The sequence below is a fragment of the Schistocerca piceifrons genome, chromosome X (assembly GCF_021461385.2).
Source record: "Schistocerca piceifrons isolate TAMUIC-IGC-003096 chromosome X, iqSchPice1.1, whole genome shotgun sequence".
Taxonomy (NCBI): Eukaryota; Metazoa; Arthropoda; class Insecta; order Orthoptera; family Acrididae; genus Schistocerca; species Schistocerca piceifrons.
In genome coordinates this window covers 833,986,215-834,058,303 of record NC_060149.1, presented here as the reverse complement: position 1 = coordinate 834,058,303, position 72,089 = coordinate 833,986,215, and the positions used below count along the sequence as shown (strand labels likewise).

The following is a 72,089-nucleotide window of genomic DNA, read 5'->3' as shown; positions in this document are numbered from 1 at the left end:
CAAAAAATAAAATAAGAATATAATATTACTTAACAAATTTCGTACGCCGTAAAACTCACAAGAAACAGATAACTTGTTTTCTCTCCGTAACACGAAGTTCTTTTGACTAAAAATCTCGTGGGCGGTCTTGCTCGTCCATAGTTGTTGCGGCAGTGGCTCTACAAGCGCTTCCACCATCACTAGAGTTTAGAAACCACCTTGTCCGATCCAGTCCTCTGTCCTGCTCTCCAGCTGTCCTCAAAACAAAATATCCCGTAGTAAAGTAGGGAATCACTTTTACAGGAATATAGAATATTGCATAACATAAGCGGATTGTGTCCAAATGATATTTCTCGATAGTTTGATGGCTACGAGGCGCGGAAGACCTAAGAGCAAACGACAGGAATTATTTAGTTTGGATTCACGGTGTGGATTTTTCTCATTCCCGTTTACTGCTGCTTCCTGCAATTTACTCTCTACACTCTGAATACTACTAAATGAGGTAATCCATAGATCTCGATTTAGGTGATTCCTGTGCCGTGGAGAACTTCTTGTACCCAGTGCTATTTTAAGGTAAACACCAATATGTAACACAGGAATTACACTGTCCAGTGGGTCCACAAAAACTAACAAACTTGTTACCGGTCTGGTATCCCTCCCACCACGCTTTGTTAATTGCGTTATTGTTGATAGCCCGAATTTTCAACTTTAAGCTTCGCGACTATATCATTGAAACCCCTCACATGTTTATGGCTTCCTACAGAGCGCAGGCAACGAGTCTTCCCGTTAGAAGCTCCAAAATTACGATTTTCACTTGATTTTTATTGGTAATCATTCTCTTTTTTTCAATATCCACTCGTCTTTTCTGTGATTAGCTGTGAGACGAGCTGAGTATGCCAAAGAAAATGAAACATTGGCATATTCGTTATTTTAACCACTGTTGCTACTGTAGGAACAAGTATCACTTTTCTAGATCGCAGTGGAAACAGAAATGGAACTGCTCTCCAGAGGGAGTTTTTCTAGTCCTCCAGTAGAGTGTATGTGATGGCATCAAAATCTTCTTCACACCTGGAAGAAAAATCGTTTATATCATAATAAAGTGAGATATTTTATTAAGTTCTACAGGTCATCATAGTGGGGAAGACACACATATTCACTTACAACAATGTTTTTCAAAGAAAAGTATTGTCTCAGCAAAAGTATAAACTAGCGTTAGATCTGGAAAGAGAAGCTTCATCAAAGAGGAAATCATTTCTGGTTGCTCGCAAGAATACGAAGTAGGATAACCTGAATTTACTGTGCATACAGACGGCCTATCACACGAAACGAGTGGCCGAGCTGTTCTAGGCGCTTCAGCCCGGAAGCGTGCTGCTGCTACGGCCGCAGGTTCGAATCCTGCCTCGGGCATGGATGCGTGTGATGTCCTTAGGTTCGTTAGGTTTAAGTAGTTCTAAGTTCTAGGGGACTGATGACCTCAGCTGTTAAGTCCCATAGTGCTCAGAGCCATTTGAACCATTTTTTAACACGAAACGAGCAGCTTCTTCTGTATGTTCGTAGACGATGTTATTGCTTGAAAAGAAGTGGAACCTTCTAAAATACTCATTAATGAGAAGGAAAAATCTTGGAATTGGTAGCCCACTCAAATTGATAAATACAAATAAACAAAGAAAGATATATTTGGCTGTTACCTATGAGTAGTTTGATCTTTCTAAGAAACTGCAAGCTACAAAAATTGCGTAAAAATTGGTACGTAATGATCATGACGCTAACAAGATACTAACTCTAATTCTTCCTGTTACTATCATTAATAGGAATACGTCATGATCATTACGTAACAAGAAGAAGAATAAATCAAGCGATGTCCATGTTGAGGAAACCATCACAGAATTCGAGTGAAGTGATTTAAATAACCGTTAGCAAATAAGGACACGTAGATCAGGATTCTGGTTATCTCTGTGTATAAAAGGCATTTTTGAAGCTAAGTCTTTGAAAATTGCTGTTTGGATGATTCTGGGTTAGAGATGAAAATACGAGTTTCACTGTTTCTGGAAATTCAACCCCTAAAGGGGTGAAATAAGGTCAAACTGGTTCACTGACTCATCATAGCCCAGCCCAAACCGCTAAGGACAGAAACTTGGAGTTTGGAGAGAGTGTGTTGTGTATCTTACACTTTAGGCATCGCCTAAGAATGGGTTGTCCGAAATTCCACTCCTAAAGGGGTGAAATAGGGGATGAAATGCTTTTGTCGCTATTAAGGCAAGCTAGAACTACGAAAACTGATATTTTATTTCTCAGTCAGAAAATAAAAAATACGTGTTTCAGCATTTTTAGAAATTCAACCACTAAGGGGTAAAATAGTGGGTGAAATTGTTTTTGAAAATAAGTAATTACTAAGGAACTAAAAAAATGGTTCAAATGGCTCTGAGCACTATGGAACTTAACTTCTGAGGTCATCAGTTCCCTAGAACTTAGAACTACTTAAACCTAACTAACCTAAGGACATCACACACATCCATGCCCGAGGCAAGATTCGAACCTGCGACCGTAGCGGTGGCGCGGTTCCAAACTGTAGCGCATAGAACCGCTCTGCCACCTCGGCCGGCTACTAAGGAACTACAAAAGGATTTTGAGGTTATGTCTATGACATTAGGTGTATGACTTCTCGTTTAGAAATAAAACACACGTGTTTCAGTGTTTCTGGATATTCAAGCCCTAAGGGAGTGCAATAGCGGATGAAAGTTTTTAAGAAAATATTTCGTTACATTAAAATATTTTAAAGCTAACTTTATGAAAATTGGTATTTCGCTTCTCGTTTAGATATAAAGAAATATTTGTTAGTGGATGAACGTTGCTATGGAAATATCTCTTAGAGAACGCAAAAGGCGTGATTTACAAAACCTTTGGACTTCAGCCACCAGAACCGCTTTTTGGTAAGAAGCGTATTAAGAAAAGATCATGCTTATATGACCTTAATTAACATGAAAAGCTTACAAGGTGGACAACATAAAAATTCGATCAAATTAAAATAAAAGAAATCTCTGCAGGCCATACGGTCTATGCGGGCGAAGCAACGTACGCTAAACAAGTGAGACATAATCTTATTAAAATGTAGATCAATGAATAATGCACTTAACACTATGACATTCTTGCGTCTGATAGTCATCTTCATTGAAAATATTTTTCTTAAATGCTTCTATAGAAAATCTTTTCCCATTAGAAATAAATGAAAACGAAAAAAAAACAGAATCCAAGCACTTAAAAGAGGTACACGTCTTTTACACTTGCAACAACTTGTCCGTTGTATGTAGTATAGTGCAATACTTTCTCAGCGTACATAGTGACATCAGATACTTTTATTATTACTTTTATTTAAAGTTATGAAATTAACTTACACTGTTTCTAGAATGAATCTTGTACACTTTTATCTGGCCTATATACACAATACACAACGGTTATCAGTTGTCATGTATCTTCTCCTACAGGGAACGTGGGCTGATTCTAGCAACGTTTAACGCACCATAATATCACAGGGAGTATAGAACAGACAAAACCATAAAATTCGCCGTAATTACACCTCACAGAGCCTGGTATCTGTTAACACTAAAATCATTTGTAAGAGGCAGAGAAAAGCAGATAGTGCTGCGACTGTTCTTGGCTCCGACCCCAGGCGGTTTTTGTCGTTTTGCAGTCATCACAAATCTTCCTGTACAGAAAATATCGATTATCTTCACTGTCATCTCAAGCAAGAGAACACTTAGGGAGGTGTATAGCAGACGAAACTCTGAGCTTGGCTTTAATTTCAATAAAAAGTTGTAAAAAGCGCTAGAAATGCGTCGGATGCTGTGACTGTACTTGGTCCCTGAAATTCTTGGCGGTAGGCATGTATTGAGAGGAGCGGACTATGACTTATGGTACCTCTTAGATGGCGCTATGACTGCCCTGAAAAGGTGTCATCCACAATGCCGACACGACAACATTTGAGCAAGTCAGAAATGACGTTCCCGTGCCCGTTACAGTCTGAAGACTATGTGTCTTCTGGACAATGCAAGTCTTTGTAATGCCATGCGTGCCTCCAGTTCGGTCCGGAGACCGCCGAGCCACTGACGAAGACATATTCTCACTATATTCTACAGTTGTGTGGCCGTAGTGTCAATAGCTGCTTCACAATTATAAAACGTATTTAAATTCCGTCTGACCAGTTACCAAAAAATGTGCATTTATGTGACTGTACATATTTTGTTTCATTGACAGAAAACACATGGTAGTCTGCAATGAAAAATATTTAAATTTTTCGTTTTTTTCATATGTGAAACAGTGGGCTATAGAAACGACTGAGATGTTATTTTTGTTTTACTTGTAACATTTTATATAGGTTTTAGCTTACATTCGGAAGTATCGTCTGCTTACACATTTTGAGGTATCATATTCCTTCGTTTGGCACTGACGTTTTTGTGTACTCAAAAGTTTGTTTGCAGCATTACATTTCTTGATGTTAAATACTACATAGTATGGAATCACTTGTGTCGTATTTCACGTCATGAAATGTGTAGCGCTGTAAAAAAACGTGAGAGAAGGGAAAAATCATCAGAGCTATACGCTCAAAAATGTGCAAGTAGACCACACTTACTGGCGTAGTTAAAAATCTACATAAAATGCTTTTAGTAAAATAATGACGCCTCACTACATTTTATAACGAACTGTTTTTAAATGTAGAAAGTAAATCAATTCGTTAAGTACGTTTCCTTGCAGACTACTATATTTCTACATCAATAAAACGTTATGCTTACGGTGAAAAAATGTGCAATTTCTGGCAGTTTCACAGGCTTTCTCACCAGTTGTTATGCACCAGCATGGAACGAACCCTTTGGATGTGCTGTACCCTATTCTCCGCGACCCCTTAGTTAGGTTTAATTCATGACATTCTATCCAGGTGCTGACATTTTCACAAATGTTTGTGTGTAGTCTATAGCCTAAAGTATCTGGACATCCCTCTAAACGCGCTCTATGTCACGGTGGAGTATGCACACGTGGTTGAATGCACAATATTTGAATATACAACGTGTACATTCTATCAAAAAGAGTCAACTGAGAGTAAAAATTCAAATTAGGAATGATTTTGGGTGCACTGGTGCTCTACGATTCAGTCACAGAGGTTTCACAATATTACGCTAATTTAGGTCCAACATTATCGATCTGGAAGGAAAAAGTTAAGGAAGCGCTAAGATCAATCACTCTGGTAATACTTAGAAATGAACCGATAGGAACCACAAACACTAATGCATACAGTACGACTACGCATCCGACATTCTCGCCAACTGTAGTTGAGGTCTTCTGTTACAATTTTTGTACTGTGGCCGTTGACAGAACAAGACACTGAGAAACGACAGAAATCACAGGGGAAATGATCAACGTCGCTTAAAAATTAGAAATAACGTTTTAATTATATTGCGTAGTTCTGGGAGAAGATTTTAGGAAATAATGAGGTAGAGTAAACACATTAACACTCAGATGGGCGTATTTGGATTTTGTGGGTACCAGGCAAATGCTTGCCTAATGCTATTCACCTGAACGTGTTCCGCCTACTGTGAAATTCGGCGGAGTTTGTGTGATCGTCTGAGGCTGCTTTTCGACATTTGAATTCGTACAAAATTAAGTTTGATCGCTGGCAAAATGAACAAATGTATTTATAAAAAAATTTTAGCAATAGCAGCCTTCCAACAATGTTGCCTTTTTGTTTGAACATAATCAAAGGCTTTGAACTGCCCATGCCAATGCATGAACTGAACCCCATCGAAAAATTTTAGAACAATCTAGAACATCGATTACAGGAGAGGTTAATTCTTCCAAACGCTAGTGAGAGAACATACTGATTTTCATGGTGATCCGTCTGTTGGATATGGTAATTGAGTGTGGAAGATCCATTGGCACTATGAGAGAGAATGTAATAGAACAATGGACATTGAAACCCACACTGCATTGCTGTCAGATCTCCTCCAAGGTCAAGGTCAAGATCAACATCCCTGCCTCCTGGGTTGATGGTCTGTTGGTTGGGGGTACTGGTCCAGACTGCACCAGACTGCACGGTTGCCAAATTTTTCCTAGGTTACGGATCCAATATGACTTATACTACGACATCATAACGAAATATGACAGACAGAAACGAAATGAAATGTCGTGTGACGAGGGCCTCCCGTCGGGTAGACCGTTCGCCTGGTGCAAGTCTTTCGATTTGACGCCACTTCGGCGACTTGCGCGTCGATGGGGATGAAATGATGATGATTAGGACAACACAACACCCAGTCCCTGAGCGGATAAAATCTCCGACCCAGCCGGAAATCGAACCCGGGCCCTTTGGATTGACAGTCTGTCGCGCTGACCACTCATCTACCTGGAGCGGACATGACAGACAGAAGATGGCGGAAGGTCACCAAGACTTATTGAGTTGTATGTGTCTGCCCAAGGTCATCCTTATAACATTAGGGTGAAAAAGGAAAATTTAAAAGAAATCATACTAGAAACATTTCTGACATGTATATGCCAGTATCATGGTAAAAAAAAAAAAAAAAAAAAAAAAAAAACAACCCGTGCTACATAGCACACCAGGTGTTATGTGAAGTATAAAACGTCACGAAATTTTAAAAAAATGCAGTACAGCCCCCTGGTTTAATGTTTTAAAATATTGGTCTATTATGTTTTACAATTTCCACTGTCAGACATGGAGTAGGAACTTTTCTAAACGCCTAAGCATAGTCAGCAGTTGCACACGCATCAAAAACCTGTGTTTAACATCAACTAAGAACAGGTGTGGTTTAGTTAGTGTACGTATAAAATGTTACACAAATGTTTTACATGCTTCAGAAAACACATACACACAATTTACACTTACATGATCATCTGTTGTTTGTTTCGGAAATACCATCTCAAACATCGCCTTGCACACAGAGTGAGTAGTTTGTCATTGGTGTTATATCAGAAAGAACCAGATTCCTGGTGATGATGATGATGTGCCCAGCCATTATGCAGATGATGAGGATTTAGTGGTGGTACATAATATGATACAGTATTTAGCCGTAAGTTATCAATGCTGGGATCAGATTGTGGAGCACCAAATATGTAAATGCTAATTCATAAAAAGTTTTACTACAATAATAATTTATGCTTGCATGTGTTACTTATCAGCTGTTTTGATTGTAAGTAGCTTAAATAAAAACATAGAAATGTCAAAATGGGTCAACACCTCAGCCACTGACATAGAACATGATGCACTGAGGAACATTTAAGCAACACAAAGCATGATGCCATTCTCGACCCAAAGTTCTCAGGGTTGGGCTCCAGTTAGGGGGACTGGATACATAAAAAGGTCCTCTACAATAAGAATTTCCACTTAAATACGAAGCTTATCAGACGTTTTGGTCATAGGAAGCTTGGCTAACGACATTGCAGTTTGTGACAGATATGCAGACACTAAGTATATAGTTAGCAATAGACCAAGAGGTTGCTCTTGGTGAGGAGATGATATCGAAATGTCGAAATACCAATTCAAATAAAATCCTAAGCAAGTGTGAAAAATTATTTCTTCTTATGCATATGTAGGAATCGCACAATACTTTCTTTTCATAAGAATGTTGGAATCATCTGGAGGTGGTCTTGTTGCAACAGAACCTCAGTTGGAGCTGTCATCATCACCACACCCTGGATCATGATCATTGTCAAGACCTTCGTGATAACCTCACCCCACATTTTTGACATCACCTCGTCCTGGACCATTTTACATTGTCAGTTACCTGTAGTAATATACCACCTAGAAGCAGTTTCTTGGTCTGTCCTTAATAATCTCGGGCAGCAGCAAGTATGTTGTATGCCAGCTTTAAATTAATCAGTAATTCAAAGCTGGATTTGGGACACGATCTCATACACCCATATCAACAATAGTATCATGAGCTACCAATATCTGACACGTTTCCTAAACACATGTCTACCTATTTTGGAAAGGGAGCTTTCTAAAATCATAAACAATCCATAGTGTCCTGTCATAAAGTGAACTGCAGTGCTATTCTGTGAGCTCATATGCCCCACAATATAGGATGGTGATCGTGAACAATGAGCCGTCATATGTAATTGGAGGGGAAACGGTGTGATATCACAGGGCTCCTCAATTGCAGAGTGGTTCAATGAATTCACCTTGAGTGTCATAAACACCCAATTCTCGGAATGCAGGAAAGATGGTCTCATAAGGCACCCAGCCGAGTACTTCACCTTGACATTCACTCACATGTATTACATCCATTACAAAGGTAGTCCTTCTATATTCCTCTTCCAGAGTTAGCTAAAAGAAAATCCATAATTTATGTCCAAAATAATGAGGATGAGCTAAAAGACATGCCATTGTTTATGTCCAAAATAATGAGGACGACTTTTGCTTTACATAGTCGTTTCTGGATTCCAAAAGAAATTATAAGGAACACGCACAGCATACGGCTCTATACCAAATGAATGATGTTTATGGATACTATACTTTGATGTTTTCAATATCCCCTGACCTCCAGGGCATAGCTAAACTTGGAGAGGCAGAATCCGATTATATGAATTCATCTTTACAGCGAAGCGAAATGCAAGCCCGTGGAGAATCAAAATGTTACACCCCTTCACTTCTTCAGTTTTGCTGCTCAGCATACCAACTTGTTACATTTGTTGTTATTCATCCAGAGACAAGAACAACATAACTGCTGGAACAAACATATGGCCCTATAATTTCCTCCCAATTAAGTCCACATGACAGTGCGTGGCATATTTGCACCAAGTGCCTGAACCCATCTACTCTAAGGCAGCAATTAGTAAACCATCCACTGGATTGCTCAACACAGGAACCAATATGTCCAGCAGGAGCTCATCCCTTTTGTTGTATATGCTTACTTTGTGTGCACTGTGAGGGTTATCTCACTGCCCCACGTGCCACCGTCGCAGAACAACGTACATCATATGTGGTGGCATTTGAGGTTGTATGCCTATATGACTCAAGTCAATCATTTAAAATTGGACGTTGGAGAAAATCCTACGAGATGGTTGCTCTCTGAGTTCAAACAACTTACAAGGGAAGGCGTTATGATTTATCACACCAGCATTTCCATAATCAAATCGCAGGAAAAGGAACCCTACACGAGAAAGCAGTTAACTGCCTCATTTGTGGGCTGCTGTTAGATAAAAAGGGGGAAATTCCGCACAAGGATCGTTGTCTTCTAACTCGCAAGTTCTTCAGTGCAGCACACATTGCATGCAACCTGAACTACTAAACTACAATGACATATACCCCTCTTTTATTTACAATTTGGCTGGGTATGATGATCATTCACTTGTTGAGCTCTTAGCTGATTTTGGTTTGTGCAATGATCATGTTGGTGTCTTAACTGGAAGCACATAGAAACATATTTCATTTTCTAAAGTGAATCGCACAGAATATTATGCTACACTTTCTGAACTCACTACACCTTATGAATGCACCACTTCAGACACTTGATGCAACAATGTGTCAGGAGGAATTGCACCTCATTCGAGCTGCACGTGATGAAGACGATAAGTTCTGGTTCATGCTGAAGAAAGGGGTCTTCCCATATGAATATCTGTATTAGATGCAGAAGCTCATCGAAACCAAATTGCACAGCGTAATCACATTTCCCAGTAACCTTCCAAGCAGTGCCGTAATGGTTGCAGAATATCTGTATGTAGTGAGTGTTTGACATGAATTCAATATCCCTGTTGTAGAGGAGAATCTAAAACTATATATCGAAACAGAAATGTTTACTTGCACAGATTTTCGAACAGTTCTGCACTGTCTGCATGGAAACATACACGCTGTATCTTGCTTTCTATTACAGTGTGCGAAGACTTTTGTGGGCTGCAATGCCCAAAAGTGCAGAAGTTGACATTGAACTCTTAACCGATGCTGGTGTGCTGCTGTTTTTGAAGTGTAGGACTCGTGGGGGGGGGGGGGAGGGGGGGAGGCTTTGCCACTTTCCCCATGGGCATGTCAGAGCAAATAACAAACAGAAGGGTGAAAAGTTCAACGCATCCGATGATCTGAACTATATTGGATGCAAACAGTTCATATACAGACTCTATGCATCGAGCTCTACCAATTTGGGGGTTTTTATGGCTGTCCAAAAAAGATATTGTCAGATTAGGTGATTCCACAAATGTGGTGGATTCTAGTGTAGGATGTGTCGTGGAGGCGGACACGGCACATCGCAGTAATTTGCCTGATGCGCACAGAGATTTGCCGCTATCTCTGGAGCACCGAGTTCCACGAAACAATGCTCTGCCTAGGCTGATTTTGACGCTGGGGGATAAAAAGGTTCAAATGGTTCAAATGGCTCTGAGCACTATGCGACTTAACTTCTGAGGTCATCAGTCGCCTAGAACTTAGAACTAATTAAACCTAACTAACCTAAGGACATCACACACATCCATGCCCGAGGCAGGATTCGAACCTGCGACCGTAGCGGTCGCTCGGTTCCAGACTGTAGCGCCTAGAACCGCACGGCCACTCCGGCCGGAGGATAAAAAGGGATTACATAAGGGACTGTCAAATGAAAAAGAGACAGATGGGAAAACAGTTAGTAAACTGTTCATTATTTCAAAAGTAATCACCATAAATGTGAGTACATTTATCCCACTGTGAGACGAGATGGTCAGTGCCTTCATGGGAAAAGTTTCTGGTTGCCAATTTACCCAGGCATGCACCTCTTCGTGCAAAGCAGATCGACAGGCACGGTTGTCTTTCCTCAAGACTCCAAAAATATGGAGGTCATATGCGGAGATATCGGGACTGTATGGAGCATGTGTAACTGCTTCCAGGCCATGTTAAATAGACCACAATCTTCAATAAAGTATTCGTCGCTCTGGAGATGGCCACGGTTTCAGCAGAGTTCACGAAACCTGTTTATGTTGGTATGTATATACTGGATCTATCTAAACTCCACTTCTACTAGTTTCATTATAAGTTTGCAAAACTCATTTTACAACGAAATGAACAACCTTAGCTGCTTACAGGCGTTGACATACGCCAACGGGGACAGATGAAAATGTGTGCCCCGACCGGGACTCGAACCCGGGATCTCCAGCTTACATGGCAGACGCTCTATCCATCTTTTTTTCTCCATTTTGTTCGTTGTTAATCGTTGGGTTTGCTCGTTGCGGGCGTCACATGACATCCATTATAGTTCGTTTTGTTGATCCTTCCACTCAGTTTTTTATTACAGAGGCCAACCAGCTCTCTGACAGAACACGCTGAGCTACCGTGCCGGCTTTTTTTCTTTTGTTCGTTGCATCTGCTCGGGGCGGATGTCGTAAGACATCCGTTAAAGTTCATTGTTGATCCATTAACTCAGTTTTTTTTTTTAATTACAGAGGGTAGCTAACCCTATGACCGAACACGCTTAGCTACCGTGCCGGCATCCATTTGAGCCACCGAGGACACAGAGAATAGCACGACTGCAAGGATTTATCTCTGGCACGCCTCCCGCGAAACCCACATTCTCAACGTATTGTCCCGCACTACATTCGTAGTGCTCCCGCCCATTATACTCATTACTCGCGGCGCGTTGCCGATTCCCATAAGAGTTCTGGCACTGTTTGTGCATTCGCAGAGAAGAAGAAGATGGTCAAGTGGCCGGTGAGCCTTAACTATATACACTCCTGGAAATGGAAAAAAGAACACATTGACACCGGTGTGTCAGACCCACCAAACTTGCTCCGGACACTGCGAGAGGGCTGTACAAGCAATGATCACACGCACGGCACAGCGGACACACCAGGAACCGCGGTGTTGGCCGTCGAATGGCGCTAGCTGCGCAGCATTTGTGCACCGCCGCCGTCAGTGTCAGCCAGTTTGCCGTGGCATACGGAGCTCCATCGCAGTCTTTAACACTGGTAGCATGCCGCGACAGCGTGGACGTGAACCGTATGTGCAGTTGACGGACTTTGAGCGAGGGCGTATAGTGGGCATGCGGGAGGCCGGGTGGACGTACCGCCGAATTGCTCCACACGTGGGGCGTGAGGTCTCCACAGTACATCGATGTTGTCGCCAGTGGTCGGCGGAAGGTGCACGTGCCCGTCGACCTGGGACCGGACCGCAGCGACGCACGGATGCACGCCAAGACCGTAGGATCCTACGCAGTGCCGTAGGGGACCGCACCGCCACTTCCCAGCAAATTAGGGACACTGTTGCTCCTGGGGTATCGGCGAGGACCATTCGCAACCGTCTCCATGAAGCTGGGCTACGGTCCCGCACACCGTTAGGCCGTCTTCCGCTCACGCCCCAACATCGTGCAGCCCGTCTCCAGTGGTGTCGCGACAGGCGTGAATGGAGGGACGAATCGAGACGTGTCGTCTTCAGCGATGAGAGTCGCTTCTGCCTTGGTGCCAATGATGGTCGTGTGCGTGTTTGGCGCCGTGCAGGTGAGCGCCACAATCAGGACTGCATACGACCGAGGCACACAGGGCCAACACCCGGCATCATGGTGTGGGGAGCAATCTCCTACACTGGCCGTACACCACTGGTGATCGTCGAGGGGACACTGAATAGTGCACGGTACATCCAAACTGTCATCGAACCCATCGTTCTACCATTCCTAGACCGGCAAGGAAACTTGCTGTTCCAACAGGACAATGCACGTCCGCATGTATCCCGTGCCACCCAACGTGCTCTAGAAGGTGTAAGTCAACTACCCTGGCCAGCAAGATCTCCGAATCTGTCCCCCATTGAGCATGTTTGGGACTGGATGAAGCGTTGTCTCACGCGGTCTGCACGTCCAGCACGAACGCTGGTCCAACTGAGGCGCCAGGTGGAAATGGCATGGCAAGCCGTTCCACAGGACTATATCCAGCATCTCTACGATCGTCTCCATGGGAGAATAGCAGCCTGCATTGCTGCGAAAGGTGGATATACACTGTACTAAAGTGCGCGTCATATATCTTGGCGGTCGAGTTTAGGTTCGTTCTGCGCATCTGACGTCACAAAACACAGTCAGCCAATGAACAGAGAACGACGTTGCCACATCTCGACTGCAGTGCAGAGCACATACGAGTGTCTTCAGTTTTAGAAACGTTCAGTCATAAATAAAGTAATAGAACAAAAGCAATGTCTTGATAGCAGACTTTCTTTTATAGAAAGTTTGGAAAAAGCATTCTTTATACCAATTGCTTCATATTCTATTAATTAAACCAAACAAGCAATAAGACTCCTAATTCAGGCGATAGCGAGGAAAGGTGTTTGTTTCAATCTCACGAACTGCTTTTTCGCAATAAACAACAGCGGTAATTGTTTATTTCCTATCGTACTTCGACGAAGCATGAGTAATTCATAGTCATACCAACAATGTTTATAAGTAGTTGCGTGAGGTGTTAGAGAACTTATGGAGTTACACTGTCTGACGAGGTGAGATAGTGTAACGGTTAAGGTGTTAGGCTGCCAAGTGGAAGGTTATGAGTTCAAACCTTGTGTGGTGCTTAAAATTTTCTTAATTTAAAAACAATATTGGAGTAGCTTACTTCACGAATTTTATTCGTTTGAATGAAATTTCTAGTGCTTTGCCTCTTCATTAACTTTTTCGCTGCTGCAGACACGTGCTCCCCGCATTCCGCGCTGTGCGCGATTTTGTCATCACTGCACTTCTCGCCTGTGCAGACACATGGTGTTCCCACTGCTTTGACACACTTATCATTCGATTTCCAAAAACTATTTGGCCAAAAAATTTGATTTTTACACGTCTTCTTGACTGATACCTTCCCCCCATAAATGACTTAATTTTGTTTTGATGTGCAGCATTAAATGTAGTTAACCATTGCATGAAATTTTTAAGAGTTTGCAGAGGTAAAAGTCCATAGCGTATACTTTCCGTATGGTCGATTTTAGTTGCCACAATGTTGAGAATGAAATGTGGACAAGATACCTAAATTTCATATAATATTTACTGTATAACAATATCTCATTTAATTTAAGTACCACATAGGTGTCGTATGTAATACTGAGAAATATTCCGTCTTTCGCGACTGTAATAAAAGTTTTATTTACACACGGCGCGTTTGGCTTTATTTTAAAGCACTTCCATCGGTGTAAGGTATGGCACATACACAATGGTATTCATGTTCTATTTCTTGTTTTTGTTCCACAGTCGCAGTTTTACCAATGGTATTGAAATATATCCCTCTTCTGCAACTGTAGTAAGCGACTTATTTAGACCAGACGCGTTTCTCTCTTTTGAAGCATCATGTATTTTGTGTCCTCCATTGCCAAGTCACCTTTTGTAGTTTTGTGCTGCGGTAGCACAATATTCAACGTTTGTGTTGGCTCATCAGTGTTTTAGCAAATAAATGCTGTTTGTATGTGCCGCACACAAAATTATATTTGTCATAGCTCTGAGCACTTCACTGACAGACGGTATATTCAAGTCCTAATGTTTTTGTAAGTCCACAGTTTTGTTTAATGTATTTTGTCTACTTCCTTTTGATTGATTGAAGTGCTTTAAAATAAAGCCAAACGTGCCCAGTGTAAGTAAAACTTTTGTTACAGTCGCGAAAGGTGGAATATTTCTCAATATTACATACGACACTTATGTGGTACTTAAATTAAATGAAATATATAGGTATCTTGTCCACATTTCATTCTCAACATTGTGGCAACTAAAATCGACCATCCGGAAAGTATACTCTATGGACTTTTACCTCTGCAAACTCTTCAAAATTTCGTGCAATGGTTTACTATATTTAATGCTGCATAATAACTGCGTTGAACATCGAAACAAAATTAAGTCATTTATGGGGGGAAGGTATCAGTCAAGAAGATAGGTAAAAATCTAATTTTTGAGCCAAATAGTTTTTGTGGAATCGAATGATAAAGAGTGTCAAAGCAGTCGGAACACAATGTGTCTGCACAGGCGAGCAGTGCAATGACAAAATCGCTCACAGCGCGGAATGCAGGGATCACGTCTTTGTAGCAGCGAAAGGGTTAATGCGGCCGTGGTGGCTTTACTTCACAAACTGCGCGCTCCCCCGTAAACGTAAGCTTGCGAACTATGCTTATACTATGGCGCTGCTTCTATTGGCGCGTGCGTCGTGTGCAACTGGCAACGCAGCAATCTCCCGCGTCTAGGCGGGCATGCGCGAGCCGCCAAGATAAATGAATTGAACTATAGTGCCGACATTGTGCATGCTCTGTTACCTGTGTCTATGTGCCTGTGGCTCTGTCAGTGTGATCATGTGATGTATCTGACCCCAGGAATGTGTCAGTAAAGTTTCCCCTTCCTGGGACAATGAATTCACGGTGTTCTTATTTCAATTTCCAGGAGTGTATATTCTAAGATGGTATCTGTTCTTTCGGACATGTCCGAAAGAACAGACAGAACACGCTGAGCTACCGTGCCGGCTTTTTTTCTTTTGTTCGGTGCATCTGCTCGGGGCGGATGTCGTAAGACATCCGTTAAAGTTCATTGTTGATCCATTAACTCAGTTGTTTTTTTTTTAATTACAGAGGGTAGCTAACCCTATGACCGAACACGCTGAGCTACCGTGCCGGCATCCATTTGAGCCACCGAGGACACAGAGAATAGCACGACTGCAGGGATTTATCTCTGGCACACCTCCCGCGAAACCCACATTCTCAACTTATTGTCCCGCACTACATTCGTAGTGCTCCCGCCCATTATACTCATTACTCGCGGCGCGTTACCGATTCCCGTAAGAGTTCTGGCACTGTTTGTGCATTCGCAGAGAAGAAGAAGATGGTCAAGTGGCCGGTGAGCCTTAACTATATATATTCTAAGATGGTATCTGTTCTTTCGGACATGTCCGGAAGAACAGATACCATCTTAGTATATATATAGTTAAGGCTCACCGGCCACTTGACCATCTTCTTCTTCTGTGCGAATGCACAAACAGTGCTAAACTCATTTTGTCAATCAAAAGTTATTTTACATGGATGTAGGTAGACAGCTTACTCTATTGAGCAAGGGGGTTGTGATCCATATGAAGTAATGAAGTGCAGCCGAAAATCCTAGTGGCATAACGCCAGCAAACAACAAGGTTAAAGGCCTAATGAAAATCGAGAAAATGTGTAGCAGGCTAGGGAGTTTTTAAGACTAAAATCAAGAATGTGTGCATACACTACAGTGACAGTTGACACCCAAAGGTGGCTACGCATGTGCATTGTGTGGCCTCAACGGTTCTCACAGTTGACAATTATCTGTGATGTCTGCTCTGCACGGTTGGTGGTACTCCACCTCCTCATCCGCATGTGGTGCATCAAGTTACTATTTAGTTACGTGACTGTATGGTACACACTGTGTCACAGCTGAAAATCTGGCTGCCACCTCTTGATAATATATATGTAATTTGTGTTCATACACAATGTATCACACTTGAAAAAAGTTGAAAGTTGGCCTGTCACGTCAATTGTGAGAATGTGAGGATAGGATCAGAAGCCTGTTGTACTCACCCTATTCACTCAGGTGGTCAAGAGAGAGCGGATGTATTTATTTGTAAGTGAAATGTACGTGTGTGTGTGTGATCCAAGTCATTATTATTATTGTTGTATATGTGTATCGTTTTCAGTGCAAAATGTCTGTTTCTAATAATGCAATAGTGGTAAAAGACAAAGAAAGAAATTGTAACACAGCTACAACTATATAAAAAAAACTCGAATGCTGCAATTTTTAAAGACTGTCATGGTAGATATACTGTGTATGTTTATGAATAGAGATTTTTTTAGCGTATGTATTAGTTTTTCATGGTATCAGTCGTTATTATTGTTATTATAATTAATGTAAAAGTATCTATTGCATTGCTATCTTCTCTAAAAGCACATATTACACAGAAAAATTGCTAATGAAAATATTATGTGTTTTGCGAATTAACCACAAATTAATTTGTTACTGTATATCACAGTTGTTCTTATTTACAAAAAAACAATATCCTGATTCTTAAGCCCAATCATATATACATGCATGTATGTGCTCAGAGTTCAAAACTAGTAACTAAGAAAGGAGCAATAGCTCTATTAGGAGTTGAAAAACCACTCAACAAAAATGAAAAGTGTTTAACATGCTTACAAAAAGGTGTGATTCGCAGATAAGGAGTGTAACTCAGTACATGAAATAATTGACATGGGGATTTGCAAATCATGCTCCATATGTGGTCTATGGTAGGAGGCAGCACATGATCATTGCCAGTTCTATGGAAGTATTAAGTACCTGAATAGAACGATACCTTCTGTATAAGATGAGCACAATAGACAATATGTGGATAAAAATTTACGTACTGTCAATTACGTTCTTCTTACCATACAAATCCTTACCCGCACATTTAGTAGAAGAGATTGTTCAAACCAGTATGACCAGTTGAAGCTTGCTGAGACATGCTGATAGGCAAGGATTAACTTGAATGGATGTGCAAGTTGAAACAGGGCAGCCAAGCAGAAGCTTCCTGGAAACCCGTCATTAGTAAGGGAGGAGGATGATGATCTGGGAAAGCTACTGTAGCAATACGTTGGTTTTCTTTAAAAAATCGTTTATTTATTATCCGCTTAAAAGTAATTTTACATTATTGGAGACATACATAACGCTACTGACTTCTTCTTCTAAACACTTCTGCCTGAACCACCAAAGTGATGGGTGTCCTTACAATTCCAGGTTCCATTTTGCTGCATGGTTGTAAATACCATTTATACATGATCCTTCTCACTACCTTTCACATACGCAGTCATGTCTCAGTGATCAAAAATTTGAAACAATGTCAGAATATCTCTATAAGCTATCAAAGGATCATTCCAGGATATTCCATGGTAATTATGCATTAACTGTAATACAGTTTTTAGAGTTTTAGTACACTTCACATTTGTGAATGTTTTTGGTGATGCAACATTTGTGAAGAACACATCCTTAAACACAAGCTGTCTGCATTAATCGTAGAATGCTTGCATGTCTATAAAGAATGTTTGGACTTCGAGGTGTGACCACGAGATGCTTTAATTATGATGCATCAGCTGTTCATTTATGTATCTTCTTGCAAAATTCCTACGAACAATAAATAGTTAATCACATGATCATTTAGCAATAATGTGTATGCTGTGGTTTCTTTTGGGAAATTTTCTCATGATTCAAATTCTACATGGACGTTTATCGGCCCTGGTTTCACAGTTTTGTTCCACTTTGGGCAACCTATAATGACTAAAGGCGCAAATTATTTAAATTTATGTCGGTTGAGAATGTATCTAAATTCATAATAAGAAGTTAAAACCTTGCACCCACGTCAAGCTATTGTAAACGTTTTTACCCCAGTCCAGATGTAAATTATCAAATGAGTAAATGTAAACTTAAGTTTTGATTGATTTACACTTGTCATATCCACTGGAATCTTTTTTCAGGCCCCCTTTCCTGTCGGTCTGCAGTGCCAGGATAATAAATCGAGGCATTCCAAATTGAACAGCTGATTAGTAGTCCATGTACATCTGGATGCAGTCAGTAGTATAGGATATTCAAATAGCTCCAATAAACGGAAAGTTAATGGCAATTGAATACCAGCGTTCAATGCCTCTAAAAATTTTAAACACTTCTGGTTGGTGGAAGAAAAAAAATGGTTTAAATGGCTCTGAGCACTATGGGACTTAACAACTGAGATCATCAGTCCCCTAGAACTTAGAACTACTTAAACGTAACTAACCTAAAGACATCACACACATCCATGCCCGATGCAAGATTCGAACCTGCGACCGTAGCGGTCGCACGTTTACAGACTGAAGTGCCTAGAACCGCTCGGCCACACCGGCCGGCGGCGGAAGAAACATGAGGCATTTCCGAAACTGATTTCTAAAGGTACAATTTTATTCTTTTCGGGACCAGCCTGTCTCTGGACATATGAATTGTTATCCATTGCACTTCATACCAGAACTAATTCTTGCTTTGCATTCGTAATGATGCATTTTGTGTCCTTGAAATATCCCATCGGAGTTTTGAGTACTATGCACATGCCAAAGCACTTGTCATAAGTTACGGAGCCTTCTGTGAACCATCTTGGTACTACTGTTGGTATTTACAGGCCTTTCTGGCCTGATGATGTGCAGGCTGAGTGTTTGGTTGCTGTTCCTGCTAACCCTTGCGCGTACATTTGCTTATAGCCCCTCTTATTGAATGGGCTTCTGTAGACCTGAAATGAAGAGAACGAAAACTTTGCTGCCAGCCTTTTGCCTGTGGTTATAAACCATCCTCGACTGTGTTTACACATTATGCTTTCGCTGTGAAGTGGTGTGCTGACTGCTGTGCTCATCAGTTTTGTATCTTACACACATGCTGCTGCTACTTGAAGTGTAGATGTAGTAAGATTCCTTCACCAGGAAAGTCAGTATATTTAACTCGAGATGGGTTACTGTCTGGACAGTCACTGAAACGTATATGGTTTGGGTGAGCACCTCAATGATTTTATCCTGGGCCAGCTCTAGTGAACAATCAGACTGCCTTCATCAATTTCTCATTGAGATACGCATTCGTTGCAATATTGTACTCGATGCGAATCTACTAGTTGAACTGAATCGTAAAATTTATTGGAGTTCTTTACCAAAACTTGACTCCTCGAGAAACCTAGTAGCGATTTTGATGAATATTTCTGGCTAAAGTCTATTGCCTTTTCCGTCGTTTTTATTTCCGTTTGAAACATAATATCGTTTGTTCATAACTCAAAGACTTCTAAAAACTGTTTTGTAAATGTTTCTAAATCATCAATACCATATGGGCCAAGCGGTATGTCTACAGATTCTTTCCCTCTTCCTAGATGCAGTTTATTGCTCACCCCAGTGACGACAGGAATGCTGTTGTATGTTTCCAGATTGACCAGTGCAATATTCCATTCCACATTTATAAAACCAATGGTGGAAAGTAATTCGTGCATGGAAACGATGATCGTTCCTTCGAAGTCAGAGTACACTGTGGTGTTGTACCAAGTCAGTTTCAGGAGCAAGTCGGGCAGATTCTACAACACACACACAAATTATTAGTAATTTATTAAAACTTGAACATGCAAATACTTAAATTTGGAAAAGTTGACCTCAACATGACATAATATTCAGTATAACTCTTCTATTCGCATGCAACTGGTTCTTAGTCCGACCACAGTGTCATCATAAGCGGCGATCACAAGTGGTCACTAATTACATAGAGAATGGGCTGAGTGGCACTCTGCTAGGACATAAATAACTTTACAGCTGCACCACCGTAAGGAAACACTTTGGGGATGTGCCTATACCAATGTGTCCGATTCGTTGCTGTTTTTGTTATTAATCGTGGTGCCTTCTTCAGGTAGCAACTCATTCTATGGTCAGCACCACATGTGTGACATCACCTCTAATACTCAACTGACACAGAAATCTCCATGATGCTTGTTTTTATGCAGTAATCAGGAGGACTACACGAAAAAAAGTCCACACACAGATGTATCGAAACTTCAGTAGCGTCCAAAATTGTACAGCACACAGTTGTTGGTAAAGCAACAGCACAATTTCTTGGCGAGCTTAAGTAGATGTCATTCAGGCTTCTTTTAACTTACACAACCCAGTGAGATCCAGTTACTCATAAAGCATCTAAACTTTCAACTTTACATTCTGCCCTTTCTTGTACTCTTTTTAATATAGTTTTTTCCTGATAGCGGCAGATTCCATCATCCTGTTGTGCCAACTCTTTTCTGATAATGATAGATTCCACCAGCCTTTATGTCTTTCCACTTGGCTAAGTTGATCTTGAGCGATATTTTTGGAGTTTTTCACACTTCTGAAAGTTCTGCTAGTGTGGAAATTAGGAATATGTTAATTCCACCTGATGGCTTAGGTAATGTTAAAACCATACATGCTTTAATCAGTCCTCTTCGCCCTTTTTGCTTCAGGGCACTTTTAGAGGCTGACAGAAATGACTGGATCCAATTTTTTAAACACTGCACATGTTTTTTCTTCTTTAGTGTATATGGACAGCATTCATAACTTGTCAGAAATTTTTCCCAGCATCAAATTGAAGTTTAGTGTATATTTGTATCAGCTGCAAATGTTATATAATGATATCTCTTGCTGCACATATTTTCTTAGCTTCATCAGCTAAAATTCGATCTCCAGCGTAACGTTCTGCCAAACATTTATTTCCAACATTTGCTATACTGTGCTCTTTGCAAGCCTCACCCAACAGAATAATCCCCTTAATGCCACATGCTAGACTCTTATTTAACTTTTTTCTCAGTGAACTATATTTGTGTGAAGAAATGTGTAATTTCACAGGTGGTATGTTGGAAACTGTCATGTATAACGTACATCCTACCAGCCACATTATGCTGCTGCAAGGTTGAAGAGACCGCACAATTTATTATATACTAGGTCTTCAACATTCACCGTGCTGTTGCTGAATAGAAACCTAGCGAGTTAACTGAGACCCTATTCCCCTGTCATCTTTTGAGACGCTACATGAGAGACACATCTGTTTTATTGCTTCTCTGTAGTTCTACTGAGTAAAAAGTACCAGTTATTTTACCACAAGCATTACCCTTTCAAATGTAAGTTCTAGGGTTTGTTTGTCACACACTGGAAATTTTAAATATCTCCGTTAACCAGTTCGGTATTTATGATTTCTTGAATGCAGTCTTTTATTTTGAAATATGTACAAAATCACTTACATTAAATTTCTGCTTGCAAGGGTTCTCTATTTTAATGCAATGTCATAATGCACTTCGAAGCTCATTATTATGAACATCCGTTGGTTTAATTTTTATTGTTTGACGTATGGTGTGGTTGCTTGTGGAAGAATATTCATCCATTTGTATGTTACACGAAGATTAAAATACACCCATACACAGTTTTTTGGTCATAAACATTCTACAGTACTCGCCTTCCCTTGGGAGAAAGTTCAGTTGTCATGTGTTCCATGCCACCCCATTACTGTCTTGAAATATCTGTTATAAAACTCAACACAATGATCAGTTTGAAATTCTACAGGACATCCATCCTGCAGAAATTGTTCAAACACCCATGTGACTTCCTTCCCCATCTTTCTTTTCACAGGTAAGACCCAGGTGAATTTTGGGCACGTAAAATATATTTGAAACCTTTATTTATTCATAAATGTTGCCTTGTATCTACAAGATATACCTACTATAAACCATCCAAACCTCATATTATAACGAGCCGGTGTGGGAATGTTTTTTTTTTTTCAAGTTTCTGGAATTCTTGACCGACTGTCTCAATATTCAGTAATGTGTCTTCCTCAAAGCTCTCAAATAACTGATATAATTTCCTTCATGTGAGCCATATTCCCAGGGTTTTTGATGCTGCCAGCAGTCATAACCAATGTATTATTTTGCTAGAATCATCATAATACACATATTTCAGAGATTGGTCATTCCTTTATGGAGACCGCCTGTACCTCTTCTGGCGCTATATCAGCTGAAGATGTTACAATAATACACTCCTGGAAATGGCAAAAAGAACACATTGACACCGGTGTGTCAGACCCACCATACTTGCTCCGGACACTGCGAGAGGGCTGTACAAGCAATGATCACACGCACGGCACAGCGGACACACCATGAACCGCGGTGTTGGCCATCGAATGGCGCTAGCTGCGCAGCATTTGTGCACCGCCGCCGTCAGTGTCAGCCAGTTTGCCGTGGCATACGGAGCTCCATCGCAGTCTTTAACACTGGTAGCATGCCGCGACAGCGTGGACGTGAACCGTATGTGCAGTTGACGGACTTTGAGCGAGGGCGTATAGTGGGCATGCGGGAGGCCGGGTGGACGTACCGCCGAATTGCTCAACACGTGGGGCGTGAGATCTCCACAGTACATCGATGTTGTCGCCAGTGGTCGGCGGAAGGTGCACGTGCCCGTCGACCTGGGACCGGACCGCAGCGACGCACGGATGCACGCCAAGACCGTAGGATCCTACGCAGTGCCGTAGGGGACCGCACCGCCACTTCCCAGCAAATTAGGGACACTGTTGCTCCTGGGGTATCGGCGAGGACCATTCGCAACCGTCTCCATGAAGCTGGGCTACGGTCCCGCACACCGTTAGGCCGTCTTCCGCTCACGCCCCAACATCGTGCAGCCCGCCTGCAGTGGTGTCGCGACAGGCGTGAATGGAGGGACGAATGGAGACGTGTCGTCTTCAGCGATGAGAGTCGCTTCTGCCTTGGTGCCAATGATGGTCGTATGCGTGTTTGGCGCCGTGCAGGTGAGCGCCACAATCAGGACTGCATACGACCGAGGCACACAGGGCCAACACCCGGCATCATGGTGTGGGAAGCGATCTCCTACACTGGCCGTACACCACTGGTGATCGTCGAGGGGACACTGAATAGTGCACGGTACATCCAAACCGTCATCGAACCCATCGTTCTACCATTCCTAGACCGGCAAGGGAACTTGCTGTTCCAACAGGACAATGCACGTCCGCATGTATCCCGTGCCACCCAACGTGCTCTAGAAGGTGTAAGTCAACTACCCTGGCCAGCAAGATCTCCGAATCTGTCCCCCATTGAGCATGTTTGGGACTGGATGAAGCGTCGTCTCACGCGGTCTGCACGTCCAGCACGAACGCTGGTCCAACTGAGGCGCCAGGTGGAAATGGCATGGCAAGCCGTTCCACAGGACTACATCCAGCATCTCTACGATCGTCTCCATGGGAGAATAGCAGCCTGCATTGCTGCGAAAGGCGGATTTACACTGTACTAGTGCCGACATTGTGCATGCTCTGTTGCCTGTGTCTATGTGCCTGTGGTTCTGTCAGTGTGATCATGTGATGTATCTGACCCCAGGAATGTGTCAATAAAGTTTCCCCTTCCTGGGACAATGAATTCACGGTGTTCTTATTTCAATTTCCAGGAGTGTATTTTGGTATTTTCTACAATTAAGGATTTTTATTCATACTTTTGGGTGTTGTCTTTCCTATGTGCATTAGTCATAAGTAATATTTCAGCATAAGTTTGAATCTCTTCCAGAAAATACATGTAAGATTTTGAAATTTTTAAGAATAATGAATCCAATGAACCAGGTAGTTTTTCAAATTCTCTATTCCCAACCTGTATTGCACCCTTAGTTAAACTTATAGACTGGGTGCCCAGGATACACATTTGCTCCCTGCTGTACCCGTATGTTTCATCTATCTCACTATTCGTCGTGGCATACTATCCACAAGTTCATCAAGGCACTGTTGGTCCAGATTGTCCCACTCCTCAACGGCAATTCGGCGTAGATCCCTCAGAGTGGTTGGTGGATCATGTCGTCCATAAACAGCCCTTTTCAGTCTATCCCAGGTACGTTCGATAGGGTTCATGTCTGGAGAACATGCTGGCCACTGTAGTCGAGCGATGTCATTATCCTGAAGGAAGTCATTCATGAGATGTTCACGATGGGGGCGCGAATTGTCGTCCATGAAGACGAATGCCTCGCCAATTTGCTGCCGATATGGTTGCACTATAGGTCGGAGGATGGCATTCACGATCGTACACTCGTTACGGCACCTTCCATGACCACCAGCGGCATAAGTCGGCCTCACATAATGCCACCCCAAAACAGCAGGGAACCTCCATCTTACTGCACTCGCTGGACAATGTGTCTAAGGCGTTTAGCCTGACTGGGTTGTCTCCAGACACGTCTCCGACGATTGTCTGGTTGAAGGCATATGCGACTCATCGGTGAATGGAACGTGATGCCCATCCTGCGCGGTCCATTCGTCATGTTGTTGGACCTACACTCCTGGAAATGGAAAAAAGAACACATTGACACCGGTGTGTCAGACCCACCATACTTGCTCCGGACACTGCGAGAGGGCTGTACAATCAATGATCACACGCACGGCACAGTGGACACACCAGGAACCGCGGTGTTGGCCGTCGAATGGCGCTAGCTGCGCAGCATTTGTGCACCGCCGCCGTCAGTGTCAGCCAGTTTGCCGTGGCATACGGAGCTCCATCGCAGTCTTTAACACTGGTAGCATGCCGCGACAGCGTGGACGTGAACCGTATGTGCAGTTGACGGACTTTGAGCGAGGGCGTATAGTGGGCATGCGGGAGGCCGGGTGGACGTACCGCCGAATTGCTCAACACGTGGGGCGTGAGGTCTCCACAGTACATCGATGTTGTCGCCAGTGGTCGGCGGAAGGTGCACGTGCCCGTCGACCTGGGACCGGACCGCAGCGACGCACGGATGCACGCCAAGACCGTAGGATCCTACGCAGTGCCGTAGGGGACCGCACCGCCACTTCCCAGCAAATTAGGAACACTGTTGCTCCTGGGGTATCGGCGAGGACCATTCGCAACCGTCTCCATGAAGCTGGGCTACGGTCCCGCACACCGTTAGGCCGTCTTCCGCTCACGCCCCAACATCGTGCAGCTCGCCTCCAGTGGTGTCGAGACAGGCGTGAATGGAGGGACGAATGGAGACGTGTCGTCTTCAGCGATGAGAGTCGCTTCTGCCTTGGTGCCAATGATGGTCGTATGCGTGTTTGGCGCCGTGCAGGTGAGCGCCACAATCAGGACTGCATACGACCGAGGCACACAGGGCCAACACCCGGCATCATGGTGTGGGGAGCGATCTCCTACACTGGCCGTACACCACTGGTCATCGTCGAGGGGACACTGAATAGTGCACGGTACATCCAAACCGTCATCGAACCCATCGTTCTACCATTCCTAGACCGGCAAGGGAACTTGCTGTTCTAACAGGACAATGCACGTCCGCATGTATCCCGTGCCACCCAACGTGCTCTAGAAGGTGTAAGTCAACTACCCTGGCCAGCAAGATCTCCGGATCTGTCCCCCATTGAGCATGTTTGGGACTGGATGAAGCGTCGTCTCACGCGGTCTGCACGTCCAGCACGAACGCTGGTCCAACTGAGGCGCCAGGTGGAAATGGCATGGCAAGCCGTTCCACAGGACTACATCCAGCATCTCTACGATCGTCTCCATGGGAGAATAGCAGCCTGCATTGCTGCGAAAGGTGGATATACACTGTACTAGTGCCGACATTGTGCATGCTCTGTTGCCTGTGTCTATGTGCCTGTGGTTCTGTCAGTGTGATCATGTGATGTATCTGACCCCAGGAATGTGTCAATAAAGTTTCCCCTTCCTGGGACAATGAATTCACGGTGTTCTTATTTCAATTTCCAGGAGTGTATATGTACCGCGCTGCGCGGTGTCGTGATCGCAAAGATGGACCACGCCATGGACGTCAGGAGTGAAGTTGCGCATAATGCAGCCTATTGCGCACAGTTTGAGTCGTAACACGACGTCCTGTGGCTGCACGAAAAGCATTATTCAACATGGTGGCGTTGCTGACAGGGTGCATCCGAGCCATAATCCATTGGTAGTGGTCATCCATTGCAGTAGTAGCCCTTGGTCGGCCTAAGCGAGGCATGTTATCGACAGTTCCTGTCTCTCTATATCTCCTCCATGTCCGAGCAACATCGCTTTGGTTCACTCCGAAACGCCTGGACACTTCCCTTGTTGAGAGCCCTTCCTGGCACAAAGTAACAATGTGGACACGATAGAACCGCGGTATTGAGAGTCTAGGCATGGTTGAACTACAGACAACACGAGCCGTGTACCTCATTCCTGGTGGAATGACTGGAACTGATCGGCTGTCGGACTCCCTCCGCCTAATAGGTGCTGCTCATGCATGGTTGTTTACATCTTTGGGCGGGCTTGGTGACATCTCTGAATAGTCAAAGGGACTGTGTCTGTGATAGAATATCCACAGTCAACATCTGTCTTCAGGAATTCTGGGAACTGGGGTGATGCAAAACTTTTTCTGATGTGTGTATATTTGTTGTGCCCCGTGTACCATAGCCTTCAATGGTTAATCGTCAGATCCATCACGTGGACAACATTCGAGAGTAGTACAGCAACTTTTGAACTCAGGCACCAATTTATTACTTTTGGAAAATGAAGAAGACTCCTAAAATTTTTTATGTACTTTGGACGGATCTGTAATTACAATAAACCGTCCAAAACAAAGAGCTTTATCGAGGGAAAGACATACGTTATTGCGCAACATGTAGCAGCATAATAAAAGCCTCATTTCGTTTAAGTTAACGACATCTCTGTGCTAAGGTTTTGATTTTTCGCTTTGTCCCCCTATTCTGAAACCCTCAAGCATATTTAGTGTATCAGGCCAAACAGGAGTAATGTTAGTTGGTCGTGCGCATCGCTAATAGTGGCACATTTGGCGGCACGGTTTGTAGGGCGGTCGCAGCTTTTCATGCGCGGCAGTGGTCGCCCTCGAGAAAGCCGGGACGTGAGCTGCGTCCCATGACCTTGTTCCTTGCTCCTTGTGCCTCGTCGCTTGGCATACGGGTGTACGGCCCGCAGCTCACTGCCACTGCCCACCACGTTGCTACTTCATTGTTCCTTCCAAAACGCAGTCACCGAGACAGGGAACCGATGCATTTCCCGATTCATTAATCGACTGAAACGTTTTCACCGCTTTATGTTGAAGTCGTAAGTGGACTAGCCACCGGAAATGCACTACAGGAAGTGGAAAGCTACCCATCAACACTTTCCAAAACCTACCTATCTAATATTCCAGAATTTCCTTCCCTGTCGGATATGCTGATTAACCTTTTTTTCTTTATGGCTCTTATTTTCGGTACTTTCAGTATAGAAAAAAGCCATTCATAGGAGTGAAGAATGGTACGTGCACATGATGGCATGTGTTTATCTAATCTTACTACAAATTCTCAGATGGAGACCGCATAGCAGCATACTCAGAGGAGTTGCACGTACGGCCTATTGCTATCCTTGGGACTTTGAGAAATGTTGAAACATAATTGATCGCACAGGTAGATGACTGCAGTGGAATGACTGCAGAACGAGTGGCGACCAAATGGATTCAGGACAATAGCGCAGAAGGAAGATTAGGCACGAGTCTTTCCAGAAAGACTACAACATGAAAATATTGTACAGTACTTCGACTGGCTCAGACGATTAAACAGATGATAAATTTTGAAATCAGGGAAATGGCTACAAGCGGTGTGTCCTCACAAACCGGTGGAAACAATTTACTGGACGCTGAGTGTTGAAGGCGGTTTACCATGCGTCGTTAACACCATAGCACAGACAATGGAGACTTGCATCGTGTAGAGCCAGACTTTCTGTGGTGTTCGTCGAGAGACGTGCTTTTTTTTCTGGCAGTCAGATCGACGCCAACGTGTCCGCAGATTGTCATGTGGATGGGCACAACAAGCAGCTATTCTCGAGACCCACAACTAACTTCCACCCACAAATCTTCATTGTGTCACACAACATGGTTTTAAGTCATGGCAAGAAATTGCTCAACATGGAAATGGGGGCCTGTTTTCTTGAATGCCACAAGGAATGCAAGAGTGTTTTTGTGCCAAAGGCGGTCACGCCTTATACAAATTTTTATTCTTCATGAGGGTATTTTTTATCCGCCGTTGCAACTACAAAAATGGATGATTTTTTGTTTTTTGTTTTTTTGTTTTCGTACTTCTAGTAAAGCAAACAGAATACAGTGGTGTGCAAAAAGTGTGTTGTGAGAAATGCATAGTGCTGCAGAACATATAAAAAGTAGACGAAAATTATCAGCGTCTAACACAGAAAAACAACAATGTGCTAGCAGACGGCATTCCACGATGTAAGCGAGAAATCAACCGAAAAATCACCACCACTGATGATGCTTTACCTCAATAAAGCGAGACGCGTCTGATGAAAAAAATCACGCATTTTTGTAGTTGTGACGACGGATCAAAAATACCCTCATGAATTATAAAGCAACTACGGACACTATTGCCACACAATTCTTTAATATCCCTGTTGCAATGTGTCTCCGGCTCTTATTACGTCAGCCAAACAGCAGGCGTCGAAAGACGTTCTGCTGTAATTTTACATTATTGCTGTTGTTCATAAGAAAGGGCAGCAGCGTCATTCGGTGAACTTAAGTGAGGATTACTGAAAAAGGTGACTATAATGACATAGTTGTCCTAGTTTACATGCTTGTCTGTAAATTTATTCAGTAAGAAGGCTACTCACCATAGTTCGCGAGAAAGCAGCGCCTGGCGTTGTAAGGACGCATTGCTTATCGTCTTGTAGTGCGATGTCGTAATACAACACACCTGCCCTTGTAATCACTTCCACAGTTTTCATAGGCAGTAATGAACATGTCAGTGTGAAACTACTTTAGCATTCTTTGATATTATCCATCATGTATATGGAGAATGGGAATTCCAGTTAGCGATGTTTTGCTGTCTTATTCATCGTATTTGACTGACACCATGTAGTCATGAAGCCTTTAAAATACATTGTACAGTTTGACTGATGTTTCTACACCAAATATGGCAGATCGACACAGAAAGAGCTGTTATATGAATAGAAGCTAATGTAATGATACAGAATGAAATTTTCACTCTGCAGAGGAGTTTGCACTGATATGAAGCTTCCTAGCAGATTTAAATGGTATGCCGGACCGAGATTCGTAATCGGGACCTATTGCCTGTCATGGGAAAGTGCTCTATCGACTGAGCTACCCAAGCACGACTCACGACCACCCCTCACAACTTTACTTCCGCCACTTCGAGTCTCGGTCCGGCACGCAGTTTTCATCTACCATGATGTTTCTTAATCTAAAGATGACTGACAAAGTAGTGCTGATAAAAAAGTTAAAAATGACAATAGTGGTTAACACAGCGAAATTTCATTCACCTTAATGTTTGATTGTAACATTATGACGTATCGATCCATTTATCTGTAATGATCACACACTCCGACTGACACTGCAGTACAAAGACAAAGAAAGTGTCAGACTGTGACGAGTTCAGAAATGGAATGAAATACATGGTCCGGAACATCATCCATGGAAAAGTTGCTGGCTTCTCCCAAATTCGGTAATCCCAATTCTCTGAAGAGTACATAAGTACCATTTTTGCAGAAAGTGTCTGCAGATACTTACAGTACTACCTCCCAGTCTCGCCAGCCGTGGGTTTGTCACTCTCTCGGTGATTCAGCCACAAGGTAGATTAGTGTCGTACTGATAAACGTCGCAGACTGCGTTCAGTATCCAAATTACAAAAAACACATTAAATGAACAGTTTACGTCATCATAAAAGACTTGGTCACAGACGTCAATGAACTGTGAGCAACACAGCAGGTACTGTAAATAATAGATATTGTTAAATATTTTTACGGTTATCAACGAAACAATTAACCGGCAGTCAGTTTCTAACCTCCTATTTCAACAGATTCTTAGAATAAGCCGTATAGGAGAGCGAAAGCTGTTTGCCTGTGATACACGTCATTCTGAGCGTCAGCCAGCGAAGTAAGAAAAAATAATGGTCTTACAGATTTAAATGGACTGCTTACCACTTTAAAGCGTTTCTGATTCGAAGAAAGCATTTAGCACTTACCTGAAGTGAATCACAGAGCCATAAGAAATTTACTCCAGAAAATTTAGGATAGTTATACTTGTTAGTAGTATTTCCTAAGTCTTATTCCTTTCTTGTCACTAATAAAATTATTACACCTGTCTTAACATCACTTTAGACAGGATGATAGCAAACTTTTATCTTAGCTTTATTGTTGCAGTGTTATTGACATGAGAATTATTATGAGTGCTTGATATTTTCTGTCGTACTTAGAAAAAGATTAATTGAAAAAATAATGGAATGACAGTCTATCTTTCCTCAAAAGAAGTTGAAAAAAATCTTCTAAGAAAAACAGAGCTGCTTACTGTGGCAATTTCTTCCTTTACAGTCACGTGCCGCTGGGCACTTTTGCTGCAAATCATGATTCCTTGTCCGAGTATATATGAATGAACGCATGTATCAAACCGTATAGCTGTTAAATATTGACACTAGATGTCATAACAATTTGTCAGAATTAACAAGATTTGAGTCGGTGTGGTGGAACCGTTTCTGATACAGAGAGTACTTCACAATGATTGCGATGTCATCTTATTTTTCAAATTGCACTCTGGACGCTCGCATACTCTGAAAGTCTCAAAACAACACTGAAACAGAACTTCCGCTCGACAATACTTCTGTATATTCTGAAATTTTTGGACAGTATGTGAAGTCAGAAGCGGTGGTGATACTGAAATATAGGGCCGCTGTTTCACGGTTAGAAATGGCTCTGAGCACTATGGGACTTAACTACTGTGGTCATCAGTCCCCTAGAACTTAGAACTACTTAAACCTAACTAACCTAAGGACATCACACACATCCATGCCCGAGGCAGGATTCGAACCTGCGACCGTAGCAGTCGCGCGGTTCCGGACTGCGCGCCTAGAACCGCTAGACCACCGCGGCCGGCTTCACGGTTAGATAACCATATGTTTCCTTTTTCCGATGATACCGCAGTCGAAACAGTTCTTTTAACTGCGAAGTTTTTTTTCATTTTTGAGTTCAATGACGACTTATTTAAGTCAGGGCCTTCATAGTGGCATGAAAATGAATAGGCCGCTAATGATCTACACTTAGTTAGTAACATTAAGGCTTATAATGATCTGGCTGAGGTAAGCACTAAGCAATTGCAGGACTACAATAAATTATTTACAAAAGAGAAGATATGGAGACAATATATGCCCCACGTTGTATTTTTTTTTTAATTAGGTAATAGGGGGCATACTTTCCAGTTTTCCTGTTGAACCCAAATTACACACAACTAATTTTTTCGTGCAACCCTACTAGAGGGTAACACAGAGAAAAAAACTTGTAAAATAAGAGCCACTCTAGTTGAAGAAGATGTCTTGGAGTTTAACGTCCCGTCGACAGTTCGGTCACTAGAGACGGAGCACAAGGTAGGATTGCCGAAGGATGAGGAAGGAAAGCGGCCGTGCCCTATTGAAAGGAACCAGCCCTGCGTTTGCATGGAGCGATTTAGGGGAATCGCGGAAAACCTAAATGTGGAAGGCCGGACGGGGATTTAAACCGTCGTTAGTCCAGTGTGTTAATCACTGCGCCACCTCGCTCGTTGCCCATACCCCTGTCAGTATAAAGCTCCCGCTCCCATGTATTCTTGAATGCCGACATTAAAGTAGTTGATACACACCATAATTTCCATATCTTCTGCCATGGCCGGGGTCCAGTTATTTGAAGCATGGGCGAGCATCCGTGTATGCTTGAACAAGGTCTTGTACTTATTTGTTAGACTGTTTTCGGCCACCGCTTATTTTTCTAGATTTCTGTACTAGCTATACACTGATGAGCCAAAACATTATGATCTCTGCCCACCAAGACGTTGAACGCCGCCTGATGGCGTTGAGGGCACGCGGCGCTGTAACAAAAGTATGTACACTACTGGCCATAAAAATTGCTACATCAAGAAGAAATGCAGATGATCAACAGGTATTCATTGGACAATGTATTACACTACAACTGACATGTGATTACATTTTCACGCAATATGGGTCCATAGATCCTGAGAAATCATAACCCAGAACAACCACTTCCGGCCGTAATAACGGCCTTGATACGCCTGGGCATTGACTCAAACAGAGCTTGGATGGCGTGTACAGGTACAGCTGCCCATGCAGCTTCAACACGATACCACAGTTCATCAAGAGTAGTGACTGGCGTACTGTGACGAGCCAGTTCCTCGGCCACCATTGCCCAGACGTTTTCAATTGGTGAGTGATCTGGAGAATGTGCTGGCCAGGGCAGCAGTCGAAAATTTTATGTATCCTGAAAGGCCCGTACCGAACCTGCAACATGCGGTCGTGCATTATCCTGCTCAAATGCAGGGTTTCGCAAGGATCGAATTAAGGGTAGAGCCACAGGTCGTAACACATCTGAAATGTAACGTCCACTGTTCAGAGTGCCGTCAATGCGAACAAGAGGTGACCGAGACGTGTAACCAATGGCACCCCATAACATCACGCCGGGTGATACGCCAGTATGGCGATGACGAATACACGCTTCCAATGTGCGTTCACCGCGATGTCGCCAAACACGGATGCGACCATCGTGATGCTGTAAACAGAACCTGGACTCATCCGAAAAAATGACGTTTTGCCATTCGTGCACCCAGGTTCGTCGTTGAGTACACCATCACAAGCGCTCCTGTCTGTGATGCAGCGTCAAGGGTAACCGCAGCCATGGTCTCCGAGCTGATGGTCCATGCTGCTGCAAACGTCGTCGAACTGTTCGTGCAGATGGTTGTTGTCTTGCAAACGTCCCCATCTGTTGACTCAGGGATCGGGACGTGGCAGGACGATCCGTTACGGCCATGCAGATAAGATGTCTGTCGTCTCGACTGGTAGTGATACGAGGCCGTTGGGATCCAGCACGGCGTTCCGTATTACCCTCCTGAACCCACCGATTCCATATTCTGCTAACACTCATTGGATCTCGATCAACGCGAGCAGCAATGTCGCGATACGATAAACCGCAATCGCGATTGGCTACAATCCGACCTTTATCAAAGTCGGAAACGTGATGGTACGCATTGCTCCTCCTTATACGAGGCATCACAACAACGTTTCACCAGGCAACGCCGGTCAACTGCAGTTTGTGTATGAGAAATCGGTTGGAAACTTTCCTCATATCAGCACGTTGTAGGTGTCGCCACCGGCGCCACCCTTGTGTGAATGCTCTGAAAAGCTAATCATTTGCATATCACAGCATCTTCTTCCTGTCGGTTAAATTTAGCGTCTGTAGCACGTCATCTTCGTGGTGTAGCAATTTTAATGGTCATTAGTGTAAGAGGAGCAGACACGGACGGGGGACCACTCTAGTGAAGAAATGGGCTACAAATAGATAAATCAATTGAGATAAGCGGCTTTGACAAAGAGCAGATTATTATTACGCAGAGCCTGTGAACGAACATCTCGAAAACGGCTAAGCCTGTGGAATGTTCATGAGCTACTCTCCTGAGCATGTACGGAAAGAGGTAGGACAGTGAAACTACCACTAGGCGCTAAATGGCTGGACGTGCACGACTCTTCACAGAATGTGGGATTAGGAGACTTGTCTGCTCTATAAACAGGAATAGATAGTTATCTGTGACGTCTGTGCAGAAAGAGCACAATCCAGCTGCACGCACAAGTGTTTTGGGGCACATCGTTCACCGAACATTGTTGAACATGGAGCTCCGCAGTAGACCACGCCTACGTGTTTACATGTTGACCCAACGAGATTATCAATTACGATAGCAATGGGGACGGGACCATCGGGAACGCCGTCATCGAGATGAACTGTGACTCGGAACGTGCGGCGCGCCACGGACGCATGCTGGTGGAAGCAGTATTACGTTATGGGAGACATTCTTCTGCACTTGCATGGGACCTGTGGTAGTAATCGAAGACATACTGACAGCTGCGAACCGCCTACATCCCTTCATACTTGTTGCCCGACGGCGATGTTATCTTTCATCAGAATTATTGTCTGTGTCTCGGAGCCAGATGCGTGTTACAGTGGTTTATGGAGAATTATAGTGAACTCACGTTGATGTCTCGGCTACCTAATTCGCCTGATGTAAATCCTGTGGAACCCATCTGGGACGCTATCGAGCGCCATCACCGCGTACGCAAATCAGCGGCCCATTGTTTACGCGAATTACGTGACCTGTGCGTAGTACCTGTAAGGCCACATACCTCCACAAACATACCAACAAACTGTCGGATCCCTGATACGCTGAATGAGTAATGTATTTCGTTCCAAAGACGGACACTAACAAACGTAGCGTCTGCCACATTCACAAGGAACATTACAAAGGCCTAGAACTCACAGAACTTTGATTTCCTTTGCCAGTCGAACGGTTTTAATTCACTCATGAAATAAAATGCTACGTGGATTCAGATCGTTTTTAATTATTTCAATTTATTCCAGCGCATAAATTTTAATTATTTGTCGTGAACTGTACGCATTGTACGCAGAGTACGAAACGTTTCTCGAATGTAATTATATTACACTCAGGTGTGTATAACAATCCACCGACACTATATGAAGGGGATAACTCACATTTTTCTCGATTTTTCTACGTTTTTATCGTATTTGACTAATTTTAAATTATCATTTTCTTACTAACAATCACAAGGCTTCCCAGAATGAGATTTTCACTCTGCAGCGGAGTGTGCGCTGATATGAAACTTCCTGGCAGATTAAAACTGTGTGCCCGACCGAGACTCGAACTCGGGACCTTTGACTTTCGCGGGCAAGTGCTCTACCATCTGAGCTGCCGAAGCACGACTCACGCCGCGAAAGGCAAAGGTCCCGAGTTCGAATCTTGGTCGGGCACACAGTTTTAATCTGCCAGGAAGTTTCATATCAGCGCACACTCCGCTGCAGAGTGACAATATCATTCTGGAAACATCCCCCAGGCTGTGGCTAAGCCATGTCTCCGCTATATCCTTTCTTTCAGGAGTGCTAGTTCTGCAAGGTATGCAGGAGAGCTTCTGTAAAGTTTGGAAGGTAGGAGACGAGATACTGGCAGAGGTAAAGCTGTTAGGGCCGAGCGTGAGTCGTGCTTCGGTAGCTCAGATGGTAGAGCACTTGCCCGCGAAAGGCAAAGGTCCCGAGTTCGAGTCTCGGTCGGGCACACAGTTTTAATCTGCCAGGAAGAATCACAAGGCTGTTAAGGAGTTCTTGTGGTAGGATGTTACATTCCTCTACCAGCACGGCTAACAACTGTTGGGTGGTCGATGGTGCGTGCACACTTATTGCCACCGTTAATGAATACTAATTATTTTGTTTGTAAATTTAACTGATATATCGGTCATATAAAAGAAAATAAGGCAATATTAGAAAGAAATATTCCGCTTCCGTCGCCATACTAAGTTATAAATTTACGGTTTTTTTCTGTCATAGTTGCTATCGCATTCAAATTTATTAGTGACTAGTTTGCAATACAGTGTCCTCTTTCAGACGATTATCTGAGTCTTAACCACATATCTCAGGTAATGATTTGAGAATTAGCTCTGTGTTCGAAAGTAATCAGAAGCAAATTTCAATGTGAATGCAACTACTACAGCATCTACAAACAGTGATGCCAACAACAGTTGATGATCTTTCCACGTCATGCTGCAGTTCCATAAACTAGTAATGTTTTAAGGTTTCATAATTTTTCTTAAAATTTGTTACCGAGGGCTGTTTCCAAAACCTATGTAAGAATGACTCTAATGCTCTTCTTAAAACGGATTTATTCATTTTAATACTTTGCGTGGATACAGCAAGATATTATCAGCATTCCTCCTCCGAAAAAATTAAAATCTTTATGAAATCCAAGAAAGATGTTAATGCAATAGTTCCTTTGCTTTTACGTATAAGAAAATATACAGTTTTTCCCTTTAAGCCTGCTACTTGTCTTTAAAGTACTAACTGTATTAGGATCAACAGCCACTGCGTAACGGAAATTTTATAATGGCCTTTGGTGCCAAAAAACGATCAGATTAAAGTAATTCTATGTATTTATACACAGGTGTGCAAAACTTAATGACGAAAGAAACTTTCGTATGTCGTATCACAGACAAGTAAAATAGCTCTATGAAACTTAGACCATACATACACTATGTGATCAAAAGTATCCGGACACCCCCAAAAACATACGTTTCTCATATGAGGTGCGTTGTGCTGCCACTTACTGCTAGGTACTCCATATCAGCGACATCAATACCCATTTGACATCGTGAGAGAGCAGAATGGGGCGCTCAGCGGAACTCACGGACTTCGAACGTGGTCAGGTGGTTGGGTGTCACTTGCGTCATACTTGTGTATGCGAGACTTCCACACTCCTAAACACCCCTAAGTTCACTGTTTCCGATGTGAAACGTGAAGGGACACGTACAGCACAAAAGCGTACAGGCCGACCTCGTTTATACAAAGACAGCCGACAATTGAAGAGGGTGGTAATGTGTAATAGGCAGACATCTGTTCAGAGCATCACACAGGAACTCCAAACTGAATCAGGATCCACTGGAAGTACTGTGAGAGTTAGGCGGGAGGTGAGAAAACTTGGATTTCATGGTCGAGCGGCTGCTCATAAGCCACACATCACGCCGGTAAATGCCAAACGACGCCTCGCTTGGTGTAAGGGGCGTAAAAATTGGACGATTAAACAGTGGAAACACGTTGTGTGGAGCTACGAATCACGGTACACAATGTGGCGATCCGATGGCAGGGAGAGGGTACGCCGAATGCCCGGTGAACGTCATCTGCCTCCCCCCGTCGGAGGTTCGAGTCCTCCCTTGGCCATGGATGTGTGTGTTGTCCTTAGCGTAAGTTAGTTTACGTAGTGCGTAAGCTTATGGACCGATGACCTCAGTAGTTTGGTCCCATAAGACCTTACCATAAATTTCCAAATTTCCGTCATCTGCCAGCGTGTGTAGTGCCCACAGTAGAATTCGGAGGCGGCGGTGTAATGGTATGGTCGTGTTTTTCATGGAGGGGCTTGCATACATTGTTGTTTTGTGTGGCACTATCGCAGCACAGGCCTACATTGATGTTTAGAGCACTTTCTTGCTTTCCACTGTTGAAGAACAATTCGGGGATGGCGGTTGCAACTTTCATCACGATCGAGCACCTGCTCATAATGCACGAGTGATCACACGACAGTAACATCCCTGTAATGGACTGGCCAGCACAGAGTCCTGACCTTAATCCTATAGAACACCTTTGCGATGTTTTGGAACGCCGACTTCGTGCCAGGCCTCACCGACCGACATAGATACCTCTCCTCAGTGCAGCACTCCGTGAATATTGGGTTGCCATTCCCTAAGAAACCTTCAAGCACCTGATTGAACGTATGCCTGCGAAATGGAAGCTGTCATCAAGGCTAAGGGTGGGCCAACACCATACTGAATTCCAGCTTTACCGATGAAGGGTGCCACGAACTTGTAAGTCATTTTCAGCCAGGTGTTCGGATCCTTTTGATCACATAGTGTAGAAAGAAATGATACAGTATAGTATAGAAGGTAACTGAAATAAATACGTAGTGAGACGAACGGAAATGGCAGTTTTATTGAAAGACAATAATCAGATTAAAGTCACTGTGTTACGGTCCTTAATAGCCTACGTGTTTTCAGTAGTAAATTCTGCCCTGACGTCATTTTTATGAATCACAACGCGCGACTGCATCAAACAGCCCAGGTGGAGGAGCTCTTGCAGCGAGAGGGCATTCGGCGAATGGACTAGTCTGAACGTTCCTCGACTTACATCCCATCGAACACGTGTGAGATGCGTTGCGGAGACGTATTGCGGCGCGTCCACATGCACCAACATCGATCCAGCAGTTGTCAACCGCGCTGGTGGAGGAATGGAACGGCCTGCCACAAAAAGTCCTGACCAACCATGTTGACGGCATGGAAGAACGTTGCAGAGCGTGCATTGCCGTCCGTGGTGGTCACACACCTTATTAAGAACCATGTCTCGCCGTTTTTAATGCCCAGGGGACCATAATCAATGGTGGGGACTTGAGTGTAATTATTGTCTTTGAATAAATGTTTCATATATTTTGGTGTCATTCTGTTGTTTTCTTTCAGTAAGGCAATACTGACCCTACGACTTATCTTAGAAGAAAGATTAAGGAAAGGCAAACCTATGTTTCTAGCATTTGTAGACTTAGAGAAAGCTTTTGACAATGTTGACTCTTTCAAATTCTGAAGGTGACAGGGGTAAAATACAGAGAGCGGAAGGCTATTTACAATTTGTACAGAAACCAGATGGCAGTTATAAGAGTCGAGGGGCATGAAAGGGAAGCAGTGGTTGGGAAGAGAGTGAGACAGGATTGTAGCCTCTCCCCGATGTTATTCAATCTGTATATTGAACAAGCAGTAAAGGAAACAAAAGAAAAATTCGGAGTAGGTATTAAAATCCATGGAGAAGAGACAGCAAAGGGCTTGGAAGAGGAGTTGAACGGAATGGACAGTGTCTTGAAAGGAGGATATAAGATGATCAACAAAAGCAAAACGAGGATAATGGAATGTAGTCGTATTAAGTCGGGTGATGCTGAGGGAATTAGATTATAAAAGGAGACACTTAAAGTAGTAAAGGAGTTTTGATATTTGGGGAGCAAAATAACTGATTATGGTCGAAGTAGAGAGGATATAAAATGTAGACTGGCAATCGCAAGGAAGGCGTTTCTGAAGAAGAAAAATTTGTTAACATCGAGTATAGATTTAAGTGTCAGGAAGTCGTTTCTGAAAGTCTTTGTATGGTGTGTAGCCATGTATGGAAGTGAAACATGGACGATAAATAGTTTAGACAAGAAGAGAATAGAAGCTTTCGAATGTGGAGCAACAGAAGAAGAATGCTGAAGATTAAATGGGTAGATCACATAACTAATGAGGAGGTATTGAATAGAATTGGGGAGAAGAGGAGTTAGTGCACAACTTGACTAGAAGAAGGGATCGGTTGGTAGGACATGTTCTGAGGATCAAGGGATCGCCAGTTTAGTATTGGAGGGTAGCGTGGAGGGTAAAAATCGTAGAGGGAGACCAAGAGATGAATACACTAAGCAGATTCAGAAGGATGTAGGTTGCAGTAAGTACTGGGAGATGAAGAAGCTTGCACAGGATAGAGTAGCATGGAGAGCTGCATCAAACCAGTCTCAGGACTGAAGACCACAACAACAGCAACAACAACAACCTTCTGTACTATACTGTAACAATTCTCTCTATGTATAGTACAAGTTTCATCGAGCTATTTTACGTGGCAGTGTCACAGCATACGATAGTTATTTTCGTGCTTAAGTGTAGCACCCCAGTGTACGTATCTGTACCTACCAGTTTCCATTCCTTAGACTTAATAATTCTCTGCATTTAAATGAACGAAGTACAAAAAAATGGCTCTGAGCACTATGGGACTCAACTGCTGTGGTCATCAGTCCCCTAGAACTTAGAACTACTTAAACCTAACTAACCTAAGGACATCACACACACCCATGCCCGAGGCAGGATTCGAACCTGCGACCGTAGCAGCAGCGCCGTTCCGGACTGGAGCGCCCAGAACCGCACGGCCACCGCGGCCGGCTGAACGAAGTACAACTTCCGTGCGTTGGAAGGTACTTACTGCTATTGAGACGGTGACGTACCTGTGATACGATGATTTGTAAACTTGTGCAGTGTCATGTGTTTGGTTGACAACAATATCGCCGGCCGCTGTGACCGAGCGATTCTAGGCGCTTCAGTCTGGGACCGCGAGACCGCTACGGTCGCAGGTTCGAATCCTGCCTCGGGCATGGATGTGTGTGCTTTCCTTATGTTAGTTAGGTTTGAGTAATTCTAATTTCTAGGGGACTGATGACCTCATATGTTAAGTCCCATAGTGCTCAGAGCCATTTGAACCATTTGAACAACAACATCGCCTTCAAAATACTATTCTGTGTATCACAGTGGTTATATATTGTGACTTTACGTTTGCACGAGATGTATATCAATTTTCAAAAAAGTGAAAAGTTTCAGATTAGTGTTCAAAAAACATATGAACCATAATATTATTCCTTAGTCGAAATATCACGGTCAAGAATCTTTTATACAAGTTGGTTTGTACTTACTGTACATTGATAGTAAAACACGGTTTCCTACATCTACATACACACTCCGCAAGTCATTATGCGGTGCGTTGTGATGGTACCCCGTACTGCTAATAGCCGCTTCCTTTCCCATTACACTCGCGTATACAGCAATGGGAAAATAACTGACTGTATGCTTCCGTATGAGCACTAATTTCTCCTATCTTATCTTCGCGGTCCTTACGCGAAATGAATGTTGGCGGCAATACGATCGTTATGCAGTCAGTTTCAAATGCTGGTTCTCTAAATTTTCTCAATAGTGATCCTCAAAAAGAACGTCGCCTGGTTTCAACCAGGTATGCAGCATATATTTTTGCTTCGAAATTCACTACAGGCCCGTCATTGGAGTCTTGCATTAAAGTATATTTTATGTCCTTTCTAATGTTATTAAGCGAGTGCAAATTGTAGCATTATGCAGTCCTGTTTTGTCGACAAAAATGAATAGGGATACATCAGCCTCAACATCATGTGAAGAATAACGTGAGAAGTACCTAGATAATAACTATGGAAGTATACTGTACCGTCGAATAAGTGTGAAACTTTTTTGAAAACACTATTCCACAGCTACGTTATTTCTTTATTTAACTGATCGCTTCTAGTTTCAATAATGGAGCCCCTTTATTAGCCGCTCGTGCCAATTAAAGCAATACAGAAATTAGTAGTAACAAAATAAATAGATACAGGAAGCTGTGGTGGAGGAGGTAATATCTATACATTTTATCAGTTACGGATCCGCAGTAAATTTCTCTTTGGAAAAAAATGACAGATTATGAATTAAGTGTTAAATACTTTCAATGTATTTGGTCTCTGACATGGAGATGTTTCATCGTGGTTTAGTGGTTTCATCGTACGTTGTACCTCTTTTAACGAATAAGAAATCTCTGTTCCTATTACATTGAAAATGTTAAAAAAATCGACCACATTTCTGGAATGGTACTTGTTTCTATTTTTAATGCAATTTAATTATTGTGATTTTAAGAAAACCAAAAACAACTAGCAGCATGTTACAATTTCCGCACGCTACATAAAAACAAAATTCGTATAAATAAGTGACTCTACTGCTTACTTCTCGTATATGCATTTCCGTTTGCAATCTAAAAAATAGACATATTTAACCTATACGAACTATCTTCCGTATTAAATAAATGTTAAAGTGTTTAAAAGTTACTGACAACACACAGATGGTAGGTTTTGTTTTAAGGATCTCTGTTCCACAGTTAGCGAATCGTATCTATTACAAATTGATGATACTGAAACCGAAGCCACTTCTGAGGAACGGGATGTTTTCTGTCACACAACTAATGCCGAGACTGTGAACTCTGAGTTGAAGAAGCGTTCACCGTCTCCGATTCGTATTTGGAGGATCCCGATGGCGTGTTTGGGCAGGTTGCAGTAACGGCGAGTTGCGTTGTGAGGCGTACGTGTTGCTGTTGAAGATGTCCCCCGGCCGTGGTGGGGACTCCGCTATAAAAGCCGAGCCACCGGCCACACTTTCATCAGACTCCTCGAGCCTTCTTCAGCCTCAGTCGCTTTACACCGACCACTCACTACAATGGAACTCCTGCGAGTAAGTGTTGTATGCGAGTGCGTACATTTCGGTTTTTAGTTCGTAAGGAGTAATTTTTTCCTGTTTTTAAGAACTCATGATTTCGGTCATTTAGTGGAGTCCGTAGCAAAATTTTGAAGTACTGGACTCAATTACATGATTCAAGTCCTCGAGGATAATCGTATTCAACGGAATATTAAGAGGAAGCTACTTAGCGACATTGCATTCGTCCTATTCGGCTCATATTGCGCTCATCACTCATGTTAATAACAGAATTGAAATGATAGTGCGTAGAAAAGTAAATTATTTTATTTATAATATCAGGGATTGTGTTTCTAAAATTGCAACTACGAGACAGCTTTGTGCCTTAGCGTAGTTTCTTATCTGAACTTTTAGCGTGATACTGCATGACAAATCTGGCAGAAATTTTACTACGTTGTTTATTACTCTTTATTGTGTATATTAAAACGATCTCCTTTCAGGTGGTATGTATACTGATGTTTCTTCTGTATATGAGAGTATTGTCAGCATTGTACTGTTGAATTGTTAACGGGCTGCAATCGATCGTAAACCTTCTGCGAGGAACATGCACTTAAAAGCAGATTAATGCCCCTGCTATAATCTTAAGATAATTAAAAACTAGACAAATTCTGCTTGTATCCATCAGTCTCTTCCTGTTGTTTATATGTTTGGGCTTCGGAGAAAGGTATTTTAAAAGTCGTTATTCACTTTCATCGACGATGACAGTGGTGAATATCGCTGACATTTTATGAATACCAGTCGAATCAGTCAGACGTGAGCGGTACAAGGAAGAGGTATTTACAAAAAGCATGTCTGGGTACATAAAGTCAACGCGTCAAGATTTATCCCCTGATAATTATCTCGCGGTATCCTTCGCTTGAGCTTCTACTTCAAGTCGACACAACAGTAATTACCAACCATCAGTCTATCACAAACAAAACCATGTAAATATATTTCTGAGTGTTAAGCAGGTCTGGCGATTTAATTTCTCTGCACAATATTTCGCCAAATGAGCTAGTCCTCTTCGTCACGTTAATCGAATCTACTGTCCCTGCCTGAAAATACGAACTGTGGATGCTCTACGCTGATCATTTATCTTTTGTGCTGGTTTCCGGCATAAAAGGCCATCGTCAGACAATACTTACGATCGACAAAGATAATGATCTACGTTCAAAATGATATTGCACGTATAAAGTGTTTTGCAAAACTCTCAACGTAAAAGTCGTCTTTGATAGAGCAATCGTGATTACAAAAGGGAGAAAATTAAATATGAGTGTTATATAAACACAACAGACGTAAGAGGAGATGGAAGAGGGGGCGGTTTCACATAGTTAGGCAGATAACACTACCACAGTTGTCATTTGTATCTCTTAATCTGAATGATGGAAGTATTCTTTAGAAACCACAAAAATATCAGTTCTGAAGAGATAGTCACCAATTTACTCATACATCTTCGCATCGAGATTCAGTAAACACATTTTTAGTCGTAAATCAGTTTTCCATATGCAGTAAGGAATCCATTCTCTGTTCATACTTTTCGCCTAAAGATAGAAGACAGACATCCTTGTCTGAAAAATTTTTTTGTTACCAATGTGCTTAACCATCTTTCTTGGCAATGAATCAGACTGTCAGTCGGGGAAAAACCTGTACATTATCCATAAGGTGTATATCTTTGATATTCATCTGTAGGACAAACCTTCTAGAAGCCGATCTAAATCTGACATCTTTCTCAATTTGTTACGATTCGTAAACTGACCAGACAAAACCCCAAGACTGATCTGTACCAATGTACAATTTTATTGTTTCCCACAACGATTATTAGCGAAAGCGGTAGCTATTTCCTACACGACTTCCTATATGCCAAATGATGGGTGAATTGTGGCTGTCAGTACTCTGCTTCTCTACGAATAACTCAGACGAGGCATAGTTTTCCGACTACTTTCTGGTGTCCACTGAAGGCTGAAAGTTTTGACTAAGTCCACAAATTATGTCACACAGAACACACAAAAAGACTGAAAACGTTTTATGTATCGAAGACCGAAAATGTTCTGTATAATTTCACTATACAGTATCCAGTGCCCGAAGACAATATGGCGCTCGATGGAGGCGATACTAATTAGAATTTAAGTGGTGGTAGAACAATTAATTAGCAGAAATTTGTAGATAAGGAGCGATAATACAGTGTATAGTTCCCCATATGTAGAATGTGAACCAATTTCTGGAATAAGTCAGAAATACCTTCTCAGTGTCCTTCTGAATTTAGGCGCGGTGCACAGCTGATCGCATTCTTGTCTCCGGTTGGATCAGGTAATCTAGGTTATGTTCTTTGAGAGAAGTAAAGCAACTAACAGCACTTCCTTTCCTCTCTCACTCCCTTTTATCCGTGAAAACAAGTCGATCATTACACAACGTTGTACAAACATTGATTGTAGTCAGCAACAGCACTGCTACTATTTGGTACAACGCTGACAAGTCAGGTGAATAATATAATGGCATATAAATTTGAAGAATCAAAGAGCGACTTCCTGCGTTGTTTGAGGCACTGAACTCGTGTCACACGGGCAGCAAATACCGAGTGGTTGCTTCGACAAGCCATCACTGCTTAATTCACCTACTCTTCCCCAGTTGAAGTATTTCTCTTACTCAATTTCCCTAGAGGTTGAAGAGATGTGTAACTGAAACCTCCAACCCTACAAATTCCACCAGGATCTTGCATGAAAGCGCTGTGCATGACTCGAACTGTCAGCTTCCGCAGCGACCGTGAACGTGAAGTCACTAAATCTTATTTTGTGCCTAGAAACTTGTTTAAACAGCGGAGTTACCTCACCTTCTGTATCCACAAAAACGTATTAAAACGTTTTAGTGTTTCGCTTCAGTGTGGGTAATGGCATGTGAAGTAATGCAATATTTAGCCAACCTCGAGGTTGATGGCTGCTGTACATTCAATCATAACAATTTTTTGTACGTTTTAGCACTCTTAATGGCTATGTGAATAATGCTACGTTTGACAACATAAAACACGTTTTCAGTAATTTCACCAGACATACAATGCTTACGACACAGCACTCGCATAGGGGAGGATTGGGGGTCAAATCCTCATACGATTATCCAGTTGAAACTTCTCTGAGCCTTCCTCGAAGCATTCCTCGCTAATTCCTTCGAGGTAACATTAAACAAGTGTCTGTCAGAACTATTCAGTAGTACAATAATTGACTTAGGCTTCCTAGTCAACTGCTAAGTACCCTAGTTTTAGGCGTGCTCGGTAGATGGACTCACGCCAAACAGCAGATCACGCGATTCATCGCGTCACCTTGCAACATGAGAGGCACAGCATCCTACAGGAAGGACAGACGAAGATCGAATACATTCTATGATGTTGAAATGTTCAAATGTGTGTGAAATCTTATGGTACTCAACTGCTAAGGTCATCAGACCCTAAGCTTACACACTACTTAACCTAAATTATCCTATGGACAAAAACACACACACACATGCCTGAGGGAGGACTCGAACCTCCGCCGGGACCAGCCGCACAGTCCATGACTGCAGCGCCCTAGACCGCTCGGCTAATCCCGCGCGGCACATTCTATGAATCATGCTGGTAAATGTTCTAATTTCACAACATATATGTCCCATACTTTTACATTACTACATTTATAGCGTGTAAAGCATTTTGAAGTGCAGAAAGGATACCTGCCATTGTACCACTATTGGGGTTTCTTCCAGCTGCATTGGCTCAAATGGCTCTGAGCACTATGGGACTTAACATCTGAGGTCATCAGTCCCCTATAAACTTAGAACTACTTAAACCTAACTAACCTAAGGACATCACACACATCCATGCCCGAGGCAGGTTTCGAACCCGCGACCGCAGCAGTCGCGCGCTTCCGGACTGAAGCGCCTAAAACCGCTCGGCCACAGCGGCTGGCCCAGTTGCATTCATAAATGATGCGTGGAAAGAAATTTTTTTTTAAATGCCTCTATGTACGGTGTAATTAACCTAGTCTGGTCTTGGCAGTCCCTACGGGAGCGATACACTGCGGGTGAAGAATATCTCTACAACGTTTACAGAATACTAACTCGTGAAACTTCGTAAGTAGGCTTTGGCGAGACAGTTGGCGTATGCTAGTTCAGGTTTTTCAGCGTTTCAAAGATGCTCTGCATTGAGCCAACCAAACCTGTGACAATCGTGCTGTCCTTCTTTGTGGAGTGTGTCGTGTTGCAGGCAGTGGAAGGTGACACTCGCAGTGTGATCGAAGATCGATCACGACTGGCTATTGGACTGTTAACAAACTGGTGTGAGAAGACTAAAATGTCTATTGCACCACAAAAATCGCTATATATGCTCTTAAAAGGCAAGTTAAATAGGGACCCAACAGTCAGAATTAATGGCCAGGCAGTGTCGCGACAGAGATATGCCCGTTACCTAGGGGTATATCTAGATGAGAATTGGAGTTTCATTCCGCATATTGAGCAAATAACGACAAACTCCTTAGCTCTGTTCAATAAGATAATATCAACTGGACAAAGAAGATTTCATTTGCCGTCAAAAACAATAAATATCTATCATAACAGTATATTGGCACCAATAGTAGGGCACGCGTCCAGTGTGTGGGCCCACAGGTTAGCTCTGGTACGGCCTGCCGCTGCTGTCAGACGAATACAGAGGAACGTTCTGTTGAGATGCATTGGAGCATTCAACACAAGTCCAACAGATGCACTGTTGGTAATTGTGGGTCTATGTCCACTAGACCTGATAATAAGACAGCACACAGCCTTCTACCGGCTGCGCAAACAGAACATCGACATGGTGCAAAATATAATGCGCAGTCCTCTGGTAACCGTTAAATCTATCCGAGTGAAAGTGCTTGACATTTGGCAGGACGAATGGGATGGGTCCAGTACAGGCCGTAGAGTCCACGGGTTTCTACGCACAGTAAGAGAAAGATTAAAGAACAAGATTACGAAGCCCTCACAGGGCCTAGTTCACTTCCTTACAGGTCACGGTCCCTATCCCACGCACCTGCATAAAATAGGGAAAAAGGCCAACACCGGAGTGTGACTGTGGTGCCCACGAAGGATCGCCAGAACACACAGTGTTTGAGTGTCCAATATACGAACAGGCTGTCTCAGTTGAGAGACAGCTTCTGCAGACAAGGAATATAAATGATATATTGACAAATGGCGAATTGTTTAGCAATTTCGCAAAATTGGTGAATAAAATCTCAAGCGAGGCCCAGCGAGCCTACCTTGGGAGAGGGTAAATGCGCTTCAGGTCTAATGCGCAATTGTAAATATGTAAATATTACGTTTGTTTAAGTCTTTGAATTGTAGTAGCTAGTAGTTGTAGTTACATCAGTATGGTGGTGGGGGGAATAAAAGAGTAGTATAAATGGAGTGGTTTCTTCTAGTAGTAGCGGCCCGCCTCCACGTGGCTAGCGACGGGAAACTCTCTGGGAAGATTCCAGAGAGGCTAAGAGGCCGATCATTAATATATAGCACAATGTTGCTTAATAAATAGTGTGCATGCATTAATAAACCACTTCTGTAGTACTAATAGCAGAGTTAGTCAGTCCTAATACACCCACTCGAAAGTGTCAGATAGTGGGTTATGTATGTTTCACAAAATTTGGGGAAAAAAAAATTTGGCCTTCTTTGTATACGCTCGGTATCCTCTGTTAATCCAGTTCGGTATGCGTCCCACACACCTGATCAGTAATCTACGATGGGTCGCACGAGAGTTTTGTAAACAGTGTGCTCCGTAACCTCATTCCTCGGTACGAACCGAGGTGTAGCACGTGCTTTGCGTGCGACTGAGCCGAGAGTGTGTGGTGTTTGTTGCAGGCAGTGCTGTGCGTGGTGCTGGTGGCGGGCGCGTCGCAGGCGGGCGTGGTGCCGGCAGCGCCTCTGGTGGCGGCGCCTGCAGCCGCGGCCGTGGTGGCGGCCGACTACGCGGACGCGTACCCGCAGTACCAGTACGCGTACACGGTGCAGGACTCGCTGACGGGCGACGCCAAGGCGCAGGAGGAGGCGCGCGAGGGCGGCATCGTGCGCGGCAGCTACAGCCTCATCGAGCCCGACGGCGTGCGCCGCACCGTCAACTACTACGCCGACCCCGTCAACGGTTTCAACGCGGTCGTGCAGCGCGACTTGCCCGCCGTCGCCGCCGCGCCCCTCGTCAAGGCCGTCGTCTGAGTTCTGCCGCCCCGCGCTGATCCACGGATTCCACGTCTCACTACTTTCTTACCTTTGTATTACTCTTTTTGTATTCCGTTTCTAGTTATACCGAAAAATAAAATGTTTTTCATTTCCTGAAACGGCATCACTTATTGTGTTTTTCTGCCTTTTTAATGACAAACAGTAATCGTGTAGCTTTGACAGTGAATGAAAGACTCGAATCTGTTGGAAGAGTTCTGGAAAAATCCAGTTCGTCTGCAAAGGACGTCGCATGCCTGAGGGTAGTTTGACAAATCCTCGAGTACTGTTCCAATGTTTGGAGTCATTAAATACGCACGACAATAGGCATAGAGGTAATTATAAATATACAGGGTGAAAAGTATTTAAACCGACAAACTCTGGGAGGTTGTAGGGTGTGGAGTGCGTACTGTAAGACCTTCGGTACACACACAATCAGATTATTTGACTTGTCGCTCAGACGAAGTAGGCGAGTGTCAGCAACGTGTCTCGTGGTCTTATCGTGGTGTGTTTATCTTCTGCCGTTAGGTCAGACGATAGAAATGCCACTTGCACGCTTAGAGTAGCAGATTGACGGTGACCAACTTTAAACAGAACTTGATTAATTTTCACACACATTTATTAAAATAATAAAAAGCATATGTTACGTAACTTGATTCTGGATGCTATTTACAAATGACAATCTGAAGTTCCTTTGGTCTTGGTACATTAATCTTATTCTCACATATCTCTGACACTTGACAAAGTGTCTATACATTTATCTTCATGGCTATGTACAGGAATATGATAATCTTATTAGGCGCAGACTGAAACTTGACTACAGACTGGTACAGACTAATGCAGATTGATACAGACTAATGCAGACAAATGCAGACTGACTAATCGGAGGTCTGTACACTCATTATAATACCTCACACGTTCAGGTATCACTGCGCAAGTGTGTTCCGCGAGGAGAAAAGGTTCTACTTTAGCAGCAATCTCATTGGCTGCGTCACATATTAATACACAGATCGGCGGAAGCAGAATTTGGTGCGTCTCTAAGGCAGCGCCATCTCGTAGTGCGGAGACGGACGAGCGCTGCACCTGCGCTGTTGTGCTTAGCGGGGCGCGCTCTAGTGGGAAAGTTGTGTACGCGCTGACTACGCGGAACTATGTACACAACATAGGGGACATCAAAACAAATATTTTACCCTAATGTCATTTTCTCCTATGAGGATTATTTAAACCAGTGGAGGTCATATTACGCTCTTCAGTTGTTAGAGGCCGTATTACGGTTGTTAGAGGGCGTATTACGCCTTTCAGTTGTAGGCAACTGCTGTCCACCAGTGTAGTAGTGCATTGTCTCTGTTTACTAATGGTTCGATACACCTGGAGTGAGTACACCGATATGGTTGGTGAGTACTACGTAGCACACCACAACGGACGAGCTGTACAGCGGGTTTATCAACAACAGTACCTTAATCGCCGTATCCTGCATCATACGACCTCTTCTGCTGTGTACCAATGTCTGCGTGAGACCGGGTCATTTATCAGATTACCTGGATAGGGACGCCGTCGCACAGCAAGAACGCTGCAATTTGAGGAAGTTGCTGGAAGGCGTACCGCTCGCTACAAGACAACACATGTGGTTCCAACATGACGGGGCGCCGGCACATTTCAGTCGTCGTGTGCGTCGATTCCTGGACCGACGATTCCCAGAAACGTGGATTGGCAGAGGTGGTCCTGTATCACGGCCTGCTCGATCCCCAGATATGTCCCCTCTGGACTTTTTTGTGTGGGGAGAGATGCGCAACCTTCTTTAGGCAACTCCTGCTGCATCAGAAGAGGATCTGGTTGCCCTGATACTAGCAGCAGCAGGAACAATTCAGGATACTCCTGGGGTTTTTGCCCGTGCCAGACAGAGCATCATCCGACGGTTTAACCTTTGTTTACGTGTCAAGGAGGCATTTTTGAAAATTTACTGTAATTGAAATTGGGTTGTGTTAATAAAATGGAAAAGTGTTTGTTGGTTTAAACAACATGCCGCCAGATAAATCTTCCTCTACCGGTTTAAATACTCCCCATAGGAAAAAATGACATTAGGGAAAAATATTTGTTTTGATGTCCCCTACAACCTCCCAGAGTTTGTCGGTTTAAATACTTTTCACCCTGTATATAAATGACCTAGTAGATAGGGTCGGAAGTTCCATACGGCTTTTCGCGGATGATGCTGTAGTATCCAGAGAAATTGCACAATTAGAAAATTGTAGCGAATTGCAGGAAGATTTGCAGCGGATAGGCACTTTGTGCACGGAGTGGCAACTGACCCTTAACATAGACAAATGTAATGTATTGCGAATACATAGAAAGAAGGATCCTTTATTGTATGATTATATGATAGCAGAACAAACACTGGTAGCAGTTACTTCTGTAAAATATCTGAGAGTATGTATACGGAACGATTTGAAGTGGAGTGATCATATAAATTTGATTGTTGGTAAGGCCGGTGCCAGGTTGAGATTTATTGGGAGAGTCCTTAGAAAATATAGTCCATCAACAAAGGAGGTGGCTTACAAAACACTCGTTCAACCTGTACTTGAGTATTGCTCATCAGTGTGGGATCCGTACCAGTTCGAGTTGACAGAGGAAATAGAGAAAATCCAAAGAAGAACGGGGCGTTTCGTCACAGGGTTATTTGGTAAGCGTGACAGCGTTACGGAGATGTTTAGGAAACTCAAGTGGCAGACTCTGCAAGAGAGGCGCTCTGCATCGCGGTGTAGCTTGCTCGCCAGGTTTCGAGAAGATGCGTTTCTTGATGAGGTATCGAATATATTGCTTCCCCCTACTTATACTTCCCGAGGAGATTACGAATGTAAAATTAGAGAGATTCAAGCGCGCACGGAGGCTTTCCGGCAGTCGTTCTTCAAATGGTTCAAATGGCTCTGAGCACTATGGGACTTAACATCTGTGGCCATCAGTCCCCTAGAACTTAGAACTACTTAAACCTAACTAACCTAAGGACATCACACACATCCATGCCTGAGGCAGGATTCGAACCTGCGACCGTAGCAGTCCCGCGGTTCCGGACTGCGCGCCTAGAACCACTAGATCACCGCGGCCGGCAGTCGTTCTTCCCGCGGACCATACGCGACTGGAACAGAAAAGGGAGGTAATGACAGGGCACGTAAAGTGCCCTCCGCCACGCACCGTTGGGTGGCTTGCGGAGTATAAATGTAGATGTAGATGAATTCAGAGACGGGCTGCTAGGGTCGTAACCCGTCCGTATAGAGTAACAGAAATGTTCAAATGTCAATCCTTCGAAAGACGACATAGTTCTCGCGAAATTCTGTTGGGTACATTTAGAGAAGCTGTATATGCAAAGTGTCCGTTGTGGTCCGGCGGGTGCAATACTGGACCGGAAATTTTCTTACTTTCAGCTCCTACATGACAGATACAAGTGCACTCAGTTTGCTGTCGAATTGAGTACCGGACACATTTCCCAGAGTAAAAGGCTATGGGCTCGCCACCACCCAACTCCTAGTTCCGCGGCTGCACAGAAGACTGTGCAACCAAAATGCTGTCACCACCGTATATCACGCGTAAGGATCGTGAGAATAGTAAAAGAGACCTTAGAGAACGCACACAGGATACGAAAGGTCGCTTTTCCCTCGCTCAATACAGGAATGGAGTATGAAAGAAAACCTATGATTTTGGCATGATGTACCGTCCGTTGTGGACTGTACAGTGAGTTGCACGGTATATGTGTAGAGATGTAAGAGGGGCCTATGCAAGCTCAGGGTCGCGATCACCGAACAGCTCTTACAGCAGTCGACATTTCTATTGGTATGTGCGATAGTGTCTGCTTAGGGCCCACGGGTTCACCTGGAGAGCGACGAAGTACCATTGCTAGCCAAGAGACGTAGTCAAACAACTGTGAAAGTATGGCTTCGCGTATTCGTTTACCGTTACACTGACATTCACAGAACGCATCTTCACTTATTGGTGGAGTATAAAACTTAATATAACCTCCTGGTAGAATATGCACCCGAACAGGACTTTATTCCAGACCCGTGCCTTTCATGGGCAACGTTCTTATCGACTGAGATACACAAACATGTCTCACGGTGAGCTATCCCAGATTTTCAGTTTGACAGTACTTCTCACGTTTTCTAAAGTTCACAGGGCCTCACATTGGCGGACAATCCCTTGATATACTGACTTGGAAGTTATTCACTGCACCCTAAGAACTTCTCTCCTGGCACTGTACAGATGTCTGCCGGGGATAAGAACCTTAGATAGGTTCGAAGAAATGTGTATACCAGAGCAAGTGACATTTGAAAAGTGTGGTTAGAACAGTTGAATATATTACGTGAAGAGAATTTTTCTTATGTTAGGTAGCAAAATAACTTGCTAATCCTTGACTGTCGGTCGTACATAAAAATCATACCAATCTGCAAAACATCTGTAGTATTGGAGCACTGCCGCTTTCGATACAATCAGCATAAGAGGCTGTTTCAGATTTTGGTGTACATCATTAATGGCTCTGAACATTATGGGACTTAACTTCTGAGGTCATCAGTCCCCTAGAACTTAGAACTACTTAAACCTAACTAACCTATGGACATCACACACATCCATGCCCGAGGCAGGATTCGAACCTGCGACCGTAGCGGTCACGCGGTTCCAGACTGTAGCGCCTAGAACCGCTCGGCCACCACGGCTGGCGTATATCATTACATTACATTAGTTTGCTATAACATCTTACTTGAATCTTATTGTCTAAGGGCTTTACAACACTAGATATCATGCTGTCTATTTTGCTTTCTTTCACATTTTTCAGAAGCTCGCAATTGATCTTCCTACTCCAAGTCTCTATGGTTATTGTCACGATTTTTTTTTCTTTCAGGCTTACTACTGTAAATGAATAGCGTTTTTACAGTATTCTTTGATAATCGATGATATTTATAAGCATTCGAAATTATGCGCAGTTCTCGACCTCGGTGTCTTATTCATAAGGTAAACCATTAGTAAATAAAAGTTTGTTTGTTACAGTGTTCGTGTTACCACATCTGCATGGACCTCATTACTTTTTACAGTTAGTGAAGCTGATGTCGCGAGCGTTCATTGGTTACTTCGACAGAGGTGAATATCTTGTATAGAGTACTCATTTTCCCTCTTACCTGTCACTGTCAGGCTTTAACAGAGCGAGGTGGCACAGTGGTTAGCCCACTGGACTCGTATTCGAAGACCCTGAATTAGATTTTGCGTGATGATTTCCCTAAATCGCTTCAGGCTTTGAAAAAGCACAGCCGATCCCCTTCCGCTTCCTCCCACAATCCGAGTTCAAGCTCCATCTCTAATAAAGTCGTTGTTGACGGGATGTTAAAAGCAAATCTCCTTCTCGTGACAGCCTTTGAATTTTGACCTCAATACATGTTTTACATTGCCGGTTATTCCACATGTGAAAAACCTCCACCGTGTCGGAATTCCGCCAGTTAATTTTTCACAGTAGTTTTAAGGCCTTTGTTGGTCAACCAGAAGTGTTTTCATACCATCGCACATATTACGGATAATGTTTTGTAACAGTGTTCACGCCCGCTCCTATCTAGGTTAGAACATGGTATCTTTTATCAAATAATAAAAACGACATGACGATACTCTAAAGGAGCGTAATATTACAACATAGATTTGCTTGCCATTTTACAAGAAAGAAATAATTTATCTAATGGAATTATGGAATAGTTTGTAGATAATGTACGAAAAATTTTACACGATCCCATCGTACCAGCAGAAAATGTAAATACAGTTTGAGGCGAAGGGAGTGATTGCATAACTGTACAATGTAAAATCTCGAAAACGGTCACTTATTCCACAAGAAAGGAACGAAAACTTTGCGAGCCCTTGGTTAACTGAATGCAAGTGATACATCGGTTTTATTAATCTTAGCAGTTATAACAGTTCCAAATTGAGATTTAATTATCTCGTGTTTCAAGAAGTATGCTTGAAGATAGTAACATTCACGTCTTCAAATAGTCTACGATTTGTAACAAATGCCAAGAGAGAGTGATTCGTCCCATTACTGTTACACAAAGAGGTCCACAAGGCTACGTGATTCCTTCCTTCATTTCGTGAGTGATTTTATTTTTGTGTATAAAGCATCTGTAATACTAGCGAAACTTTATTTTGGGAGTAGTTAAATTTCTTCTGCTTTCTTTTTCATTGTGCAGGGGAAAATCTATGGGCGCAATAAAATAGAAGCATATTTTGCTGTCAGCATTTCGGCTGTACGTTAATGACCGCATCAGCTTTGTGTTACACGGCACTTCCACGGCTACTTATAGGGTAATAAAACCGTCTGAATCACAATAGCTAGAAATACAACAATTCAAGATTCGAAACGACCGAACATCAGAAGTTGAAGAGATTGTATTTTCTCGATCTTTTACGAAATATACTCATGCTCATAAATTAAGTATAATGCTGATACATGGTGAAAATACGCTCTGGAGGGTGGTATGCGGGTTTAAATAGCCTCGGGGTATGTGCACGCGGTGCATCTGATCTGCGGTCGTCGCACGGTGGCGCTGGCAGCAGTCCACATACGCAGAGGTGTGTTGGTGCATGTCAGAGTACGGTGCAGCGAGTAAGTGTGCTGACGTTTTCAGACGTGCTAATGGTGACTCTGTGTTAAAAATGGCTCAAAGAACACATATTGATGACGCTATGAGGCGTAGAATACTAGGGCGACTGGGGGCTGGTCAAACACAGCAGGTCGTAGTACGGACGCTCCGTGTACCACAAAGTGTGATTTCAAGATTATGGCAACGATTCCAGCAGACAGTAAACGAGTCCAGGCGCTACTGTACGGGACGTCCACAGTGTAAAACACCACAAGAAGACCGATATCCCACCATCAGTGCCCGCAGACGGCCACGGAGTACTGCAGGTAGCCTTGCTCGGGACAGCCACTGGAACAGTTGTCTCCAGACACACAGTCTACAGGCGACTGAACAGAGATGGTTTATTCGCCCGGAGACCTGCAAGGTGCATTCCACTGACCCCTGGTCACAGGAGAGCCCGTAAAGCTTGGTGTCAAGAACACAGAAAATGGTCATTGGAACAGTGGTCTCAGGCTATGTTCATGGACGAGTCCAGGTATAATCTGAACAGTGATTCTCGCCGGGTTTCAATCTGGGGTGAACAAGAAACCAGATACCAACCCCTTGATGTCCTTGAAGGGGACCTGTAAAGAGGTCGTGATTTGATGGTGTGGGGTGAAATTATGATTGGTGCACGTACACCCGTGCATGTCTTTGACAGAGGAACTATAACACGGCAGGTGTATCGGGACATCATTTTGCACCAGTATGTCCGCCTTTTCAGGAGTGGGTCCCACCTTCCTCCTGATGGATGATAACGCACGGCCCCACCGATCTGCCATCGTGGAGGAGTATCTTGAAACAGAAGATATCGGGCGAATGGAGTGGCCTACCTGTTCTCCAGACCTAAACCCCATCAAGCACGTCTCGGATGCCCTCGGTCGACGTATCGCTGCACGTCTTCGAAACCTTACGACACTTCAGGAGCTCTGACAGGCACTGGCGCAAGAATGTGAGGTTATACCCCAGCAGCTGTTCGACCACCTGATCCGGAGTATGCAAACCCGTTGTGCGGCCTGTGTAGGTGTGCATGGTGATCATAACCCATACTGATGTCGGGGTACATACGCAGGAAACAGTGGCGTTTTGTAGCGCATGTGCCGGCCAGAGTGGCCGAGCGGTTAAAAGTGCTGCAGTCTGGAACCGCACGACCGCTACGGTTGCAGGTTCGAATCCTGCCTCGGGCATGGATGTATGTGATGTCCTTAGGTTAGTTAGGTTTAAGTACTTCTAAGTTCTAGGGGACTTATGACCACAGCAGTTGAGTCCCATAGTGCTCAGAGCCATTTGAACCATTTTTTTGTAGCGCATGTGTTTCGGGACGCTTTTCTCAACTTATCACCGATACGGTGGACTTGCAGATCTGTGTCGTGAGTGTTCCCTATGTGCCTATGCTATTAGCGCCAGTTTTGAGTAGTGCCACGTTTTGTGGCACCACATTCTGCAATTATCCTTAATTTATGAGCATGAGTGTATATACCATGTTGACTATGAATAAGAAGTTAAAACTGTGTCGAACCTGGAATCGAACACGGATTTCTGCGTAATATGGAAGGAATAAGGAGAGGTATTTAGCAATTTCAAGTTTTGAGTCGCTCTGTAAAGTACGTCCGAAACCTGCTATTGACAGCAAACAGCCAGCGAAAGCATGTATGTGGAATGGGGTACCAGTACGTATCTAATTTTAACTAGTTACAAGTAATCATCTCTATTGCTCGAGATATAAGAATATAGCACGGAGTAACTACAAGAACTACCGGTAAGATATACTTTAAAAGTAAATTCCCGGATGACTCATATGCTATAGTGCGGCGACTGTGTCTTTCAACGCCATAATTAAGGTACGACTTGTAATAATCTCTGTTAAGCAGTGACGCATACCGACAACGTAATGAAACCAGATACAGTCAAGGGAGGTTTCAGCAAACGTGAGGACAGTAAATACTTGAAAAGGCGGAAATGCCTTCTTATCCATTCCCATTTTCACGTGCAACATGAAAAAACCCAAGTGGTGGTAGACTAGTGGTGGCTAAATATTCGGATATAATTATCAGCTACTCAAAGAAAGAGGTCAGTCACAGAGGAATTGACAGAAATGATTCCCACATTTGGAAGGATCACTTCCATAACTATCAAAACAGAGAACATTAAAGAATCTTCCGCTAACAAAAGTCAGTATTAGAAATTTATATTCAGTTTTGGAGAAAACATAGGTCGAGCAAGGACCATTTTTCGGTTTTGACCCCTAACAACTTCCGGGTATCACATCAACGTTCCAATCTAATCATCTTTGAATAAACTCAGATCAAATTTTGTTTATTTATTACTGTTGTTTCACTTATTTTGCGCTTCAAGTTCTCCACTTATGTAGGTAACAGAGTAGGCATATTTGAAACAGCCGTTCTGGAAGCGTAACTGGAGCGCACGGCCGGCCGCGGTGGTCTAGCGGTTCTAGGCGCTCAGTCCGGAACCGCGCGACTGCTACGGTCGCAGGTTCGAATCCTGCCTCGGGCATGGATGTGTGTGATGTCCTTAGGTTAGTTAGGTTTAAGTAGTTCTAAGTTCTAGGGGACTGATGACCACAGATGTTAAGTCCCATAGTGCTCAGAGCCATTTGAACCATTTGGAGCGCACGAGCTGGAATTTACGACGCTATCATGAGATTACAGATACCGGCGAGTGTGATCATTACTGTTGTAACGATTGTGATGTTTCACCTGTGTGGTGTCGCAAACAGACAGCAAGATTGGTAGAGTGCCCATGAACTTGTATGGTGAAGTGCCTCATTGCAGCAGTGCGTGTCTTGCCAGAAAAGAGTCTCATACACTAGGCTTAACTCGTGTATTGCTGTTTCTGTGTCTCGCTCCGTAACAACACTGCTACAATTTTTATTATTAATTATCTCATTCTTTATCGCGAGCTCTTCTAACCAAGTGAACAGCATACCATTCGTTGTGGGTACAGCGATTTCCATCGGCGCAAGAGTGTTACCTACACCACGATGTTTTTGTTTGGCACCTCCTGATTAAACTTTTCTGCTTTACTTCTCACTTTTTGACTGACTGGATGTTCTAAACCCTTGTTAACGCTCTTCTTCTTATTTTCAGCAGTTTTGCTTTGTTAGACCGTAAACAAACTGAGGTTCAAATTAAAATCAACGTGATCGGTGCTCAGCTACAAAGCATAATGATTTAAACAAGTCGCAGGACATGTGTAGGATGTAGTGAGAATTTGGAATTAGTAGTAAGTTATAGCACTCCAGTTTTGACTAACGTTTGGCACCTAATGATGTGGCTCTACAATTCTGAAATAAATTGCACGTGAACTGAACATCAAAATACATTGTGGAATACAGCTATACGAAGAAACTGACAGGGTTATTTGCACAAATTAAACAAAAGTCGGATAAAGCTCTTATGAATATCCTATCCACAATTGACTCCGTACAAATGAGCAAAAACAGGGTTTCACTTTTGAAACAACGTATGTATAGCTTTGATGGGCCATTATTGCTAAAACATCTCATTTTTTCTCATTAGACTCATTACGATGTCGCTAGAGAGTGATTTAGGCGGCATCTGCTAGCATTTTGAATGTAAAGATATTCTGTGTAATTAGAGCAGAGTCATCTAAGCCGTAGTCAATCCGTTTATTGCTAGATCGAGAATGCGGTTTAATTTTAATGCACCGCCCGCAATCGTCTGACTTTTCCTTATTTCAATCAATCGGATTATTGAAGTAATTACTAATGCCAGGATTACAGTAGATGAGATACTAAACAGCGAAGCAGTTATCAACCTGACAGCTAGTTTCAAGTGGGCAGTGGTCTGCTAGACGGAAACCTAATAGATGCAGTATGTTTTTGCCACTTATCACTCATCAAGTGAAAACAGGCAGTTTGGAAGCAACTGCAATTCAGTACGAAAGCCTATCCAGACAGCGGTGAAGCTTGGAGTTTTCGCATGCACATTTGTGGTACCACATTAACATTTCGCAAGAAAAATTCCAGTCCTAGGAGCAATTGGAAGCGGGGACACAGAATTTTAGATTGCGACGTTGACACTGAACCAGCTGACTCATGAACAGAAAATGTTTGTTTATTTATTTATTTATCGAGTAGGGTGTGGTCTTTTACCTAAACATTGATATTAAACTGCATAGGCATTAAAGTGAGATGTTAATATCTCGTGCGTAATGTTTAAAATTAGCTAATATATTTCAGCTTAATAATCGATTAATTTAGTAAAATAATCGAGTTATTTATCGGCATATAACATAAGCAGTTCCTCAATCTCTATGCATCTGTTACCTTGTCTACTAACTACCGCATCCCTTCGTTATGCGTGCCTCTATTGCAACCGATAACTTTTATCTTAATAAAATTGTAAATGTTCTTACACGTGCTGTGGCTTTAGCAGCTCAATTACATCTACTACCTACGCTTAGGAGAATAACCGCAGTAGTTACAGTTCTTCCAAGATCATATGCATCATGAAGACTCATTCATACACAAACTGCGTATCTTGTTCTGAGCTATACCAATATTACAGAGCTTACTATCAGCTACATAACAGTCTGAGCCGTTACGCACCGTTACTGGTTTAATCTAGCAACTACAAATACTTCTTTGTTTATTTAGTAGCGCCGGTGCACTGAGTCACTGCCAAGGACTCACGGGTCATGTTCATTGACTCACGGGACAACGCTATCTTTTGTGCACTTCTTATTGCAAGCAGATGTCTGAAGAGCAGCAATGTGGACAAGCGTTACACATTTTTTTTAAATTTCTCCCACTTTGCCTATTCGCAACACATGACTGTAGTTCCTTAGCTAATATTTTATCTGTTATCCTATGGAAATTTTACTACAGGTTACATATCTTCTTCACGTAGACAGAGATCGATTTTTATACAAGTAATAGTTCTATCCTCATTTCAAACCAGTGATTAATTTTATGTTCCCTAATTCAGCTACAACAGATAACTATAATCGCCGATATGGGCGTGAGGCCCAACCACAGTCATGGGGGCGTTGCGGACTGCACGGTAGGTGGGATATTCCCCTTGCCGACAGCCAGAAGGCGATGGGTTTTTCCTCCAAATCCGAGCACTCAGGAATGCTTTTTCTTTCTTCACAGAAACATTTCAGGACGTTAGCTTGCAAACTTTGATCACTCAAGTAGTTTTGTTATTTGCTGTAGAGAAACCTGAACGGTTGAGAACTCCCTCCAGAGATACATATGTCTAAAATTCTACAGGTGCATCACTGATAGGTGAAGATGGTTAAACGGTTAACAAATTTCGGAGATTGTTCTGAAATCAGCTAATCGAACGGGCCTTTCACAGACCCTCGTGGAGGGAAAAGGGGAACCCCAGCTCTGACGCTGAATATTATCAGCAGTTCCAATTTTCGTAGACAAGTTTAATCATTTTAAAGCAGGTATGCGTAATTTTATGTTAGTAGCTTACCCCTCGGTATTTGGTAAGCACTGCTCGGTATTGACATTGCAACACCTGTCAGGATACCGAAGAAAGAAATTTTAATTATTGTGGATATACAGTGTAGTAGGAAGAACATGTAGTTAAATATGTAGTAGAAGTTGAAAATACAGCATCAGCTGTAAGGTTTTCTTTGTTTTTCAGCGCTTAAACCACTATCGGTTTCGGACTATTACGTGGCCATCATCATATGTTATACTGAAAGTTAAGAAGAGACAGAAGCCAATAATAAATTTTACATACAGAAGCCGGCCGGGCTGGCCCAGCGGTTCTAGGCGCTACAGTCTGGAACCGCACGGCCGCTACTGTCGCAGGTTCGAATCCTGCCTCGGGCATGGATGTGTGTGATGTCCTTAGGTTAGTTATGTTTAAGTAGTTCTAAATTCTAGGGGACTGATGACCTCAGATGTTAAGTCCCATAGTGCTCAGAGCCATTTGAACCATACACGCAGATGTACATATGAGAATCCAAAAAAGAAGTACTACTTAACATTTATGGAAAATAGCGGTAGGTCTAATTGCGATAAGACGTAAGTCAATGCGAAAGCAATACCAGACAATACAACGAGAGACTGCCTGGATAAATAAGTATGGAATGCATACCAGTACACTTAGACTATGCTGTGACCTCGAGCACCGCGATTGAGAGTACGGTGTTGCGCACACTAAGGAGAAAGAAAACTGGCAAAACCAAATTGGCAAAAGTACTGCCATCTGCTGACTGGAAGAACAACGCGGGAGCAACTAGCCCAGCCATTCACAATTCGAGTCGGTAATTTACATGCAAAAGGAAAAAACCATAGCAAAAAGTTGCACGAACAGCGTTAAGAGTACATAATGGGTGCTAAAGGAATATACTGAACAGAGGCCGCACAGAACTGTTGTAAACCTGCTAACTGGAAGCCGGAAACTTAAAGCTTACTTATCAACCGTAAAACACAATGAATTTTTTTCTCTTTCCACGAGTGGCACGCAATTTTATCTTGTTTTAGTGGAGACGCATATGGCGAACTTAGTACACAGAGCTGCCACATCCGCGGTGCAGTGTGCATTGTTTTGAAAGTTCTTCGCGGGTTACAACTGTGTGCTGGACCAGAACTCGAACCTAATGTATTATTCCATCGCGGGCAAGTGCCCAACCAACTTCTGGAAACAACTCCCCAGGCTATGGCTGAGTCATGTCTCTGCAATTTCCTTTCTTCCAGGAGACTTATTATTGCAAGTTATGCAGGAGTATTTCAGCAGAGAGACCTCGAACATAGTATGTAGCCATTAGCCTTAACGTCTTAACACGTCAGAATTGCAACGACTGCTTTCCAAATTGCCAGCTATACGAACCGTAGGATTTCGTGTTTTAAACCCGTTGGAACCCCAAACTACACTACTGGTCATTAAAATTGCTACACCAAGAAGAAATGCACATGATAAACTGGTATTCATTGGACAAATAAATTATACTAGAACTGACAAGTGATTACATTTTCACGCAGTTTGGGTGCATACATCCTGAGGAATCAGTACCCAGAACAACCACCTCTGGCCGTATTAAACGGCCTTGATACACCTGGGCATTGAGTCAAACAGAGCTTGGATGGCGTGTACAGGTACAGCTGCCCATGCAACTTCAACACGATATCACAGTTCATCAAGAGTAGTGACTGGCGTATTGTGACGAGCCAGTTTCTCGGCCACCATTGACCAGACGTTTTCAATTGGTAAGAGATCTGGAGAATATGCTGGCCAGGGCAGCAGTCGAACATTTTCTGTATCCAGAAAGGCCCGTACAGGACATGCAACATGAAGTCGTGCATTATCCTGCTGAAATGTAGGGTTTTGCAGGGATCGAATGAAGGGTAGAGCCATGGGTCGTAACACATCTGAAATGTAATGTCCACTGTTCAAAGTGCCGTCAATGCGAACACAAGGTGACCGAGATGCGTAACCAATGGCACCCCATACCATCATGTCGGGTGATACGCCAGTATGGCAATGACGAATACACGCTTCCAATGTGCGTTCACTGCGATGTCGCCAAACACGGATGCGACCATCGTGATGCTGTAAACAGAACCTGTATTCATCCGAAAAAATGTCGTTTTGCCATTCGTGCACCCAGGTTCGTCGTTAAGTACACCATCGCAGGCGCTCCTGTCTGTGATGCAGCGTCAAGGGTAACCGCAGCCATGGTCTCCGAGCTGATAGTCCATGCTGCTGCAAACGTCGTCGAACTGTTCGTGCAGATGGTTGTTGTCTTGCAAACGTCCCCATCTGTTGACTCAGGGATCGAGACGTGGCTGCACGATCCGTTTCTGAATGAGAAACTCATTGCGTAATCTTTCTACATCTACATCTACATCCATACTCCGCAAGCCACCTGACGGTGTGTGGCGGAGGATAGAATGTAGATGACATTACACCTTCCTACTTTCGCAGTTGAGCTAAAATTCTCATTATTTTCATATCGAAGCATGGAATTTGACATTTGTTCCATGCCGCCATCATGGCATTCCAGTTTTAACGACCAGCAGCGTATTATTTTGCCATAATGTTTTTAGATGGTGGAGTGGATTAGGCGGCGAACCGTTCTGCAGCCACGAACTTCCGCACAACGTTGGAGCTTTGTTGTTAGATACGAAGGATACACGCTGTGGGTAGTCAAGCAGCAGGCCGTGTATGAAGGTTGCATTAGATGAGTAATTTTTACGGAGGAATTAGAAATAAGGCCAGAAAAAAATTCGGTGAGCACGTATTTGCAAGTGGGCGTGTCCGATGAGGTCTGCCAACAGTGCATCCTGGGAACATGCAGCGGTGCGCATTAAATCGGTCCCAGGGCGGCCTGCGGCCGCGCACTCTCACCTGCTCGGCATTCTGCTCACGATGGGAAACCGCCGCTTTCCTGCTACGCGGCCCGACTACGCTGCTGCTTTGGATATCAATCTACTTTTCACTCCTACAATGACTTCATTCTCGTCGCGCGTTGGTCAATCAGATCTGTCATCCTATTTTGTTTACACTCTACAGAATAGCGAGCTTCTTAGTGGGTAAAGCAGATCAGTATGAGTACTCACTCCCAAAAACTGAGCCGAAACGTAGTGACCACTGCACACCGCGTGAGTGCGTGTGGCACGATGGCGTTGCGTGCACGTGAAGTGGTAAGGAAGGTATCCAGGCTGAGCGGAGCCGAATGGGGAATCATTCTAGCGACTATATTAGCTGCATGCGGGGAAATACACTGATAGAACCGAATGTGACAAAGGTCTGGTTGTTATGACCCGGCGCCTGAGACTGAGCGTCAAACGGCAAAGCTGGTCCATTGTTCGCGTGCTACTGTTAACAGCATCTATGAAAACTGATTGAAGGACAGTGAAACCAAGAGTAAGTAACAAGGAGATGGACGTCTACTCCTCATCACAGAACGTTGAGGTCGGAGTCTTGGCCGACCTGTGACGCAAGATAGGCGGCATCTTTGGCAGATTTGATTACTGACAAGGGAACCTCCCCATCGCACCCCCCTCAGATTTAGTTATAAGTTGGCACAGTGGATAGGCCTTGAAAAACTGAACACAGATCAATCGAGAAAACAGGAAGAAGTTATGTGGAAGTACGAAAAAAAATAAGCAAAATATACAAACTGAGTAGTCCATGCTAAGATAGGCAACATCTCGGAGAATATGCGCTCATGAGCGCAGTGGTCCCGTGGTTAGCGTGAGCAACTGCAGTAGGAGAGGTCCTTGGATCAAGTCTTCCCTCGAGTGAAAATTTTAATTTTTTATTTTCAGACAATTATTATCTGTCCGTTCGTTCATTGACGTCTCTGTTCACTGTAACAAGTTTAGTGTCTGTGTTTTGCGACCGCACCGCTAAACCGTGCGATTAATAGACGAAAGGACGTGCCTATCCAATGGGAACCGAAAAAGTTTGATCGCAAGGTCATACGTCAACCGATTCCTCCACAGGAAAACACGTCTGATATATTCTATACGACACTGGTGACGGCATCTGCGTCACATGACAGGAATAAGTTGTCGACCCACCTAACCTGTACACTTGGCGAATGGGTAAAAAGATTCTTCTACCTTGCCCGATTTAGGTTTTCTTGTGGATGTGATAATCACTCCCAAAAAAGTGATCGCATCGGACTGACAGATAATAATTGTCTGAAAATAAAAAATTAAAATTTTCACTCGAGGGAAGATTTGAACCAGGGACCTCTCATACTGCAGCTGCTCACGCTAACCACGGGACCACGGCGCTAGTAAGCTAAGGCTGTCCTTGATGTTGCATATCACATGCATAGACTATTCAGTTTGTATATTTTGCTTATTTTTTTCATACTTCCACACAACTTCATCCTCTTTTCTCGATTGATCTCTCATACTGCAGCTGCTCACGCTAACCGCGGGACCACGGCGCTAGTAAGCTAAGGCTGTCCTTGATGTTGCATATCACATGCATAGACTATTCAGTTTGTATATTTTGCTTATTTTTTTCATACTTCCACACAACTTCTTCCTCTTTTCTCGATTGATCTGTGTTCAGTTTTTCAAGGCCTATCCACTGTGCCAACTTATAACTAAATCTGAGGGGGGTGCGATGGGAGGTTCCCTTGTGAGTACAAATCTGATGCAGGTACAGAATGAATAGCTTTTCTTGATATGCCAGGTCGGTCGTCGTGTCCGAACATCCAAGCGAACAGATACTCGACACACGCACTGCACTACGAACGCGCCGATTTGGGCAGTGTTACGCAATAGCATTTCGTGGGTGGGTGGGGCGGTGGGGGGGTGAGGGCGAGGGGGAAGAGAGATCCTCTATCTTCAGAGTGTTTGATACGGCAAGCCACGACATCCTTTCCTTTGTGAACCTCACTGCCTCTGAGTAACACAACGTGAGTCATTATTTGTTGGATGTATTCCAGTCACTGTCTTCCCGTATAGTTTCTGTCCTTACCGATCCTTCCAGTGCTGTAGAAGCTCTTCCCTAATTTCCTATCAGCCAGTCTTCTAGTTAGTGTTTTCGACTAGGGGCATTCTAAGAGTAAAGAACGTTTGTTTCTCCAAACATTTCTGTTGAAGATACAGAACGATAACTTATAACATATTTTGATATGAAAATTATTTTTCTACCTCGCCGCCGTTCATATTTCAAGTATTTTTCACAGCGTTCCGCCTTTCCAATGGCTTCAGCTTCCCACTGACTTCAGTTGCCGTCTAGTTATCGAACCATTCATTAAGGGGAGGTTTACTATCTTTGGACCGAAGAAAGCAAGTTCTTTGAGAATTTTTTTCTCGGGATGTGTCATAGATATCTACGTCAAATTTAGTCAAAATGTTTATCGATATATCCTCTACAAACTGGAATTTTTTGACTGGAAATGTCGAAGAGCAAAGGCGGAAGTGCCGTCGGAACGAAACAACATTTCGATGTAGGCCTCCACGCGCGGTACGTCACAGGTCAGCCGGCTCGTCTGAAATCAAAATTGAGTTGACGTTAGCGAAGTATATAAGACTCTTTAAGAGATGTACCTCGCTTAAGTTATTTGGACCATAGAAACAAAATGGTGGCCATTTGAAATAAATAGGGTTTCCTCATCGATTTTTCGACTTCGTCGGCAAAGTAAAAATATTTATAGTTAATGGATCGGAATAAAAGTGGTGCAACTCCTAGACAATTTAGTTAGCTTCGTCGGAAACAAAGAATCATGCCAATCGGTTCAGTAGATTTCAAGTTACCATACTGCGCGATAAAAGAAAGTCATTTCGAAAAAACGCGTTTGAAGTTTTGACTACATATCAATGCAATATTATGCAGCTTAAGTTCAATCTGCTATTTCAGGCCCATAAACTAGTCCTTCCTCTTCCTCACAGAGGGCGTTCTGCTCGATCTGGGCCATCCTGCACTGCTCCAGAGCCGCTCGTACGGCCGGTGACAAGAGGTTTTCGGCCGCTTGAATCCGGTGGTCGTCCGAATGCTTGGCGAACTGCATCGAATAGAGTCCCAGGGTGACGTCCATTGTTGTCATGGTCTTCAGAATTTCTGTATTCCCTTCGCTGAAGCTGCCCACAGCCAGGAAGTCGCAATCTCCACAGTCTTCGCAACAGAATACAAATGCTTGGGAACTTCCAAACACACGCGTTCAAACTTTCATTTGAATTATGTGTGTTTCCTCCCAAGCACCGGTACAATAACTCGTCCTCCGAAAGCGCATCGTAGATCGGATGAATCACTTTTTGAACTTCTTTGGAGAGCGGCTGGCCGTGTTGCTGTTCGTCCAGATGTCCGGCAGCCTCTGCAATACGCCACTTGCACCATCTAGTTTCCCCAGCCGGACAATTTTGGTGTTGTGGGTGGTCATCTGTCTAACACTTGTGGAAATACGTTGCCCAAATTGCCTTCTCCATCTGTTCCACCGAACTGGAATGCCATCGGATTGCCAAGCCGTAGTACGTCGTAAGCTCCTTGATCACTTTATCAGTTTTAGTCATGGGCAAGCACATAGAATAATTTTTCGCGGCTACAAAGTCGAAATCCCCAAAAAAGACTGGTGCGTTAAATAGGCTGATTCAGGCAGGTGCATTTTTTTTTGTTCAACCGCGAATAACAAACATTTCCGTTCCGTATTCGGAAAAACCGTTTCAGGGGTGGATTCTAAACACTTTTATGGATCCAAAAATGAAATTTTAAAAAAATTGATTTTTTTAACCAAAAGATAGTAAACCTCCCCTTAACATCCTATTTCAGTTCTTTGCTGTTTCCATAGTACCTTCCGCCCAAAAACGTCCTGCCTCTATAGCCGGCCATAACTGCGAAAGTGTTACCGGTGGAGGATTTTGTGCACGAACAGACTTCTCAATTATTTCCCATAAATTTTCCATGAGATTCATGTCGGGCGATCTGGGCGGCCAGATGAATCGCTCGAACTGCTAACAATATTCTTCAAACGATTCACAACAATTGTGGCCCGGTGACATAGCGCATTGTCATCCACGAAAATTCCATCTTTGTTAGGAAACAAGTATCCGAACATAACGATTTCCAGTCAATGATCGGTTCTGTTGTATCAGAGGGCTCAGTCCATTCCACGTAAACATAGTCCACATCATTATGTAGCCACCACCAGCTTGTACAGCGCCTTGTTGGCAACTTGGCTCCATTACAATAAGGCGTTGATATAAGTCGACGGGGACAGTTGAAATGTGCGCCCCGACCGGGGACTCGAACCCAGGATCTCCTGCTTACATGGCAGACGCTGTATCCATCTGAGCCACCGAGGACACAGAAGATAGTGCGACTGCAGGGATTTATTTCTGGCACGCCTCCCGTGAGACCCACATTCGCAACTTATTGTCCCGCACTATATTCATACTGGCCGGCTTCTGGTGGCCGAGCGGTTCTAGGCGCTTCAGTCTGGAACCGCGCGACCGCTACGGTCGCAGGTTCGAATTCTGCCTCGAGCATGGATGTGTGTGATGTCCTTAGGTTAGTTAGGTTTAAGTAGTTCTAAGTTCTAGGGGACTGATGACCTCAGATGTTAAGTCCCATAGTGTTCAGAGCCATTTGAACCATTTCTATTCATAGTGCCCCTGCTCATCATACTCATTACTCGCGGCTTTACTACCGATTCCCGTAAGAGTTCGGGCATTGTTTGCGCATCCGCACAGAAGAAGAGGGTCAAATGGCCGGTGAGCCTTAACTATATATATATATATGAAAATGGTATCTGTTCTTTCGGATATGTCCGAAAGAACAGATACCATCTTCATATACACTACTGGCCATTAAAATTGCTACACCAAGAAGAAAGTCAGATGATAAACGCGTATTCATTGAACAAATATATTATACTAGAACTGACATGTCATTACATTTTCACGCAATTTGGGTGCATAGATCCTGAGAAATCAGTACCCATAACAACCACTTCTGGCCGTAATAACGGACTTGATACGCCTGGGCATTGAGTCAAATAGAGCTTGGATGGCGTATACAGGTACAGCTGCCCATGCAGCTTCAACACGATACCACAGTTCATCAATAGTAGTGACTGGCGTATGGTGACGAACCAGTTGCTCGGCACCATTGACCAGACGTTTTCAATTGGTAAGAGATCTGGAGAATGTGCTGGCCAGGGCAGCAGTACAACATATTCTGTATCCAGAAAGGCCCGTACAGGACCTGCAACATGCGGTCGTGCATTACCCTGCTGAAATTTAGGGTTTCGCAGGGATCGACTGAAGGGTAGAGCCACGGGTCGTAACACATCTGAAATGTAACGTCTACTGTTCAAAGTGCCGTCAATGCGAACAAGAGGTGACCGAGAGGTGTAACCAATGGCACCACATACCATCACGCCGGGTGATACGCCAGTATGGCGATGACGAATACACGCTTCCAATGTGCGTTCACCGGGATGTCGCCAAACACGGATGCGACCATCATGATGCTGTAAACAGAAGCTGGATTTATTCGAAAAAATGACGTTTTGCCATTCGTGCACCCAGGTTCGTCGTTGAGTACACCAGCGCAGGCGCTCCTGCTTGTGATGCAGCGTCAAGGGTAACCGCAGCCATGGTCTCCGAGCTGATAGTCCATGCTGCTGCAAACGTCGTCGAACTGTTCGTGCAGATGGTTGTTGTCTTCTGTTGACTCAGGGATCGAGACGTGGCTGCACGATCCGTTACAGCCATGCGGATAAGATGCCTGTCATGACTGCTAGTGATACGAGGCCGTTGGGATCCAGCACGGCGTTCCGTATTACCCTCCTGAGCTCACCGATTCCATATTCTGCTAACAGTCATTGGATCTCGACCAACGTGAGCAGCAGTGTCGCGATACGATAAGCCGCAATCGCGATAGGCTACAATCCGACCTTTATCAAAGTCGGAAACGTGATGGTATGCATTTCTCTTCCTTACAGGAGGCATCACAACAACGTTTCATCAGCAACGCCGGTTAACTGCTGTTTGTGTATGAGAAATCGGTTGAAACCTTTCCTCATGTCAGTACGTTTGTAAGTAGGCTGTTTATGTTTTCTTTATGTAAGTAGGCTGTTTAGGTTCTTATGTAAGTAGGCTGTTTAGGATTTCTTATTGGTAACGCCACCTCTGTATGAAAATCACTGGCTGTGCTGTGTGCAGTCTGTGGCTGCTTTGCATTGTTGTAATACTCGCCATTGTAGTGTTGGGCAGCGGCAGCTGGATGTGAACAGCGCGTAGCGTTGGGCAGTTGGAGGTGAGCCGCCAGCAGTGGTGGATGTGGGGAGAGAGATGGCGGAGATTTGTAATTTGTCATGAACTGCTATATTTATATATGATGATATCAAGGTAAATACATTGTTTGTTCTCTACTAATATCTTTCATTTGCTAACTATCCCTATCAGTAGTTAGTGCCTTCCATAGTTTGAATCTTTTATTTAGCTGGCAGTAGCGGCGCTTGCTGTATTGCAGTAGCTTGAGCAGCGAAGATTTTTGTGAGGTAAGTGATTTGTGAAAGGTATAGTTTAATGTTAGTCAGGGCCATTCTTTTGTAGGGAATTTTGAAAGTCAGATTGCGTTGCGCTAAAAATATTGTTTGTCAGTTTAAGCACAGTCGTGTATAATTGTTGAAAGGGGACGTTTCATATGGCGACCCTGCCAGGATACCTCACTGGAATCTTCTGATTTTTCTTGTAGCTTGTGTAATTAGTGTAGATTTTGTTTATTGCTAGCGCGTAACTGTAGAGAGAATCTCCTTTGTAGTTGCAGTCTTTCATTGTTGTACAGTAAAACAGTTGTGGCATGCATGTAGATTTGCAGCAAGTATTTCGCAGCTGCAATTAACTAGATATTATTTTCAGTGCTATTTTAATGTGTTCTCTTATTTTTGATCTTCAAATTGTGTTTTTCTGTGTTGTCGTGTGAAATACTGTGACAATAATGGCGTGTGAAAAACGTAATACTAGGCTCCAAAGTAAACTGAGAAATGACAGTGAAAATGAAAGCAGTATGTTAGCGCCACTGAGTAATGAATTAACTGATGTTCAAAGTAGTAATTTGGTAATTGTGCATAGGGAAATGGAGCGGGCGGCAAACAATGGCGTGGACAGTGAAACAATTAGTGAAGAGGGAAGCATTATCGATCGATCGGTCGGCAATAGCTCGCCTCAGGAAGCCGAAATGACACGACACGATCTCGCAAATACTGTAGATTCAGGTTTTGGATCCTCACCGTTTTCTCAAATAAGTCAAGAAACATTTTCTGCTTGTCAAAATGTGAATGTTTCCGGTGCAAATTCACTGCCGAAAAGCACTGAGGAACATGTTTCAGACACCAATGCATTGTTATTACAATTAATACAACAAATGGGACAAACACAGCAAAAGCTTCAAAAGTTAGACACAATGGAACAAAATCAGAGACAAACACAGCAAAAGCTTCAAAAGTTAGACACAATGGAACAAAATCTTAAAAAGTTAGACGCAATGGAACAAAATCTTCAAAAGTTAGACTCATTGGAGCAAACTCTTGAACAAACACGTGAGGATTTAACTACTGAGTTACATCACATTGAATCGAAATGTCAAAAAGTCTGTAATGACGTAAAAACACAAATTTGTGAGCATTTCCAACCTATTTTTTCGCGTCATGAAAATGCACTACAGAATCACGAAGCAGCCATAAAAGAACTGCAAACTATTGTTCATGAAAATCATGAGACCTTGCAAGCAAAATTTGACTCAGTTGCATCTACCGATATGGTTATGCAACTTGCAAAAACTCAGGAAAACTTAAAGGACACAGTAGATACGATTTCAACACAAATGGACACTCTGAAACTTGGTTCAGAAAAACATACAGAGGAAATGATTTCACTATCGGATAAAGTAGCCGAACTTTCAGATCAGTTCACTAACTTATCTACAAAGGTAGATGATGTTCTGAATGACACAACACCTGTAGCCTTCACGGACACTGAAGAGTATGAACAAATTAGAAAATTCAAACAAAATCAAAATCAAATCAATACACAGTACAAAAGAGAAATCCGGGAAGTGCAAGATCAGTTGGCACAAGTAGTACAAGAATTACGTATTTCAGAGGACACTCGCGCTCCAGTACGGGAAGAGGGACATAGAAATACGGAACAGACACAAAATAACAACACAGGGCACTTCGGAAATTGTGAAAGAAGTTGGCAAGGTACGCCGAATTTTGAGATGGAACCGCCGAAACGACGTAACAATGACCGACATGCGACTTGGCGACATGATGATTTTGACTATAAGCTGTTCATTACTACACGTAAATTCAAAACATTTAAGAATTCTGGCAACGACATTCATCCACAAGCGTGGCTCCATCAATTCTCTCATTGTTTTCCTCCCAACTGGTCATTACAGCACAGATTAGAATTTATGTGTTGCTACTTAGAGAATGAACCAGCTGTAAGAATGCGATCGGTCATTCACGATTGCCACAGTGAAGGAGAATTTTACCATGCCTTCCTCTCAGCATATTGGTCTCAAGCCACACAAGACCGAGTAAAACATGGTATCATAATGATGAAACATTTCGAACAATCTGAATTCTCCAGTATTGTGAAATATTTTGAAGACATGTTACATAAGAATCAGTATCTTTCAAACCCATACAGCCCCTCAGGACTCATCCGCATTTGCTTAATCAAACTGCCTGAACATTTACGACA

At 43.3% G+C, this 72,089-nt stretch overlaps 1 protein-coding gene across 1 annotated transcript; it reads left to right on the top strand.

Annotated features, from left to right (window-relative positions):
* The first annotated feature begins 42,017 nt into the window (after positions 1 to 42,017).
* On the top strand, positions 42,018 to 48,332 carry LOC124723195 (cuticle protein 19.8-like). The gene is made up of 2 exons (XM_047248389.1): positions 42,018 to 42,071; positions 47,916 to 48,332. The coding sequence occupies exons 1-2, from the start codon at positions 42,057 to 42,059 to the stop codon at positions 48,264 to 48,266; spliced, it is 366 nt and encodes a 121-aa protein (XP_047104345.1). The 5' UTR covers positions 42,018 to 42,056; the 3' UTR covers positions 48,267 to 48,332.
* Positions 48,333 to 72,089: the final 23,757 nt, after the last annotated feature.